This window comes from Neltuma alba, unplaced genomic scaffold, assembly GCF_004799145.2.
Source record: "Neltuma alba isolate B1F8T4 unplaced genomic scaffold, ASM479914v2 tig00011513_pilon, whole genome shotgun sequence".
Classification (NCBI taxonomy): Eukaryota; Viridiplantae; Streptophyta; class Magnoliopsida; order Fabales; family Fabaceae; genus Neltuma; species Neltuma alba.
This window is the reverse complement of record NW_021636181.1, coordinates 66291-138061: the sequence shown is the minus strand read 5'-3', so window position 1 is coordinate 138061 and position 71771 is coordinate 66291. Positions and strand designations below refer to the sequence as shown.

The 71771-nt window shown below is 33.6% G+C and overlaps 7 protein-coding genes, 2 non-coding genes and 1 pseudogene across 9 annotated transcripts; 7 read left to right on the top strand and 3 right to left on the bottom strand.

Annotated features, from left to right (window-relative positions):
- Positions 1-3093: 3093 nt before the first annotated feature.
- On the top strand, positions 3094-7147 carry LOC114714587 (linamarin synthase 2-like). Its single transcript, XM_028899328.1, has 3 exons — positions 3094-3670; positions 4346-5088; positions 6850-7147. Exons 1-3 carry the CDS (start codon positions 3166-3168, stop codon positions 7033-7035), a joined length of 1434 nt encoding a protein of 477 aa, XP_028755161.1. The 5' UTR covers positions 3094-3165; the 3' UTR covers positions 7036-7147.
- Positions 7148-8428: 1281 nt separating this feature from the next.
- On the top strand, positions 8429-8514 carry TRNAM-CAU (transfer RNA methionine (anticodon CAU)). The gene is given in 2 exon segments: positions 8429-8466; positions 8479-8514. It is a non-coding gene; the product is annotated as a tRNA-Met (tRNA).
- Positions 8515-15901: 7387 nt separating this feature from the next.
- LOC114714598 (uncharacterized) lies at positions 15902-16519 on the top strand. The gene has a single exon (XM_028899339.1). It carries the CDS (start codon positions 15902-15904, stop codon positions 16517-16519), a length of 618 nt encoding a protein of 205 aa, XP_028755172.1.
- A 2071-nt stretch (positions 16520-18590) lies between these two features.
- On the top strand, positions 18591-29135 carry LOC114714597 (linamarin synthase 1-like; annotated as a pseudogene).
- A 1184-nt stretch (positions 29136-30319) lies between these two features.
- Positions 30320-37291, bottom strand: LOC114714601 (chaperone protein dnaJ A6, chloroplastic). Its single transcript, XM_028899346.1, has 8 exons — positions 37073-37291; positions 35451-35566; positions 34879-35020; positions 34676-34733; positions 34128-34170; positions 31803-31851; positions 31627-31707; positions 30320-31542 (listed from the first exon to the last, which is right to left on the bottom strand). Exons 2-8 carry the CDS (start codon positions 35555-35557, stop codon positions 30697-30699), a joined length of 1326 nt encoding a protein of 441 aa, XP_028755179.1. The 5' UTR covers positions 35558-35566; positions 37073-37291; the 3' UTR covers positions 30320-30696.
- A 2072-nt stretch (positions 37292-39363) lies between these two features.
- On the top strand, positions 39364-39454 carry TRNAY-GUA (transfer RNA tyrosine (anticodon GUA)). The gene is given in 2 exon segments: positions 39364-39400; positions 39419-39454. It is a non-coding gene; the product is annotated as a tRNA-Tyr (tRNA).
- Positions 39455-39719: 265 nt separating this feature from the next.
- Positions 39720-41237, top strand: LOC114714603 (wall-associated receptor kinase-like 20). The gene is made up of 2 exons (XM_028899351.1): positions 39720-40634; positions 40973-41237. Exons 1-2 carry the CDS (start codon positions 39758-39760, stop codon positions 41047-41049), a joined length of 954 nt encoding a protein of 317 aa, XP_028755184.1. The 5' UTR covers positions 39720-39757; the 3' UTR covers positions 41050-41237.
- Positions 41238-43179: 1942 nt separating this feature from the next.
- LOC114714588 (monoacylglycerol lipase ABHD6) lies at positions 43180-46109 on the bottom strand. Its single transcript, XM_028899329.1, has 4 exons — positions 45284-46109; positions 44199-44291; positions 44028-44095; positions 43180-43754 (listed from the first exon to the last, which is right to left on the bottom strand). The coding sequence occupies exons 1-4, from the start codon at positions 45905-45907 to the stop codon at positions 43592-43594; spliced, it is 948 nt and encodes a 315-aa protein (XP_028755162.1). The 5' UTR covers positions 45908-46109; the 3' UTR covers positions 43180-43591.
- An 8821-nt stretch (positions 46110-54930) lies between these two features.
- Positions 54931-55791, top strand: LOC114714596 (uncharacterized). Its single transcript, XM_028899338.1, has one exon. The coding sequence runs from the start codon at positions 54931-54933 to the stop codon at positions 55789-55791; it is 861 nt and encodes a 286-aa protein (XP_028755171.1).
- Positions 55792-64175: 8384 nt separating this feature from the next.
- LOC114714590 (protein SENSITIVE TO PROTON RHIZOTOXICITY 1-like) lies at positions 64176-65626 on the bottom strand. Its single transcript, XM_028899331.1, has one exon. It carries the CDS (start codon positions 65537-65539, stop codon positions 64436-64438), a length of 1104 nt encoding a protein of 367 aa, XP_028755164.1. The 5' UTR covers positions 65540-65626; the 3' UTR covers positions 64176-64435.
- Positions 65627-71771: the final 6145 nt, after the last annotated feature.

The following is a 71771-nucleotide window of genomic DNA, read 5'->3' as shown; positions in this document are numbered from 1 at the left end:
AATTTGAGCAATTTAAATTTCTTTTAAAGTTAATATCTTAAATTTAAGAGTAATACGCTCTTTGTCGCTAATTAACCAATTTACATAGATTAAAAAATTAGACAAGCTATTTCATATTTATGAAAAAAAGTGTGCTAATTTGCCCAATGTACTCATCCTTTTAATAATTTACATTAGAGTATTATCAATATGGCTTAATGTTTATAGATCATACAAGATTTTAATTATAAGAATAATTGAGGAAAAAATAATAAATACGGAAAACAATGAAAATTGAGAGTTTATATATAATAAGATGAAGACAAATCTTTAAATTATTATTTTCAATTCTTAATATAAGAGTTAATTAACTAATTTGAATAGATTAAGAAGGTTTTTTAAGTTAGTTATTTGTAATAATTAGGTATTGTTTTTTTTTTAGAATACCTTTGTTAATAATGTATATTAGTTAAAAATAGTATTTGATGGAACATTTAACATATGTAATTACTACAAAGATTATTTTGAAAAAAAAAGATAAATATGAAAAACAAAGTTGATTAAAGTTTTATATTTAAAACTAAATTAAGTGTCAAATTAGTTTTTATATTAAGGCATGAAGGTAGTAGTTCTTACTACTCTTCCGGTTCTAAACATAAGACATTTATACACTAATATAAGGGTCTTATATTTAGAATTAAATGAGTATTAGAATAGGGTTAATATAATCTTTGGTCTGTAAATTTGTTTTTATTTTGATTTTGTCAAATTTTAAACAATAGGTTTTATTAGTCTAAATTTTTATTAGATTATTGAAACTAATTTGTTTTAAAAAAAAACTTGAAAGATCAAAATCAAATTGAGGACAAACTCGAAGTATAAAAAATTATATTAACTCATTAGAATGAGATGAAATGTTAAATAAGATGGTAGGCAGCAATGGGGCTGTTTTTTTTTTTTTTTGGGGGGGGGTCAAAGCAAGGGGGCTTGCATCTGCTTTGTGATATGATTAAGAGAAATCCAAAAAAGGTCCTTGAAACATAGGAAATTCCAGATTGGGTCTTGGAATTTCGTAAATAACAGAAAGGGTCACTAACCCAATCTGTCATTTGTGAAATTAAGAAGAACTGACAACTTTATCCTTATTTTTATTCATTCACTATAATGATTTAAGAAATCACTATAAGGGTTTAGGCGTTACTTAAATTCATGTAGCAAATAACTACTTACTTTTTCATAGTCAGGTGTTTTGTTATTAACTACAACTAATTTTGTAATCACTAGAACAATGTAAGCATTACCTAAATTCGTGTAGAGAATAACTACTCACTTTTTCATAGCTAGGTACCTTATTATTAACTACAACTAATCATATAATCATTAGAACAGTATAAGCGTTACATAGATTTGTTTAGAGAATAATTACTCACTTTTACTTAACCAGGGGCAAAATTGTCAATTCATTTTAATTTCACAAATGATAGATTGGATCAGTGACCCTTTCTATCATTTACGAAATTCCAGGACCCAATCTAAAATTTTCTATATTCCAAAGACTTTTCTGAAATTTTCCCTATGATTAATCCGGCTACGGGTGAGGTTTTCCATTTAACCAACAAGCATCCTCATTAGTCATTGCAGACTATCACACCCTACATAACCACTTTTAGAACAATATATTTTTTCCAGAAAATATATTCAAATCTATTTTCAAATTTGTGTTTCGATACGAGTATCCACTGATTCTAGAAATTGAATTATTAGGTTAATATAATCTTTTGTCTTTCAAGTTTGTTTTCATTTTGATTTTGGTCTTTTAAATTTTAAACTATAAGTTTTGGTTCCTAAAAAAAACAAAATATTCTAAGCTTTTATTAAATTATAAAGACTAATATTATAAATAAAAAGAAATTTAAAGAACTAAAACTTATAATTTGAAATTTGAGAGAGTGAAATCAAAAGGAAGATAAACTTGAGGGATCAAAATTTGTATTATTCCTGAATTATTTTACAAATATAAGCTCTGTTTTAATTGAGATATTTTTGATCAGGTTATACGTAAATTAGTTCAGTCAAAGTAAATCTAAACTGCCACCAAGGGCAAATGGGTCCTAGGCCGGCGGCTCTTCGGATTCTCAGACCTTACAAGGCGTCGTATGCAAATGATGTGGTGTTTGTTTGGGCATTCTCATCTCTCAACTTCTGTCAAAGGGGCACGTAATATGCACAGATGTCAAAAATAGTTAACTGATTTTCATCAATGACATTATTAGAATCTAGTGATAATAAGAAAACTTATTTGCTGGTAAAAAAAAAAAACTTATTTATAAGTAAAAAATTTCCAAGTTTTACTGGGTGTTTGAAAAGTATTTTTATCTAAATTGAGACAAAACTTCTTTCACATATATGATAAAATTATTTCTAAAAAATTTAAACAAGTCAAGAAATCATGCCTATAATCTTAAATAATGCTGGGAAAATTCTAACAACGTCACACCCAAGAGAATCAAATACAAACAAATTCTTTGAAATTATCTAATTATTCTGAAGTCCCAATAGACCTTATTATAAGAGATTTTATTTGTTTAATTATCAAATTGTCCTTATTTTTAAATTTTGTATTAACAACTGAAAAAACAGTCGTTAACAATTTAAAGTGTAATGATTAACAACTATTGTAGTAGGTATTAATAATATATTTTTTCAATACATCACAAAAATTTAATACATTAGCTGTCAATATCTGTAATGATAGTTGCTAGTTATTATATGTCAAGTTATTAGTGACTATATCAATGCATGCTTAAAAAAAATAATAACAATTTGATAATTAAACAAATAAAATCTCTTACAATAAGATTTCTTAGAATTTCAGATTAATTAGATAACTTCAAAAGATTTTTTTATATTTAATTCTCTAATATAGAACTCTTGCAATTTTCTCAATAATGTTTGTGCCAGTCATCCTATATATATATTTTAATGAAGCGCACCGCCAAAATTTCAATGCTGCTGACGCACGTTCATCCAATCATCCTTGGCCACTGTTTTCATCTTTTCATTTATATTACTATCATTATATATATATATATATATATATATATATGTCCTAATAGATATTGTAGCATATAAGATCAGCATCATTCCATCTTTCTTTCCATGAAAACATAAAACAGAGCCGAGAAAATGATGAAGCCGCATGCAGTTTGTGTTCCGTTCTCAGCACAAGGCCATGTGAGCCCTTTTATGCAACTCGTCAAGCTCCTTCATTGGAAGGGTTTCAACGTAACTATGGTCGACACGGCGTCGTATCACGCGCGCCTTGTCCGATCCTTAGGACCCGACTTCGCCGAGGGATTGGCGGGTTTTCGGGTGGAGACGATACCTGACGGGCTGCATCAGTCGGGTCGGGACGCCAACCCGGACGTGTCGGAGTTGTGTGACGCGTTGAGGAAGAACTGCTCGGAGCCGTTTAAGGAGCTGATCAAGAGGATGCAGTCGTCAGCGGAGGACGAAGAAGGATTCGGTGCGGTGAGGTGCATCATAGCAGATGGGGTTATGAGCTTTGCGATAGGAGTCGCGGAGGAATTGGGGATACCTGAAGTTCAGTTCTGGACTGCCTCTGCTTGTGGCTTCATGGCCTACCTGCAATTCGATGCTCTTATTTGCAGAGGAATCATTCCTTTCAAAGGTACTTTCCTCTTCAAAACTCAGAACACGTCCCTGTCTATTAATGGAGTATAGATTATCGATGGTTGGTTCTTCACAAATGAGTTATTAATATAAAAAAAAAAAATAGCTGTAAATTAATTTTAAAAAATAAAAAAATAAATTAAATTACTTACTTATTTGTATTTTTATAAATTATTCTATTTAACTATATATATTAAAAGTACTTCTTGATGAAAATCACTTACTTCTTAATGAAAATCACTTATAATTAATAGTGATATTTGAAGAAAATATTATAAATTAGGGAGACAATAAATTAAAATTTTATATTTAAGATAAAATTTAACCCGTAACTAGTTCTTATATATATTTAGTACTAGAGCTAGTATATATGTTGATAATTAGTTGTTATTTTGTTTCTTTTTTCAATTTGTGAAAAATATATAGCCATGGTCATTTATAATTTTATTTAATTTCCAATTTGATCTTTATATGCCGAAATTTTATAATTTTTTTGAAGCAAAAATTTTAAATTATGCCTGCGTAGAGTGAATAGCAAGGATTATGCCTTAAATGAGTGAATCATTATTAGGATGATTTTTCCTTTTATATTGGAAGAATAAAAATTTGGCAACATTGATGAAGACCAAAATTCACAACTATATATCTGCCAAGTTTTCTCATATTGTTGCAGATCCTGAATCCGTCACCGAAAGCGCACTGGACATGCTCATAGATTGGATTCCTGGGATGACAAACATTAGACTCAAAGACATGCCAAACTTCATCAGAACCACCGACCTTAACGAGACAATGTTCGATTTCCTAAGAACAGAAACCAAAAACTGCTTAAAATCACCAGCAATCATCATCAACACCTTCCACGACTTAGAATCTCAAATCCTCGAAGCTATGAAAGCTAACTTTCTTCCCAATATATACGCCATAGGTCCTCTTCCATTTTTGCTCAGGCATGTTCCTGACAACCACTTGACATCCGTACGACCAAACCTGCGAAAGGAAGACTCGGAATGTCTGAACTGGCTTCAGAAATGGGAGCCCGGTTCGGTTTTGTACGTGAATTATGGGAACTGGACCGTCATGTCAGATAATCACTTGAAGGAATTTGCTTGGGGTTTAGCTAACAGCAAGGTTCCATTTTTGTGGATAATAAGGTCTGATGTGGTAATGGGTGAATCAGCGATTTTGCCGAAGGAGTTTTGTGATGAGATTAAGGAAAGAGGTTACATCACAAGTTGGTGTCATCAGGAGAAAGTGCTTTCTCATCCATCAGTTGGACTGTTCTTGACACATTGTGGATGGAACTCCATGACAGAAGCTCTATGTGGAGGTGTTCCCATGATTTGCTGGCCTTTTTTCGCCGAGCAACAGACCAATTGCAGATATGCATGCACACACTGGAACATAGGAATGGAGGTAATTAATGATAACTTTCTATTATAAATGGGGTTTATGTTGTCTCCAAATCAAACGGTTTTGTGTGTCCTCTCGTCCTCCATATGCATATAAAGTAGGCCTCCTTTGTGTGCATCTAAAGGAATCACAGAACCAGAAGATCATGTATAACAGTAGCTTGATCAGCCATGCTTTTTCGAATATATGTGATGCATGTTTGTTATATATTTAAGATGTACACTCTCTCGTCCTTGATATAAAAACTAATTAACTAATTTAACTTAGTAATATAAGTTAGACAAATTAGTTAATTATAGAAAATGTGAGATGAGCTTCCTAATATACCTATATATAACATTAGATTATACTACCTCCGGTCCTAATTATAAGAGCTAATTGACTAATTTGAGGAGATTAAGGAAGTAAGTTGAGTTAGTTATTTGTCCTAAATAGGTGTTGTCTTTCCTAAAATATCTTTGCTAATCAAGTGTATTAACTAAAACTATAATTATTAGAAGGACTATCTTGAAAAAAATCGAGTAAATATAAGAGCCAAAGAGATTGGGGTCTTATATCTAGGACCAAAATAAAAGTCAAACAGGGTCTTATATTAAGGACCGGAGGTAGTATATCAATTAGGTAAATTAATTTTGAAAAAAATAATAAATATGAGAGACAAAATTGATTGAAATCTTACATACCTCTGATCTTTAATATAAACTACTTAACTGATTTGAGAAGATTAAGAAAATGAGATGAGTTAAGTGTTTATAACAAATATAAGTTGATTTTTTTAAAATATTTTTTTAAATTATTACTACCCTTGGATATAAACCCTTAATATGTGTAAATAAGGTTACTTTAGAAAATGAATTACAATTTTGTAACACAGAGGATTGAAGTATCATATTTAAGACCAAATCCAACTCCTAAGTTAAGGACTGAAAATAGTATTCAAAATTAGATTCAACCATCCAATTTGCTTCTATATAGTTCATTTAGTATACAAAATGAGTTAATTAACTTCATTAGCACCCCTTAAATATTGTGAGTCAAAACTCGACTTAGGCATATTGAGTTGTATGTTTTACAGTTGAATGATTGGTGAATTTGTGGTGCTTACATATGGTTCAAGTGAAGGAAGATGCGAAAGTGGAGGACTGAAAATAGTATTTAAAATTAGATTCAGCCATCCAATTTGCTTCTATAATTCATTCAGTATACAAAATGAGTTAATTGACTTCATTAGCACCTTTTATATTGTGAGTCAAAATTCGACATAGGCATATTGAGTTGTATGTTTTACAATTGAATGATTGGTGAATTTGTGACGCTTATATATGGTTCAGGTGAAGGAAGATGTGAAATGGGAGGACCGAAAATACTATTTAAAATTAGATTCAACCATCCAATTTACTTCTATATAATTCATTTAGTATATAAAATGAGTTAATTGACTTCATTAGCACCTCTTATATTGTGAGTTAAAACTCGACATAGGCATATTGAGTTGTACGTTTTACAGTTGAATGATTGGTGAATTTGTGGCGCTTATATACGGTTCAGTGAAGGAAGATGTGAAATAGGAGGACTGAAATAGTATTTAAAATTAGATTCAACCATCCAATTTGCTTCTATATAATTCATTCAATATACAAAATGAGTTAATTGACTTCATTAGCACCCCTTATATTTATGAGTCAAAACTCGACATAGGCATATTGAGTTGTATGTTTTACAGTTAAATGATTGGTGAATTTATGGTGCTTATATATGGTTTAGGTGAACGAAGATGTGAAACGGGGGGAAGTTGCAGGGCTAGTAAAGGAAATGATGGACGGAGTGAAGGGAAGGGAAGCAAAGAGGCAAGTTGAGGAGTGGAAGAAGAAGGCATTGGAAGCTACTGAGATTGGAGGATCATCCTTTAATGATTTCAATGCCTTCATAAAAGCAGCTCTTCATTGTTGATGACTTTTTAGTTCATGTGGTGCCAAAATCTCTACAAGGCTCAACCCTAATGCAATTTTCTAAAGTATTGAATGTCCCAAAACCTATAATAAACTCTTTATTTTTGTTCTAATTTGATTTTTTATGTTGAAAGATTTCAATGTAATCACTTTATGAAAAACAATCATTATTCATTAAGTTGAAGAAAAATAATAACTACTCCCCCGGTCCCTTATTAGAAGATCCTTTTAACTAAGGGAGTGTTTGGATAAAACCAAACCATGGTTTGGAGAATAGTTTCTGGAGAATAGATTCTGAGGAGAATAGATTTTGTGAAGAATAGATTTTGTGAAAAAGTGATTCTGAGAAGTAAGAGTGTTTGGATAGTTATTACCAGAAGTACTTTTTATATGTGCAAATTACTAAAAATGGTATAAGTTAATATGATAATTACATAAAATATAGATTTTATAATATATTTTAATTTGAAGGAACAAAATTGTTAATAATATATTTTTTTACCAACATAATTAATAAATAATTAACATGTGTATATATATTTATAAAATATAAGATTAAAAATGTTTCTGGAAAAAATAAATATTTTTTACCAACAGAAAAATATTATTTTATTTTAAAGATTATAAATATGAAATATCATGATATTTTTGACAAAATAAATAAGCACACATTAAAACAATTTATTATTTATTATAGTAATTATCTTTTCCGCTTTATGATTCTTTCAGGCTCACTCTCTTGCTGCGTCAGGACCAAATGACCGTAAACCATTTCTCCACGCCAACAACGCAAGCGAGTCAAGGGGCATTTTTTGTCCAAATAATTTCTGACAACCCAACAGCGAAAGCTTCAGCACCAGAAGCAAGATAATTTTGCTTTCCACAGAACCAAGGTTTTAGAGGTTAAAACCATGGTTTCAGATGAAACCATGGTTTCAAAATATTGGAGGCTGTTTGGGTAGCATTTTCTCCAAACCATGGTTTGGGTCCCCAAACCATGGTTTGGGGTGCTACCCAAACAGACCCTAAATTATGTTATTTAAGAAAGCAGTTAAAATTAGTTAAAAATAATTAATATGTAACAAATACATTTTTTCCAAATATGCCCCTGTATATAAATGGGTAAATGTGAGAGAGTAATAATGAGATAAATAAAGAAAGAGAATGCATTAAATGCATTAAATTAGAGGTAAAATATGTAATAATACATTAAATACTTAGACAAACTCAAAAAAAATTTTATAAAAAGAAACAAATTTATTCAAAAAAATTAGATCTTATAATAAGATATGGAGGAGTAAAACAGGAAGAAAGCGCATGCGCTTGGTTAGAATCCAAGGGCTCCAAAAGAAAATTTAGTAGATGAAAATTTTACTGCACACCTCATCACATCTGGGGTGGTGGCGCAGTTGGCTAGCGCGTAGGTCTCATAGCTTTCTGAGTTATCCTGAGGTCGAGAGTTCGAGCCTCTCTCACCCCAATGTTCTCTTTTCCCTGCCTCGACCTAATTTATTGCAGTCCCCATCTCCCATGTATGTAATCTTTCGATTTGTGCGATAGGATGGTTACTGTAGACAAAAGGGTTGGATGAACGAGAGTATCTGGTTAAAAAAAATGAACGAATACGGAAGCAAATAAGGTTATCAAAAAAAAAAAAAAACAACGAAAGAAAGAAAAGGAATGAATGAAAGCAAACGGTTGGCAAGACGCAACATAACACAAATTTGTTAGCTAGGCGGTCCCGTTACAGTTTCTGAAATATCGAATCACAAAAATTCGTTATACAGTTGGGGTAATGAATTTCCACTTTCAATTTTTGGATTAGTGCACCATTTTTCTGCCACCATAGGCCAGCTCGACGGTTTGATTCCTATTCACTAGAAAAACTTTTAGGCTATGGTCTTCTGAAAACGGACCATGTTTTTTGTGACCATTAAGATATCTGTTTTGTCTAATTATGAATCGTAGGCCAAGTGCATCAGTATGACAGTTTACTGAAGTCGCTGGATCCACAGCTATCATTGAGCTATCAAAAAAGATGTGAAGAAGCTACTAAGAAAGGTAAGTTGCTACTTATCAGAGGCTTTTCTGTAATTGGACCTTCTCCGATAGGCTTCCATGGTTTGATTTATTGGCAACTGAACTTTTAAGGTGGAATGATATCTGGTAGCGCTCATGGCCAGTGGAATGTACCAACGGTGATAATAGATGAGGAACTGTATAGGAAGTCTAATTTGTCTGGTTTGCCTTCTTGATATGTGCTTGTAGAATCTGGAAGGAATCTCGCACGAGGATATTCTGAGAAGTTCTGAATTTAAATTGGAAAAATCTCACAAAATTTTGTGACAAGAATCTATTGGCAGGAATGTGCTGCTTCAACATTTGACCCATAAGCCGGCTTTCTCTTTTGGTTTTGACTTTTGAGTTAGAGAGGTAGGCACTAACGGCTTAAGACTACAAGTGGAATTGAACTCACAACCTCCTCCTATTTACGAGGGGAGCTTATACGTTACCAGGTTATGAGGGCAGAGACTTCTGGATTTTGACGGAGTCTGCATTGCAAGGCCTCAGTCAATATTCAAAATTTCAAGCATTTACTTAAAGTTTCATTCGCAGAGTCATATTTATCAGGGAAAGTTATCACACGTGCCAAACTAGAGCGTAACTGATCTGTGAATGAAAGTGTGGGTAGGAATTTGGATACTGAATGTGATCTACTCATATCCAAAGGCTTCAGTCTTTTGCTCAATTGATTTTTATGCATAAACTTTGAGCTCTTACATGCAAGATTTTGTCTTTAGTTATGTTAATTCCAGTGTCGGCCGGAAGAAAGAAAATCATGTTAAGCAAGTGGGAAATAATTATGTTCATTGGAGCACTAGAAAATTGGAGTTTTAACTATTAACATCTGATTGAACCGGTTCACATGTGTGAATTATTATTAAAAAGTTTGTTTTCTTCCTATTTCTCACTGCATTTGTAAAATGTTCAATCAAATTTGAGCAATTTAAATTTCTAGTAAATGTTAATATCTTAGATTTAAAAGCAATACGCTCTTTGCTGCTAATTAACCTATTTACATACATTAAAAAATTAGACAAGTTATTTATGAAAAAAGTGTGCTAATTTGCCCAATGTAAAATATTTGAATTATAAGAATAATTTAGAAAAAAAATAATAAATATGGAATATAATGAAAATTGAGATTTTATATTTAAGATGAAGATAAATCTTTAAATTATTATTTCTGGTCTTTAACATAATAACTAGTTGACTAATTTGAGGAGATTAAAAAAAATTAAGTTAGTTATTTGTAATAATCAGACACTGTCTTTCTTAGAATACCCTTACTAATATAATACATATTAGTTAGAATTATTATTTGATGAAATATTTAACAGGTGTAATTTTGACAAAAATTATTTTAAAAAAAATAGATAAATATGAAATACAAAATAGATTAAGGTCTTATATTTATAATCAAATTGAATATTAAATTAGCTTTTATATTAAGGATCAGAGGTAGTAGTTCCTCCTATTAGAATAATATGAAATGTCAGATTAGATAGGGCTTGTTTGAATCAAAGTTGCAAAATACTTATAAGTATTTTCACACAAGTCGAGACAAAACTTTTCTTATATACTTACTTTATATTCTGTAAGTCACGTTTAAAAAGTTATTTATAAGTCATTTTAAACAAATCCATAGCAGGGAGCAATGGGGGTGGTGATGTTTTTATTTTTTATTTTGGGGTCAAAGCAAGGGGGCTGCATCTGCTTTATAATGTGATTAATCTGGCAAGAGCACGAATGAGGTTTTCCAATCAACCAGCAAGCATCCTTATTAGTCATTGCAGATGATGACACACCACATACTTTTAAAACAACATAATTTTGAGATCGAGAATTATAATAAGATCCTAAGAAAGAAAAATAATTATTAAAATTTTTTAATAATAACTTAAATAGTACTCCTCCGGTCCTTATTATAAGACCCCATTTGACTTTTTATTTGGTTCTAATTATAAGACCCCAATCCATTTTGTCTCTTATATTTATGTATTTTTTTTCCAAGATAATCCTTCTAATAATGATAGTTTTAGCCAATATACTTAATTAGCAAGGATATTTTAGGAATGATAACACTTATTTATTATAAATAACCAACTTAACTCACTTCCTTAATCTCCTCAAATAAGTCAATTGGGTTTTATAATTAGGACCGGAGGAGTATGTAATGATTTCAGAGTAGAAAATAACAACTTGTTTTGTAATTAATTTTTTTTTAGAATCTCATTGTAATTCTCCTTATGTTTTGTTCATATGATATATTCAAATCTAATTTCAAATTTGCGTTTCGGTACAAGTGTGATCCTAGAAATTGAATTATTTTACAAATATAGGCTCTGTTTTAATTGAGATATTTTTGATCAAATTATACATATAAATTAGTTCAGCCGAAGCAAATCTAAACTGCCTCCAAGGGCAAGGGTATAAATAGGATACTGAGGCCGGCGGCTCTTTAGATTCTGAGACTTTACAAGGCGTCGTATGCCAAAGATGTAATGTTTGTTTAATTGTTTCGGCATTCTCTTTTCTCGACTTATGTCAAAGTGGCACGTAACACGCATTAGATGTCAAAACTAGTTAATGATTTTCATCAATAACATTATTAGAATCTAGTGATAATAAAGAAACTTATAAGTAAAAAAACTTACAAGTTTTACTGGTTGTTTCCAAACCATCCCTTTTAAACAAAGTATTTTCATGCAAGTGAACACAAAATTATTTTTCACATAGTTAAGGTTTGTTTGGATTGGTAACCAAAAAAGTAAATCCAATATGACTTTTAGAAGAATGAGATCAGATTGGATAAAAAGAAGATTGAGTAATGTAATTTATGTTTAGATTGATTTTTATAAAAATTAGTTTGTAAAGTAGAAAAGTTATTTGAATTATGCTAGGATAAGTAAGTTTAGCTCGTTGAATAACCAAAATAGGTATGAATTTTGTTAAATAATGAAAAATGATTAAAATAGGAATTTGCAAAATATTAAAAAATTTGTCAAAAATTATTTTTTTATTAACAAGAGCATTAAAATAAATAACTAAAAATTGGTTATATGTAGAGAGAAGTATAAGAACAACATAAACATAAGGATAAAAATATTTTTTAATTTTGAGAAGTTACTTTGGTATAAGAAAGATGAGATATAAGCCATAAAAATTAGCTTGTGACTTAAGTGTGTTTTTTAGGCAAAATGACTTCTAGCTAAAAGTGAAACAAAACATAATAATATACAACTCAATCTCAAAACTACTTTTACCCTCTTCAATCATCCAACCAAACATATCCTTATTTCGTAAATCATTAATTTTTTTCTGAAAAATTAATCCCAACAAGCTTCCATCTCATGCCTGCAACCTTAAATAATGTTTGTGCCAGTCATCCTATATATCTATCTATATATGTGTATATAGGAAAATTAATGTTTATGCCTCCATATATATACATATATACACAATCTATTGGAATGAATGTGCTACTTCAAAATTTGACCAATCAGCTTTCTTTTTTGGTTTTGAGTTAGAAGAGTAGGTATTAATGGCCTGCAATTACAAGTGAGATTGAACCCCCAATCTCTCATTTACAAGAAGAGCTTACATGCCACTAGATTATATCAAGCATTTACTTAAAGTTTCATTTGCAGAGTCATATTTATATTTATCGGGGACAGTTATCACAGATGCCAAGCTAGAGCGTACCTGATAAATGTGACGCTCTGTGAATGAAAGTGTGGGTAAGAAATTGGATATTGAATGTGGTCTACTTCTACCCTAAGTCTTTAGTCTTTTGCTCAATTGACTTTTATGCATAAACTTTGAGCTCTTACATGCAAGATTTTGTCTTTAGTTATGTTAATTCCAGTTTCGGCCGAAAGAAAGAAAATCATGTTAATCAAGTGGGAAATAATTATGTTCATTGGAGCACTAGAAAATTGGAGTTTTAACTATTAACATCTGATTTAACCAGTTCACATCTGTGAATTATTATTACAAAGTATGTTTTCTTCCTATTTCTCACTATATTTGGAACATGTTCAATCAAATTTGAGCAATTTAAATTTCTAGTAAAGTTAACATCTTAAGTTTTAAAGTAATACGCTCTTTGCTGCTAATTAACCAATTTACATAGATTAAAAAATTAGACATTATTTATGGGAAAAAAAAGTGTGCTAATTTTCCCAATATACCCTTTTAATCATTTGGATTGGAGTATTATCAATACAGCTTAATGTTTATACATCATACAAGATTTTGATTATAAGAATAATTTAGGGGAAAATAATAAAGGGAAAATGACACATAAAGAAACCTGAAATTATAAAATGCCAAAATGGGAAGCTAAGCAAATGTATTACCAGATAGGGAAGTGTTGCCTGATTTGGGATTATGCAAATGTTGCACAATTACGAAACAGCCCCTCATGATGCAAACAAAGAAAATGACCGGTGGAAGTGTGCAAGTTGTGGCAGGAGCTGGAGGAAAAACTTGGGAGGGACCATGAACGCGAGAAGCAACAACTGAACGACGGAAGCGAGGTTAGTATCCAATGACTATATTGTTTGCCTCTGTCTTTTGTCTGTCTCCTTTATGCGCTACTTGATTTTCCTCTTCCCGTTGGATGGCAATGTCATCGATGTGGGGATGGTTTTGAGGTGGAGAGGGTGGTGAAGCATGGAGACGACGTGGGTATATAGAAAGTGTGGGGAAGGACGGTGATCAGAGGGTGAATGCACGGGGAAGGAAAAACACTGAGGGAGAGGGGTTTGATGGTGTCACAAATGGGTTAGAGTGATTAGTGTCAGATAAAGGCACAATGTTGGAGGGAGATTCGAATAATGGAGTGGATTGATTATGAGAAAATGAAGCATTAGTATGGACAGGAAAGAAATGAGTGTTTTTTTTTTTTTGCAAATTATAAGCATGAATGTGTCAAACCCTAAGTTGGTCGGGTAAGTTGATGATGATGGTATTAAGTCATATAATCATTTGACTTCTGTTATTAGTGCAGGTAATGAAGATAAATGAATTTCGAAGCTGGGTCATCTTGTGGGAAGGAGCTGTTATGTTATTTTCATGTGGGGGGGAATTTGTGACAAATAGTGAAGGTGAAGTGAGATATAATGGAGGTGGCGTGAGGTTAAGAAGCATTAAGGATGGGCTGACACTTGATGAATTGAGGTTAATGATATCTGAGTGGATTGGTGGTAATGGAAGAAATTATGACATTAAGTACACAGTGGCCTTTGATGAGAAGACATTGATTGACCTTTATGACAATGCTGAAATGTATAACCTCTTTCAATATAATGGGAACAGCGATCATGTGTATGTGGCCGAAAAAAGACAAGTGGGTCCCCAACCAAGGGACAATGTAGAAATGTAAGTGGAAGTTTGTCCTAACTATTTGTTGTCATTTAAGAATTTCTTCTTGTCATTTGTGTTAACGAGTCTGGTCATTATGAATGCAGAACAGAGAGATTCATGGGCATGTCACAGCAAACGGAACTGGATGCGTCTCCCGTTAGTTTGTATTGTGATTATGGCTGGCTTAGTGAAGAAAATGCTCGTGAATGTGACAATGATGAAATAAGTGGGCCCTCTAATGTGGATACATCTATCGGAGCTGAAGATACGAATGGTAGTGAGATGGTTCATGCGGAATGGAGGGGACTTTTTACAGGAGTGGGCCAACGTTTTCCTAGTGCAGATGTATTTCGGGTGTCTGTATACAAGTTTGCACTTGCAAACAAGTTTGTGGCCAAGTATGTGAGGAATAGCAAAGAATTCATGTCGATGAGGTGTAAAGTTGAGGGTTGTCCATGGAAGCTATGTGCAAATCATGTGAGGAAGAGTTGTGATGTGCTACGAGTGACGACATTTATAAACCGGCATGTTCATTCTGCCCAATATAGCTTGGACGTGATGCATAGTGGAAGAGCTAGTTTGAACTCATCAATAATAATTGATAAAATGAGGGATCATGCAGACAAGCGCACTTCTGAGATAAGGAAGAGGTTGAAACGAGAGTATGGGATTGATCTAACATATAAACAGGCTTATAGAGCAAGAGAGAAGTCATTGGAAGACATATGGCAGGCCTGAACAATCATACATGCTCATACCATGGGTATGCGAAAGGATAAAGGAAACAGATGAAAAATCAGTGGCTGAATGGACTGTTATTGGGAACCGGTTTGAGTGTGTTTTCATTGCCTACGGGACATGCATTGAGGGTTTCTTGGGTGGCGCGAGGCAGATTATGTATGTTGATGGAACTCACTTAAGCGGACCATACAAGGGGACAATGTTGTCAACTTTAGCTTATGATGCAGATAACGAGCTGCTGCCATTTGCAATTGCAATTGTGAAGGGAGAAACACTAGATGACTGGACGTAGTTTTTCTATATGATAAAAAAAATCCTGGGTTCTGTGGAATTGTATCAGATCGACATAATGCTATCATTAGAGGAGTGGCATCAATCTTTAGGGGTCAAAGGCATGCCTTTTGTTATAGACACATCAAGGAGAATTTTAGTTCAGAAGTTATGAAAATGAATCAGGGGCAGACAAGGACAAATGGCCGATCAAAGGAGGATGCACTATATTTATTGGATAAAATTGCATACGCAAGGACGGATGAGAAATTTGAGGCAGCAATGGATGACATGAGATCCTTTTCTCCAAGGCTATTTGATTGGCTTATTCATCATGGGGATATAGATAGGTGGCGAAAAGCAGATTCCCATATAAAAGATGGGACAATATTACAAGTAATATAGCAGAATCATTCAATGCATGGATGGTCAATGAGAGAAAGCATACTGTACCCCAATTGATCTATGAGCACCGAGATAAAGTTGCAAGAAAGCTACATGCCTCCTATGTGGCTATGACCAAATGGAAGAATCGCGTTGGTCCAAATATAGAGAGTAAGGTGCTAGATATGGTGGCTGGGTCTGACCATATGTATGCTGAAAATTATGGTAGGGGAAGAGTGAAGGTGACAACATCACGTGGAGACCGTCGGGTTGATCTTGGACTACACCAATGCAATTGCAGATCTTGGCAAATGACAGGGATCCCTTGTTCCCATGCTTATGCTGCCATCAAGATTGTGCACGGCAATGTTTATGATTATATTGATAATTGCTATAAAAAGTCATCACAAGAAAAGATTTATGCTCGCAGTATGATTCCTGTGGTAACAACAGACATGCCTCACCCAAATGACTACTATAGAATAGAAAATGTCAGTGAGCAAGTTTTCTTGCTACCTCCCATGACATCTCGACCACCAGGAAGGCCAAAAGTAAACAGGGATGAATCACAGTTCCAGAACAAACGGATATACCAATATGGAAGATGCCACCAGCCTGGACACACAAAGAGGAATTGCAGAAATCCTAACCCATCATGAAATTTCAAGTACAGTGGGGATGGGTCATTTTTTGGTGTACATAGTTGTATGCTCCGCCCTTATCAACTTTTTTGGGACTAGGGTTGTAGTTAGGAGCTAGGTGGAGACATTTTTTTGTAAGTAAGTTGATAAAAATTTCAGTGATAAGGGAGCATTAAGTGTGGCTAGTATCTTAATGTCCACTTGTCGTTGAATACATGAAAGGAAGTTACTGTTATGGGGATATTAGCTTTTGTTAATGGCGCATTACTTGTTGTCATTTTTAAAATTGTTCTGCTCATTGGCAATGATGCTATCAGCATAAGCTGATAGCTGATGTTAAACTGATGTTATAAAATCAAACCAGGTTATCCTTATCATTATCGTTGTCATATTCGGATCACTTGTTGTCATTTTTAAAATTGTTCTGGTCATTGGTAGTGATGCTATCAGCATAAGCTGACAGCTGAGTTAAACTAATGTTATAAAATCAGACCAGGTTATCCTTATCATTATCGTTGTCATATTTTGATCACTTGTTGTCAATTTTAAATTTGTTCTAGTCATTGGCAGTGATGCTATTAGCATAAGCTGACAGCCGATGTTAAACTGATGTTATAAAATCAGACCAGGTTATCCTTATCATTATCGTTGTCATATTCGGATCACTTGTTGTCATTTTTAAAATTGTTCTGGTCATTGACAGTGATGCTATCAGCATAAGCTGACAGCTGTGTTAAACTAATGTTATAAAATCAGACCAGGTTATCCTTATCATTATCGTTGTCATATTTGGATCACTTGTTGTCATTTTTAAATTTGTTCTGGTCATTGGCAGTGATGCTATCAGCATAAGCTGACAGCTGTGTTAAACTGATGTTATAAAATCAGACCAGGTTATCCTTATCATTATCACTGTTATATTCGCTTCACTTGGTGTCATTTTCTGTTGGATACCAACAGGATATATTAAAGTAAAATTTAGTGACCTGAACAAAAAATGGAAACCAATAGCACATGTCCAATGGGGTTGTTGTCATCATATGTTTTGGTGTAGTTAAACTCAGATTCATTCATGTCACTGGGGAATAAATTGGCATCATGGATCTCAACAATCATACATTTATGGACACCAATCTCTATTAACCATAACAATACACAGTAAATTTTTGGTTAGCCTACAATGCACATTACATACAGCAATCTAACAGAGGACAAGTGAATTATGACCCTAACCTCAAGACACCTAAGACCGACACCTTTTCTTGGACTTTGTGCTCTTGGTTGGTTGTGGTTGTCGAATAAGGGCCAATGCCTCATCACGTTTTTCATTCTGTTCATGATTCACCAACCACCATGCCAGGTCACGACGAAAGCCAGCAACTTCTTCCTCTGTGTAGGTAAGGGTCACACCAGGTTCCCATCTTCTCAGCCACATCATGCAGTGCACCCCACAATCCCTCCTGTGGACGCAACAATATCAGCACAGTTAGTTAACACATCTGACATGTGCATTTACCACACAGAAATCAAATTTGACAAAACTGACAGGTTATTCTGCTGGGGAACTTCTACAAATATCATGGGAGACATTGGCTTTTTCCTAACCAATCCTGGCTTGACCAAGTCCAGTATAATATTGAACCTCATCCTCTGCAACAAGATTCAGGACCAACATAGAAAGTTTAATGATTTTCCAAGTTCAAAAACTAGGGTAAAGATAATAAATTTTTTCTTACACAGTCATCCACAGCCATTTTCACTGGGTCTTTGATGACAACCTTCTTCTTCTGCTTTCTGTCCTTGGTTCTGAAATGGTTGCTCATGGAGTCTAATACGTGGAAATCCAATGTGCTAGGCTGAATGGCAACATAAAACTAGTGTTGGCCAACAAGAGTTGGACCAATTATGAAATCACATTCAGCTAAGTTGTAGCTAAGGAACTCAGGAAGAAAGAGTTTCTTATATTTTTGGGCTTTCCAGGTTGGATCATGTGCCATCATGTTCTGCATGACATGAAATTGTTAATCCATTAACAGAGAACAAGTCATTTGCAATTCAATTGTTGTCATTGGTATTTGCATTTGGAATTATGCAACCTCACCATAAAATCAACATCGAAAATGTGCCTCTTCCCTGGCCCCAACTCTACCTTCATGTCCTCCATCACTGCCTTGCACACCAAATTAAGCATCTACAGAACACAAGTGAAAACGTCATTCTGATACAATAATCTCACCAAACATTATCAAACATAATCATGGGTGCAGGGACAGAGCATCCTAAAATATCCTGTTATTTACTCTGTTCACTCCACCTAGGGAAAACAGCTGTTGTCGGTCTATATCTTCATCAAACATTTTGATGACAGTCCTGCAAACATTGTCAGATGTCAGTGACAGAAAGTATGGTGTTGGGGACATCAATACTTGTCATCCCCATGTATTTTATTGTCATTTTCAATTCTATTGCTGTCATTGTCAGGGCACACTATGTCATTTAAAAACAAAACGCTAGCTAGGGATATACTTACATATTCCCCTCTTCCTCTCCCTTGGGTCTACGGGATATTAAAGTGAAAAAGAGGTCCCTTTCCTCTTTTGGCCTCTTCGTCCTCGGAGCTGCCTTGAATTCTATCCACGGAGATTTAATTGTGGAACTCTTTGCCCTTGTTGACCTCCTAAGGTCAATCGATTTTTCAGGCCCTCCTTCCTTCCCACTGTCACTGCTCACCCATTCGAGATCCAACAGCAAAGGAACATTGGTAGGGGTCATTGTCAGTACATGTGTATCTTCCTCACCCTCATCATCTGAATCCCGAACCTCCTTATCATCATCTTCCACCTCCTCAACCACATAATCATGACTGACTTCCATGTCATCATGGTCATCTTCCTTCTCATCAACCACATGACCTCCTTCCCTGTCATTATGGTCATCTTCCTCTTCATCCTCATCGTCATCATCATCACCTCCATGACCATCACAGTCACCCTCTTCTTCCACCTCCTCAACCATGTAATCATCACTGACTTCCCTGTCATAAAGGTCATGTTGTTCTTCATCCTCATCCTCATCCTCATCCTTCTCATCATCTCCTTTGCTGGTTTCATTCTCATCAAGTTCCTCATCTGTACTTCCCGCTGCAACCTCTCTTGCAATCTCCTCCACCACTCGGTCAACATCATCAGCTTCTTCAGCATCGTTACCAGCTGCATCACCAACTGTTTCAACCCCTTCTTTAGCAGTGGCATTCTCATTCCCCATCCCCTTAACTTTGGCGTTCAATTTAATCTGCAGTTTGAGTAGCTCATCATCAAGAGCCTTCATTAACGTCCTCTGGCTTTCTTCAAGCTTCTTCACAAAACGAGCCCTCAACTCCTTCAATGCCTGCATACACAGTAAATGAAGATATCAAAAAAATTGTTCACTGTTATCGAATACCAGTATCTCACTGGTCATTTGTAAATAAAGTCTTGTCATCTCAAGTGTCAACCTTGCTAATAGACTGACTTAAACTCAGGTCACGTATATTTTCTAAGTTCCCACATACCGGATCTAAAGACTGCAGAATTGGACTGTCCTCGTGTCCTGCTGAGTAAACCTCGCTGCCACTGCTTCCATGCAATATTTCCATGCTGCCACCTCTCTCTTTCTCCACCCTCTCCTTTATCTTCTCCTCGGTCCAATATTCAATGGCGCTTGTTTGAACCCCGGTCAACAAACAATCCCAGCGGGAAACGCTCAGTAAAATACAGCTACAAAACCAAATAAAGATAGGTCACACTTCTGCAACAATAACATAAAACAAAAATATAGTGAACCATAAGAAAAATATTGACTTACCAGCAGCAAATAAAGACACCCTCCAACATTGCAGGTTCCTTTCTTCTTCTTTGTCATCTTCACAAAGTCTCCCATTTCCTTCCACAGGTTCTTGATTATGTACGTTGACCAATCATATTTCCCAAATCCATCCATCGTGTGACGCATCACTTTCAACAAACGTATATGTACAGTTGTGCTTGACCCAGGACATAAAAAAGCTCCAACTGTATAAAGCATAAATAGGAACTCAAAATTGTCGCTTTCTTTCCCAGATAATATCCTCTTCAGTATCTGGGTAAATGGAACCTTCCAATAAGTGTCCTTCAACCTCTTGTATTCCGGGTCATCCTCACTAACATCAGATTTCACTTCCTCCCCACTGTTAGGTACACCTAGAAACTCATGGGCATCTTTTGCCTCAATTGCCTGCCCTTGCCCTCTAATGGTCAAAAAATGCGTTGATGGGTCATAGCATATCAACAATGACACAAGTAGATCACGTGGAAGTTGCTTCACATTCACATTAAGCAAGTTCCCAAATCCCATCCTCTGAACTTTCTGCCTCAACTGCCTGTTCTTCTTCACATATTCAGCCAATGATAGAAATCCGGGCAATGAGCACCGGGTGTACAAGGGAACATCATACTTCTTCTTCTCACCTTTCTGTGGCTTCGTTTTCCTTGCCCTCTCATTATACCTATCTTTCTCTTCTTCACTCAGGGCCCTCCATGCCTTCCCCACTTCAATTTTTTCTTCTCTTGCGTTTTTACACTTCTCCCCTCGTTTTGCCATATACTCCCTTATGAACAACACAAGCCCACTGTGGACTCCTTTGCTTGTGGACCCTTCCCCTTCTTCCAACACCATCTCGTATAGTTCTGGAAAGTCATCAAGGTACCATCATTAAATCATAATTTTTATACATATACTAGATATCTAGTTCTTTCCAGATTCGTTATGGTCATTTCAAGTTCCTTCATTGTTATTTACAATATGGCCATTACAGACTGATAGTAAGGATGCTACTATGAATATGGTTGTTTCCAGTTAATTTATTGTCGTTACCAATATGCCCATTACAGACTAACAGTTAGGTCATTACTATGAATATGGTCATTTCCAATTAATTCATTATCATTACCAATATGGCCATTACAGTCTGACAGTAAGGTCATTACTATGAATATGGTCATTTCAAGTTCCTTCATAGTCATTTACCAGTATGGTATTGTCATTTCCAGTTTATTCATATAATCTTTCCACTCATTCAGACAGTAAGGTCGTTACTATGAATATGGTCATTTTAGGTTCGTTCATAGTCATTTACCAGTATGTTATTGTCATTTCCAGTTCTTCATATAATCTTTCCAGTCAATCAGACAATTTTCCTACTGATTTGAAAACCCATTTTTCCCTAACATCACAGTTCTCAACTTCGTTATAAAAAACAAAATAGCTTGCCACAAAGACTCAGCATAAACCCTTAATCGCCATTCCTGTCATTCACAAACTTCATCGCGTCATATCTAAATATTGCCCAATCATTGCTTCCCAGACTCACCCAGAAATGTCGACCACAGCACGAAACTTAAATGCCTAAACTTACCTCACTGAAATGCTGTTGATGCTTGTTAACTGCAATGGTGAATCACCGTGCGCCGACCTTCGTCTTTCCACACAATCAGTCACACGCGACCACGTTCGCCCTTCGAACAACACACCCTTCCACTTCCAACTCCTCTGCTCTCTTACGCGCACACTATTTCGGGGTCCTCAACTGTCCAGCTTGCCGGCGTTTTTAGGGCAACAATAGGGATGGTGGAAGCGAGAAACCGGGAAGCACGACGGGCAGTGCACTAGTGTTCGCGCCTCTCTCTCTCTCTCTTCGCTTTCAAACGCTGACTGATAGAAGGGTTGTTTCGTAATTGTGCAACATTTGCATAATCTCAAATCAGGCAACACTTTCCTATCTGGTAATACATTTGCTTAGCTTCCCATTTTGGCATTTTATAATTTCAGGTTTCTTTATATGCCATTTTCCCAATAATAAATATGGAATACAATGGAAATTGATATTTTATATTTAAGATGAAGATAAATCTTTAAATTACTACCTCTGATCCTTAATATAAGAGTTAGTTGATTAATTTGAATGGATTAAGGAAGTTTTTTAAATTAGTTATAATAATTAGATGTTGTTTTCCTATATTTTTACTAATAATATATATTAATTGAAACTATCATTTGATGGAATATTGAATATGTGCAATTACTACAAATATTATTTTAGAAAAAATAGATAAATATGAGACAAAATAAATTAAAATCTTATATTTAAGACCTAATTAAATATTGAATTACTTCTTATATTAAGAACCGGACATAGTAGCTCCAACTATTAGAATAAGATGAAATGTCAAATAATATAGTAGGTAGCAATGGTGCCGTGTTTTTATAGGGGATCAAAGCAAGGGGGTTCGCACCTATTTTATAATATGAATAATCCGGCAAGAGCACGAATAGTTTGAATATAAGGCATCCGGATGAGGTTTTCCAATTAACCAACAAGCATCGTCATTAGTCATTACAGATGATGATTAATGACACACTACATAACCACTGTCAGAACAATATACATCTTCCATATAATATATTCAAGGGAAAAAGAAATTAAAATACGCTTAAAAATACTAAAAGACAAAAATTAGGATGAGTGAATTTCAAAATCCCAAATCAGACCCCTTGTATCATGTTGGGATTTTGAAATATTGTAAAATGACAACATTACCTTTACTCCAAGTAACTATTTTACATAACTATTAACTATTCTAGTTTAATTATTAACTACTTTTATTTTCAAAGTTCCAGTGACTACTTTTGTATAACCATTAACTACGTAAGAATAGTAAATAACTAGACAAAAAGTAATTATTAGATCTCCAACAATACTTAATATATTTTTAAACTTTTGAAACAATACTAGTTACTAGTGAAACTAAAATAGTCAATAATTAAACAAGAGTAGTCACCAAATTTTTAAAAAATAAAAGTAGTTAATAGTAAAACTAGAGTAGTTAATAGTTAAAGAAGAGTAGTTATCAGAGTTTTAAAAACAAATATAGTCAATAGCTATACAAGAGTAGTCAATATATATATATAAAAAAAAAAAGTCACCATAACTCTGATGACCCGTTACTAGAGTTCCGGTAACATGTCACCGAAGCTCCTGTTGCAAGCCATCAGCTGGGTCGTTGCTATCAGAGCTCTAGTGGCTAAAAACTGGCCAAAGGTGCTAGGCGACAATATTTTTAAAAAAAATGACGGGCATTTATATAATTTTGCAATATTTGAAAATTTAAAATAGTACTGGGATCTAAATTGGGATTTTGAAATTTATATATATTGATTTGTGCTTTAGCAATTTTCAAAGTATTTTATTATCTTTTTCTCTATATTCAAATCTAATTTCAAATTTGTGTTTCGATACAAGTGTGATCCTAGAAATTGAATTATTTTACAAATATAAGCTCTGTTTTAATTGAGATATTTTTTATCAGATTATACACACAAATTAGTTCAGTCAAAGTAAATCTAAACTGCCTCCAAGGGCAAAGGCATCCATAGGATACTGAGGCCGGCAGCTCTTTAGATTCTAGGACCTTACAAGGCGTCGTATGCCAGAGATGCAATGTTTGTTTAATTGTTTCGGCAGTCTCTTTTCTCAACTTATGTCAAAGGGGCACGTAACATGCACAGATGTCAAAACTAGCTAATGATTTTCATTATTTTTATACAAGTTAAGACAAAATTCTTTTTTATACAGTTAAGATTATTTGGACTGGTAGTAAAAAAAATAATTTATTTTCAATATGATTTTTAGAAAAATGAGATTAGACCAAAAAAAAAAGATTGGGTAATGTGATTTATATTTGGATTAATTTTTATAAAAATTAATTTGTAAAGTAGAAAAGTCATTTAGATTATGATAAGATAAATAAGTTTAGCTCATTAAATGACCAAAATGGATATGAATTTTGTCAAATAATGAAGAACAATTAAAATATGAATTTACAAAATATAATAATTTTAAATTATTATAATAGGAAGAAGTTATATTTAATAAATAAAATATATTTACATTAGAGATCATAGTACTGTAAAAAAATTTTAAATAAACAATATTAAATAATTAATTAGATGATATACTCTACATAATTTATGTAAATATAACATAAAAAATAATATTAAAAATTTGTCAAAAATTATTTTTTTATTAACAAGAGCATTAAAATAAATAACTAAAAATTGGTTATATGTAGAGAGAAGTATAAGGACAACGTAAACATAAGGATAAAAATATTTTTTAATTTTGAGAAGTTACTTTGGTATAAGAAAGATGGGAGATAAGTCATAAAAATTAGCTTGTGACTTAAGTGTGTTTTTTAGGCAAAATGACTTCTAGCTAAAAGTGAAACCAAACATCATAATGTACAACTCAATCTCAAAACTACTTTTACCTTCTTCAATCATCCAACCAAACATATCCTTATTTCGTAAATCATAAATTTTTTTCTGAAAAATTAATCCCAACAAGCCTCCATATCATGCCTGCAACCTTAAATAATGTTTGTGCCAGTCATCCTATATATCTATCTATATATGTGCATCTAGGAAAATTTTTTTGACCAGAGTATATAGGAAAATTAATGTTATATATACATATATACACAAAATTTTAAAAAAAAATTATTGAAGCACACGGTCAAAAATTAAATGCTGCTGACGCACGTTATGGGGAAGAAAGATATTAGGGCTGACTGACTTCATCCAATCATCCTTGGCGACTGGTTTCATCTTTTCATTTATATTAGGTTAAAGAATACATTTGTTTCTATAATTTTATATAAAATTTTAATTTAGTTTTTTAATTTTAAAAAGTATACTTTTAGTTTTTTAATTTTAAATTTTTTTAAAATGATAATATTAAAATCTTAAATATTAATATAATATTCTCAAATACTAATATATTAAATTTAATTTTTAAAATATTTATGATTGTTAAAAAATCATTATTAAAATCTAATAATTTTAAAATTAAAAAACTAAATATATGTTTTTTAAAATTAAGAACCAAATTAAAATCTTGCATAAAGTTAAAGCACCACACATATACTTTAACCTTTATATCATCATCATCATCATATATGTGTGTGTATATATATAGTTCATAATATACTACCTCCGATTCTAATTATAAGAGCCAGTTGACTAATTTGAGGAGATTAAGGAAGTGAGTTGAGTTGGTTATTTGTCCTAAATAGATGTTGTCTTTCCCAAAATATCCTTGCTAATCAAGTATATTAACTAGAACTATCATTATTAGAAGAGTTATTTTGAAAAAAAAAGTATAAATATGAGAGACAAAATAGATTGAGATCTTATATTTAGGACTAAAATAAAAATAAAATAGGGTCTTATATTAAAGACCCAAGCTAATATATTGTTAAAACTACATGGTAGCATATAAGATCAGCATCATTCCATCCTTCTGCCTACGGAAACGTAAAACAGAGCCGAGAAAATGATGAAGCCACATGCGGTTTGTGTTCCGTACTCAGCAACAAGGCCATGTGAGCCCTTTTATGCAACTCGTCAAGCTCCTTCATTGGAAGGGTTTCAACGTAACTATGGTCGACACGGTGTCGTATCACACGCGCCTTGTCCGATCCTTAGGACCCGACTTCGCCAAGGGATTGGCGGGTTTTCGGGTGGAGACGATACCTGACGGGCTGCATCAGTCGGATCGGGACGCCAATCCGGACGTATTGGAGTTGTCTGACGCGTTGAGGAAGAACTGTTCGGAGCCGTTTAAAGGAGCTGATCAAGAGGATGCAGTCGTCAGCGGAGGAGGAAGAAGGATTCGGTGCGGTGAGGGCATCATAGCAGATGGGCTTATGAGCTTTGCGATAGAAGTCTCAGAGGAATTAGGGATACCTGAAGTTCAATTCTGGATGCCTCTGCTTGTGGCTTCATGGCCTACCTGCAATTCGATGCTCTTATTCACAGAGGAATCATTCCTTTCAAAGGTACTTTCCTCTTCAAAAGTCAAAACACGTCTCTGTCTATTAGTGGATTACAGGGTGGTTCTTCACAAATGAATTATTAATATACCAAAAAAAAATTGCTAGATAACTAATTTAGAAAGGTAAAAAAAATTAATTAATTATTTATTTAATTGTACTTTCATAAATTATTTCATTTAATCATGTATACGTTAAAAGTACTTCTTAATGAAAATCGCTTATAATTAATAAGATATTTTGAAGAAAACATTATTAATTTGAGAGAAAATAAATTAAAATCTTATATTTAGGATAAAATTTAATCCTAACTAACTCTTATATTTAGTACTAGAGCTAGTATATATGTTGATGATTAGTTGTTATTTTGATTTTTTTTTAATTCATGAAAAATATAAACCATGGTCTTTTATAATTTTATTTAATTTTCAGGTTGATCTTTATAAGCCAAAATTTTATAATTTTTTGAAAGAAAAAATTTTAATTATATTATTATTATTATTATTAAATTTATTATTATTATTATTATTTTGCTATTTTCACCCATTCGAACAACATCATACTGATCGATTTTTTTTTTTTTTGGAATGTTTATTTTGATGTAATGCTTTGCTTTTTTTAAAAAAAAAAAATCATACGGTCAATTCAACCCTGCGTAGAGTGAATAGTAAGGAATATGCCTAAAAATGAGTGAATAATTATTAGGATGATTTTTCCTTTTATATTGAAAAGATAAAAATTTGGCCACATTGACGAAGACCAAAATTCACAACTACATATCTGCCGAGTTTTCTCATATTGTTGCAGATCCTGAATCCATCACCGAAAGCGCACTGGACATGCCCATAGATTGGATTCCTGGGATGACAAACATTAGACTCAAAGACATGCCAAACTTCATCAGAACCACCGACCTTAACGAGACAATGTTCGATTTCGCAAGAACAGAAACCAAAAACTGCTTAAAATCACCAGCAATCATCATCAACACCTTCCACGACTTAGAATCTCAAGTCCTCGAAGCTATGAAAGCCGATTTTCTTCCCAATATATACGCCATAGGTCCTCTTCCGTTCTTGCTCAGGCATGTTCCTGACAACCACTTGACATCCGTACGACCAACCCTGCGAAAAGAAGACTCCGAATGTCTGAACTGGCTTCAGAAATGGGAGCCCGGTTCGGTTTTGTACGTGAATTATGGAAGCTGGACCGTCATGTCACATAATCACTTGAAGGAATTTGCTTGGGGTTTAGCTAACAGCAAGGTTCCATTTTTGTGGATAATAAGGTCTGATGTGGTAATGGGTAAATCAGCGATTTTGCCGAAGGAGTTTTGTGATGAGATTAAGGAAAGAGGTTACATCACAAGTTGGTGTCATCAGGAGAAAGTGCTTTCTCATCCATCAGTTGGACTGTTCTTGACGCATTGTGGATGGAACTCCATGACAGAAGCTCTATGCGGAGGTGTTCCTTTGATTTGCTGGCCTTTTTCGCCGAGCAACAGATCAATTGCAGATATGCATGCACACATTGGAACATAGGAATGGAGGTAATTAATGATAACTTCCCATCATAAATGGGGTTTCTATTGTCTCCAAATCAAACGGTTTTGTGTGTTCTCTTGTCCTCCTGATGCATATGAAGTAGGCCTCCTTTTTGTGCATCTAAAGGAACAGAACCAGAAGATGATATATAACAGAAGCTTGATCAGCCATGCTTTTTTGGATATATGTGATGCATGTTTGTTATATATTTAAGATGTGTTCTCTTTGGTCCTTAATACAAGAATTACTTAACTAATTTGAGCAAGTTAAAGAAGTTAGACAAATTAGTTAATTATAGAAAATATGACATGATGTCTCTAAAATATCTATATATAACATCAAATTATATCAGTTAGGTAAATTAATTTTGAAAAAAATAATAAATATAAGAGACAAAGTGATTGAAATTTTATATTACACCCGTTCTTTAATATAAGAGCTACTTAATTGATTTAAGAATATTAAGAATCGTTAAGTTTGGTATTTGTAACAAATATAAGTTAACCTTCCTAAAATATCTTTTTTAATCATAACTATCATTGGATATAAACCTTTAATATGTGTAATCAATAGGGTTATTTTAAAGAATGAATTATAATTTTGTGAAATAAAGAAGATTGAAGTCTCATATTTAAAATTAAATCGAAGTCCTAAACAGCTTTGATATTGAGGACTAAAAATAGTATTTAAGATTAGATTCAATCATCCAATTTGCTTCTATATAATTCATTTAGTATACTATACAAAATGAGCTAATTGACTTCATTAGCACCCCTTATATTGTGAGTTTAAACTTGACATAGGCATATTGAGTTGTATGTTTTACAGTTGAATAGTTGGTGAATTTGTGGTGCTTATATATGGTTCAGGTAAATGAAGATGTGAAACGAGACGAAGTTGCAGAACTTGTAAAGAAATGATGGAGGGAGTGAAGGGAAGGGAAGCAAAGGAGCAAGTTGAGGAGTGGAGGAAGAAGGCATTGGAAGCTATTGAGGTTGGAGGATCATCCTTTAATGATTTCAATGTCTTCATAAAAGAGGCTCTTCATTGTTGATGACTTTTTAGCTCTTGTGATGACAAAATCTCATCAAGGCTCAGCCCTAATGCATTTTTCTAAAGTATTGTATGCCCCAAAACCTATAATAAACTCCTTATTTTTGTTCTAATTTAATTTTTTTATGTTGAAGTTTCCAATGCAATTACATTATGAAAACAATCATTATTCGTTAAGCTGAAGAAAAATAATAACTAAGCGGGATAAAGGTGCATGTCCTTGTTCAGAATCCAAGACCTTTCAAGAGGCGAATGGTCCAATTGAGGATGAATTGGATCAGAAGATTTAGGGCTTGTTTGGGTAATATAGGAAACCATGGTTTGGAATCCAAACCATGGTTTTGGTTCTGGATTGCCAAATAGAAAGAAAAATTAACAAACTATGGTTTTGGACTCAAAGCCATGGTTTTAAAAAAAGTGAATTCATTCTGTTTCTGACTCAAATTAAAGAATATAATTGTACCTGTCAGAGTAGATCTCAATGATAATATGACTTTAACACCCCTCAATTATTTTGTTTATAAACATATTTAATTTATATTTTGTAAATATATATACACATATTAGTTATTTATTAATTACTTTATCTTATATATTATTAATTATGTTGGTAAAAAAATATATTATTAGTAATTTTATTTCTTCAAATTAAAATATATTATAAATTATCTTTTATATAATTATCATATTAACCTATACTTTTTTTAGTAATTTGTACATAAAAAAAGTGTTTCTGATAACAACTATCCAAACACTCACTTAATCATAATCACTTTTTTTATAAAATTTATTCTTTCAAAAATCTATTCTTAGAAGTTATTTTTTAAATATAATTTGATTTTATCCAAATCCCTCTTACTGTACGGCCTATGTCAAGCTGGGGTGGTGGCGCAGTTGGCTAGCGCGTAGGTCTCATAGCTTTCTGAGTTATCCTGAGGTCGAGAGTTCGAGCCTCTCTCGCCCCAATGTTCTCTTTTTCCCTGCTTCGACCTAATTTATTGCAGTTCAAACCAAAGCGCAAGATTTGAATGAACATGAGCATCTCGTAAAAAAAAAAAAAAAAAAGAGCGAATACGAAAGCAAATAGGGTTAAAAAAAAAAGAAAAAAACAAATGAAAAGGAATGAATGAAAGCAAACGGTTGGCAAGACGTAGGATAACACAAACGAGTGCTGTCTTCTAAATTACGCGACCCTCCTGAAACTCCGCATGGTGATTGGTCACAAATAAGAGGTTTATTTTACTGATTTTCTTCAAAAAATTTAGCTTATTCATGTAAGTATGGCAACGAAGATTGAGATGTGAGGCTCCGGCAAATTCCCAAAGTAATCTGTACTCGGAAATGTATTTATTTTGATTCAAATTTATCAAAGAACTTCATGAATTTAATTTGGAGATGACATTGCATCCCAGATGTGATTTATAACACAAAGAAAGAAGAAAACACATAGAAACCTATAAAGTTCCAAACTTTTCCAATGAACCAAGAGATCTATAATTTCTGCTCTGCATCAGGCCTTTGTTTACGAGACCTATACCTACACTACCAATACATTTTTTCACCACCCTACATTTTCTAAGATCTGCGAACGAGTTCACCACAAGTGTCCTTGTGAACAAAGTTGAATGCACCAGGATAATCATATTTATGGGGTTATAAATGCATCATATCGACACGTAGGACCCCACAAAAATTACCTCCTACTTGCCGCAGCCTTGCCTTTGCTTAGATCAGCAAGCTCCTCAATAAGCTTCCTCTCTTCACTGTTTAGTTTTTTAGGTATTTCAACTTGCACACGAACCAATTGATCCCCCCTCATACTGCTTTTATTAAGAAAGGGAACACCTTTCTTTGCCATGACAAGTGTCGTGTTGGGTTGGGTCCCAGCTGGGATTTTTAGATCAACCATTCCGTCTACGGTAGGAACTTTGATTGTAGTCCCCAAGATTGCATCAATGTATGACACCTTACAAGTGTATAGGATGTTAGTGTCATCCCGCTTAAGAACAGGATCTGGAATGACTTCAATGACAACAAAAAGATCGCCCGGAGAACCGCCTCGTCTTCCAGCATTTCCTTCATTTCGGACCCTTAAACGGCTACCAGAGTCCACACCTGGTGGAACTTTCAGACTTATACGCTTTGTTCTCCTCACTCGACCATCCCCAGAACATGTATTGCAAGGGGTTGAAATTTCTCCGGTTCCATTACACGAAGAGCATATCATTGACTGCTGGAAAATACCCAACGGTGTCCTCGTTGATGAGACAACCCTGCCTTGGCCTCCACAGGTACCACATCTGGTTGGCGTGGTCCCAGGCTTAGCCCCAGTACCGTTGCAAGTTCCACAATTCTCTAGTCGGCTTATCTCTACCTCTTTTTCTACTCCAAAAACTGCTTCTTTAAAGTTCAAGACAAGACTGTAATATTCATCTTCACCATCAACAGCTCCATTCCAAGAGCCTCTGTTGTTCATGCCACGATTCATGCCCATGCCCTCAAACAGCGTCTCAAACAGATCAAAAGGATTACTGAAATCCTGTCACAACAAATATAAACCATTCTTGAGAAGCAGGAATATATGAAACACCGAAAATTCCCACAAAAACATCTAGTAACTTACTCCCATGCCCATTCCAGAACCTTTAAGCCCTGCCTCTCCATATGTGTCATATATGGATCTCTTCTCATCATCTGATAAGACCTGCAACAATATTAAACTCACTTGAGACCACTTATCACTAGACAAGCATGACATCTATCAGAGTTCAATCAAGTAACATGAATCTGTAGTTTTACCTCATATGCATTGCTGATTTCCTTAAATTTCTGTTCTGCTCCAGGTTCTCTGCAGCACAAACAATATTGAATGATGCATACTATAGTTTAACAGAGAACAACAATTTAAAAAAAAAAAAAAAAATTCCAATGATACGTCAGATTTTGCAACTCGCAGAACTGTGTCATTCACATTAACCCCAATCAATTTGAACTTGTGTTTGCCAGGAGATGCTCGACAGGAGGATATATTTCACACTAAAAATTCCTGAGCTTCATGCATAACAGCCCTCTCTAATAGATTAAAGTTCCATACAGCTAGCTGGTCAAAAAAAAAGTTCCATACAGCTATACTTAATAATAGGGCATAGTAAACTTATAACCCAAGATAAATAAACCAATTCAGGTTTATCAAATGCAAAATCATCAAGCAATTCTTCAATTTCCTCTGCATCTTGAGGTTTCCATTTGTTCATCAACCACATAGAGAGAGAGAGAGTGAGGATAGTATTACCCCCCTCATCATCATACTGAATCATTCAGTATTGATTGTCTAAGGATGGGTAAAGTGAATCTTCACCTATCATCTTTGCGAAATCACTTATATCAGGATTGTGTTTGCCTCATTCATATATAGTGTCAATTACTCGATCTACAGCATCACACAAGTAGCTCCTACAATGAAGTTAAATGAAAATTGCAATGCTCCCCATGAGGCGTAGCTTCAGAAGCCATTGCATTTGCATTGAGCTACATCTATAACCTGTGTTATTAATAACTATGCTCATTGCTCTGCAAATCATACCAGCATAAGCCATCTTTACCAACAATACCATAGCCTAGATCCCCTAATTCCATTTGAGGACAAATCTCATCTAAAGCACAAGTGTTATTTGAAGAGCAAATCTTATATAAATGATCATTTATATGCCGAATTGTAAGATATCAAAAGTCGCGTAATTCGAATATTAACTAACAGAATCTAATCAGTCATGATCATAGAGATGCACGGAATAGGTTTTCAGGCCTTCATCAGGTGCAAAGTAAAAAGGAATAACATGAAAAGAAAGGGATGTAATTAGAACCCCCGTGTTTATAGAATCTACTATCTTCAGTCCTTAATATAAAAGTTAGTTGGTCAATTTAAGTAAATTAAAAAAATTAGCTAAGTTAGTTATTTGTAATAAATAGGTGTTGTCTTTCCTAAAATATGCTTGCTAATTAAGTGTATTGGTTAGAACTACTATTATTATAAGGACTATTTTGGAAAAAAAATGAATAAATATGAGAGACAAAATGGATTGGGATCTTATATTTAGGACCAAAATAAAAGTCAAACGAGATCATATATTAAGGACCGGAGGTAGTATATTAAAAGCAACAGTTAAGGGGCTACACAGCTGCTACATTTCCAAGAAGGTAGCAGTGACATTATAAAAAGAAATATTTTAGTAGCTAGAATGAATATCAGTTTATGATTTCAGAAGGCATAGAAAAAAGAACTTGGATCTGTAAAGCATAACAGTACCCAATATAGGATATAAACATGTGGATGCACATACGCTCACCAAGGAAAAACCCAAGCTCAGGGCATCATTAGATCAGAAATTAGCACCACTAAAAGCATGAATGATCGATCATCCACCAAAAATTGAACAAAGGATTGTGATAGAGTCAGCCTACTTAAAAATACCTATAAGAGGCGATATAGGCAGAATCAAGAAAAAGGCAACAACCCATTCTGAGCATGCAGGAAGTTGACTTCTGACTCCTACTATTTTGGAGCAAGCATTATACTCTAGTATCCTTTAGGTCTGTGTACTAGATTAACGTTTTATTTGGGAGACTGTGCTGTTTATTTTTGGATGTTATATTAGCCGTTGTATCTTGAGGAGAGAGGCAGGTATTGTTTTTGGAGTGTCTTTGGTCAGGAGAGTGCCAGCCTCTCGAACGCTAGGTCCAGGGATTACTTGAGAGACATTGATGTATCCCGGTCTGTAACTTCTTCCTTGTCCCACTGAGAAGGAAGTTTTGATTAATATTATTCATATTCTGCATTTTGTGATCTATTTCTGTTCTGGGTCTTATCAGATTGTTTCTAAGGCATCGTTAAAACCATTTTGCTTACTCTTTAAATTAGTTGTGATAGAAGCTGACCAATAAGGTGAAGACCCTTATCTATTAGTAGTATGGTTGTACTCAATGAATCAAGGATCCTAATTTCAGAGTCAAGAGGTTCAGATTCATTATAGAAAACATCAAAGGGGGAAGCTACCAAAAGAGAACGAGAGGGAATCAGTACAGGAGACCATAAAGATATGTACAAAGTAAAGAAGATAAACTCACTTGTTCACATCCGGGTGATAATTCCGAGCAAGTTTACGATAAGCTGCAATGTCAAAAGTATACCAGAACGTTAATTGATATTGATTCTATACAAAAGCATCACCATACAATAAAATAGAAAAAATCAGGGTATCAACATTGCAAATAATTTCAATTTTGAGATCTTTGATTTGGAAAGTCACACCCACTCATTTTTTGGTATTCCATATACAGCAGTTTGAAAATTTAAGCTGCACTAAGCAACAGCACAATTAGGCCTTCCATCAATATACATCATCTGATTGATATTATTATGCCAGCTCTCAGCTTACAAAAGGAGGCAAATTAATTTATTTGTGAACAAAATAAAGAGTGAAGCCCAATGTAGCAACTTTGCTTCCTTCACATAGAAACCACTGCAATACTAAAATCATAATCTATGAAAAAAGTGGATAACTAAAAAAAAAAAGAAAAAAAAGAAACAAAGTGTACTCAAGCAGATCATTTGACATTGGAAAATGAAGATATAATCATGTAGTCCGAAAAAAGAAGAGCTAATGTGAAAATACCACTCTTAATTTCAGATTTACTGGCATTTCTTGACACCCCAAGGACAGAATAGTAATCCTGCAATTTGAAACATAATAAATACTCATTCTGACTTATAAGAGTCATGTGCTTTAATAGGAAAGAGATATTTTCATAATGTACAAGCATATAGGAAAACCCTAGAAAAACTCATTGTTGGCTAGCATGAGTAGTGGGTACTTACGGTATCTGCTCTAACTATCAACCTTGATCCCTTGTGACGATGTAATGTTTGAGATGAACCCAGGCCAAATAGGAGGTGCAAGGAACCCCGAGACAAAAAACTTGAACTCACGGAAGCCATTAAACTAACCCTGCTTGACACACTGATGACTCACGAAATTACACTTCAGCTCAATAAACGATGCTACATTATTGGATGTGTCGACTAAGGTATTTGCAGAAGGTTAACACAGACAGGACAGAAAACAGCCCCTGTTTCTTACTAATCAGAACAATGCAACAACTTTTACTCACATGTTAAAAAAGCACACCTAAATCAAGGTTATATCTGTGTTACTTATATGAGAGAGGAAAGAATGTTAAAGTAATTTCACTATTCTCCAAAGTGTTCACAGAAGAGCATTGGCCTAAATCATGCATAAGAGCTGAATAACTCAGACTATCATTACATGTCATAGCAACACCACATTAACAAATATTCATGTCAATACTAATCCAAACCAGCTGGACTACCAACCACATGCAATTTACTACTTGCATTCTACCACTGAAATATGTAACCACATGACTCACTCGTAACCAGACGATACACCCTTTCCACTCAAACAGGATCTCAAGAAAAACTGAGGACGAACTCCCCATTGTGCAACAGATGTACTTCCGAAAGATGTAACAGCCATCCAATATACCTTCAACAAGAGGATATGTTAATCAATAAGAATTGTTCATAATCTTCGGCCAGCTATATAGCTAATGGACTGAAATTTACAGTGCCACACAGACGTACACACACAGTTTTTTTTTTTAAAAGGACTCTGAATATGTGTAAAAACCTAGGGAAGGACACTAGCTTAAGAGTTTTAGTGCACGGCTTAAAAAGAGAGAAGTAGTTCAATGTGCCGCACAAGCCAATAAGATGGAGACAAGACTAATTTAAAAATCATTTACTTAAAACAAAATAGTAAAATTAGGTCATAAGTTTCACAATCTAAAAGACTGACTGTGAAATACATAAATGACAGTCTATAATCATAATAAGTACAAGGCGGTTAACATACAGATAGTCAGATATTGATAAAGGCCCCGCTCAAATCATCTTCCTCTCCCAATCTACCTTATTAATGATATCAATTCCCAAACAAGATGTAGACAGATACCTTTGAATATAAAATATCATATCTTTGACACGTGTTACATTCGAATTCAGATTTTTTAAGTTCTTTTTTATTGATCCATTCTAAAGAAAAAGCACAGCCAATATTATCCTTTATTATAGGCACCTCACACCTTAATTTCCCATTAATATATACTAAATAATACATGCATGCATGCATAAATACATGCGCGAGACCACGTACATACATACATGATTTCCATTTTTCATCTCCAACAAAAACAATTAGTAATAACTTTTTTAGACAAATTATCATTTCCAAATTCGTTTCTATTTTTTTGCCAAATTAGTGTTACATGGCTATAAAAATTCTCAATGTGAATCACATTGGCTATTGCAATCCGCATTGTTAGTAGAATAGTCATGTGGAACACGTAGCCAGCAGAAGATGCAGTACCAAATAGTAAGTCGCAAAGACGAGTAGCCAGCCTAATATATGACCTAGGACGCCCTGAAAAGGAAGAGGAAGGATATGCTTGGGGAAAAAAAAAAAACAAACAAACAAGATGCGGTTTTTCTATTTAACATGCTCATGTTTATTTCATAGGTCAGCTAATTCAAGGAACAACTTGGATGGTGTTAGTAAATTAGGAAGACAATGGTAATGCGGGGGGAAACGGACACATAAAATGCACGTGGGTTCGAATAGAAACTGACCGCAAATTTAAGTGACAAAAAGTACTTTTTGTCAAAACCATACAAGCTTCTTCGACTAGTTAGCAATAAAAGAGTACAGAACAAACCGAATAGGAAATATAAATGAAACTCTCATTGAAAATACCTTTGCAGCATAAAAATACGTTTTGTAATCGCTAATTGGCAACAAATGACTTGCAAGCAAGTAAAATTCCCAAAAAGAGAAACAAATCAAACGACCACCTGCTTGTATACTCATGTCCTTGTGTTTCAAATGAATAAAAATTATGACCAGAAATGTTGATTGTCCAATTCATGAAAACAAAAATACGTAAGAATCCAGAACTTTCTTCAATAACTGAAACGTAGGAGTACAAAGACAAACCTGTCGGTGCTTGACTTTCCCTTAACCTCGGCCGCTTCGCTCTCTCTGACAGTAGAGAGAGGGGAAGGGCAGGGAAAGATAAGCAGGAATGAAGGGCGAAAGTAGGAGAGTGAATGAAGAATATCGCGTGGACGACAAAGGATCGTGGAGAGCGTCAGAGCAAAACGAGGATGAGGTTAGAGAAACTGGAATCCTCGAATTGGCTGGAGGACGAAACAATTCGGTGGTCGAGTTTTCATTTCCGAAGAATAATAATAATGATAATTGAAAAAGTTGAATATGTAATGAAGCTGTGATTCGCTGTTTCGAGAACACTGGGATACGATGTTCCCTACTCTCGTTCAGGAGAGTTACTGTGCCTGCCTGGAATTACAGTAAAAATTTCCAATAAGCACATTTTACATAAATTCAAATAAAACTCATTTTACATACTTGTCTCGTATTTTGTAAATTACTATTAAAAAGTTACTTATAACCTATTTATAAACTGTTCGAAACAGATTTATTATTAATATCAAGAATATGATCCTACTTGGGCTTAAAACTTAAAACTGAAGATTTGGCACCTCGACGTTGGCTCTTCACTACTTGGAGTTGTAGTATGTTCCAAGGGTTGGGCTGTTCGCCCATTAAATATAGATATGGGTTAAATGACCTACAACTAAAGCTATTGTGAAGAATTTAAAAAGTAATTAAACACTTAATATCTTGCCAAACCATAAACAGGTTATTAGAAGAAAGCTTAACAAGATTAAATAGCTTCTTACTAATACATATATAAAGAAACCCTAATATTACTAAGAATGTTGTCACTGATAGCGAAAAAATATAATGCTGCTTAAAACCAATGACACAAAAATTCTAAATATTGGTTAGTTTCTTTCAATAGAAGTGCCATATGGAGCCATCCAAACAACAAATTAAGATATGACAGAAGTGAATCCTATAAGCTTTCTTGTGGATAACCACTTCTTTAATTTGAAGTGTTCAATTATCTAGATATTATTACTAAAGGAAGAAAAATGAGGTAATTTAAATTTACAAGACTAGAAAGCTAAAGATGTACAAGGATGGAACATGATTTCTTTGATGGTCAAATGAAGAGCTGAAATAATATTGTTGTGCATGACAATGTTCCTCTTGTTCCGAATGGAATTGTGCAAGATAATGATTCCTCAAACCACGTCATGATGCCTATCTTGATGTAGTTTGCTAAGTGTTTGCTTGAGCCATAGTATAAGAAGGATGCAAAGTTATGTGTTTGAAGTTTAACATAAAGCCAATTGAACCAGATTGATTTAGTGAAGGGCAAGTAACAAATAAGTGAACTGATGATTCTTTTACATTACATCTGAATGAGCATAAACTCAGTTCAAATGATGTGGGCAAAGCTTAATGAAAAAACTTTCTAATGAAGAGCAACTACTTGTAGGAAAATGATAGATCAAAGGTTACATTTGGTAGGAAGCATTGAAAATGAGGGATTGAGATTAAAATTGGGATTGAGAAAATCTATTAAAAGAATGTTTCGTGTAAGAGATTATTTGTTATATGGGATTAGCCAAACCCATATATGTGGGATTGGAGAATACTAGGAGAGGAAGTGGTATTCCCCAATCTCATTTTTATAGGTTTGCCTAATCCCATATAACAATCAATTACTCATGCTAAATACTATTTTAATAATTTTTTTTAATTGCAATACCAATCTCAATCTCTTATTTTCAATGCTTCGTACCAAACGGGACCAAAAAACTTCTAAAAAAGATATGAAGATCTATCAATAGAGTATTAGGACCTGGGAGGATAAGAGACAATTGAAATCATGTTTGACGGTATAAAAACTGAAGTTGTCATCCTTTCAAAAAATAGGATAAAGGTGGGTTAATATTTTTCGCAACAATTGAGGGAGAGTAAAGCTAGTTGGGGTCGTAGGTGAGAAAAAAAGAAAATTTCTTCAATTTTTTAAAATAAAAAATAAAAATACAAAAACAAAAAATATCTTTGAAAAAATTTTTTAAAAAATATTACTATTTTTCTAACAACCAACTAAAAACAAAATACTAAATTTTTTTTGTTTTTAAAAACAAAATCTTTTTGAAACAAGAAACTATCTGATTATATGTTTGCTATTAATGCTAGGGAAGCAAAAGAATTGGCTTTCCTATTTGATTCTTAAGTAACGAGCAGAAGCATTAAACATATTACATGTGTTTTTTTAAGCATGACATTATAAAAAAAATTAGTTTTCGAAGATTTCCTAAGTTGATTGGTCACACGCACCTCATCATCCGACCTTAGCTCAGTTGGTAGAGCGGAGGACTGTAGTGGGGTTTCCTAGCTGTCATCCTTAGGTCGCTGGTTCGAATCCGGCAGGTCGGATTTGTCCTTTCTGTTTTTTAATTTTCCCCCTCCCTCTCTTGTTGCTTCCACGTGGTCATGAAAGTCATATTACTGTTGCGCTTCCCCCGCTTACCTTCTCTTTTCCCTTCCTTTGACGACTTTATTCCCTCAAAAGTTCATTTTAGTCTCAATTCTTACAGAAGTGTCAATTTTTCTCAGTTGTTTTTACAACAGCAGTGTCAACAGTCCGTGGATGCGATCTCATAAAATAGAGTCCGCTGGAACATTAAAACGAACACCCCATCAGGCCCCAGTCAAGGAGAGGTCGCTGAACCAGGCCAAATGACACCTCCTTCTCCGATTCTCCTCATCCATTTCTTCCTCCTTTTCTTATCATCACCAATGATAGCCACCGGCGCCGCCGTCTCCTGCAGGGACACATGCGGCTCCACGCCCGTAAAGTACCCCTTCGGCACTGGCCCCGGCTGCGGCTCGCCTCTATTCCATCCATACATAACATGCTCACGCAACGCCACTGGCGGCGACCAGCTCTTCCTCACTACTCACACTGGCTCGTACCCTGTTACCACCATATCCTACACCGCCTCCACCATAACTATCACCCCACCGTGCATGTCCACCTGCACATTCATGCAAACCTCGCCCACCAATTTTGGCTTAGACTGGACGACGCCGTTCCAGCTCGGTTCTTCCACCTTCATCCTCTTATCCTGCGAACCACCCACGTCGTCCCTCGCCGTCAAATACACGCCCATCTGCGACCTTTCGTACGACCACCTTTGTGCTACGTTGTACACTTGTCCTTCTGTCGTGTCCATTGGTCTGCCTCTCTTCGCTCCTACCAATACTTGTTGTGTATACTCGCCGGCGAATCTTGACGAGGAGGGAGAATTGAACTTGAGGTCGCTTAAGTGCCGGGCTTATACTTCAGTAATGTCGCTGGGGGATAACCCGACCGACCCGACCCGGTGGGAGTATGGAGTCGCTGTGAAGTATTCTTCTGGGAGTTTAGATAACAGCGCTGTGAGCAGCAAGTGTAACAGTTGCGAGATTAGTGGTGGAATTTGCGGGTACAGTTTGCCCGGGAATTCGTTTGTGTGTGTTTGTAAAGGCGGGTTCAACACCAGCTTGGATTGCTCTAATCAAAATCAGAATCCGGACTTCCTTTGGGCCTCCGATTCAGCTCCTTTTTCGACCCGTATGTTTTTCCCCCTCCTTTTCTCCACTGCTATGGCGTCTTGTTCAATCTTCTTTTACCTTTCTTGATTCTGGCATATGTAAAGCCCTATGATGAGAATTGGATACCCTAAACATGATTGAAGTACTAATGGAATTAATCCCTTTTGCAAATCTTTTTTAATATTTGGATTGTGATCAAGTATATTTTTAATGCCTTCACTTATTGTGGGTAGAAAGTAGACACGTAGGAACTATTATGTTTTAGCTTAATAGGGAAGAAGACAAATTAAATTAATTAGTCTATGTTGAAAAAAAAAAAAGATTATCTTTGATGACATTGTGGACAAAAATTTGCAGGTGATCGTGTTTGGAGTTGGATCTTGGCAGAGCTTGTTTGGTACCTAGTTATGATGCTCAATAGGGAGGTCTTCTGAATTTTTAGCACTTGATAACTCATTAGTTAGTCTGGTGGCAAGGGAAGATGTAAGCTTTTTTTTTTTTTTTGGTGAGGGAAAGTCCCTAATGAATATGTGGAGTGTGTATTTCCTCCTCTATGGGGAGGGTATATTTATTTAAATTGTCGCATTCAAAAGTTTGAGGAGAGGGGAAAAAAAAAAAAAGAGTCTTTGAAGGGGAACCTAGTAACGGCTTTTTTATGTGTAAAAAGTGAAGCAAAATAGAAAAGAAGAGAATAAAGATAAATATGCACGTCCACTTCTTTAATGTAGGCTTGGGCATCGAAAATAGGCCTATCCTGTCATTGATTCCCATAATCTGGCCACCAGGATTTCTGTCGCTTGTTGGTTTCCCGTTTAAAGTTCAAACTCCGGGCTAGCTTCGTGAATGGAATAAGCCCCACTAGAAAATGATTTTTGCCCGTCAGAAAATGAAGCTCCGGACAAATCGAGCCAAATGAAAATTGAAGACCGGGATTCTTTAGACCAACCAGGGGGGGGGGGGGGACGAACGAAAAAGGCAAGAAGACGTGAGTGTTTGTGGTGTTCTTTCATTTTATTTTAGTTCTATTTTGACCTTTGGAGGGAAATGCATCCTTCCCTTCGAGGAAACTGTCCCACAAGACATAATTCATCTTTGTTGGAAGAGGGAGGAAAACTATGTTGAACCGATTCTTTTCTGTTGGCCGAACTTAAATTTGATCATTAGAAAACCAAATTTAAGCAATATTTGGTACCTATATATATGCCCATTTTATTTTTGTAAAAAGAAAACACAATCTAAGATAATCAGTTGAGTGTGTGAGTGATTCAATCCCCATTTGCTTTAGTTTTTTGCCGGGCTTAGCCCTCTCTTGTATAATAAAAAATATTCAGAAAATAGAATTTAGGAATACAAAATTTGTTACATTTATTATATTCAAGCATCTCATAAGCAATTTTAAAATCTCAAAAAACATCTCATATTAGTAAGAGTTAAGGTGCGCCCAGCGCCCTGAACTATTTTTCCAGATGCACTTAGTGTCCTAAAGTAATTTTTGGTGCATTCAGTGTCCCAAACTTATTAAAACGGTGCGTCCATATCCCAGATTAACAGAAAAGTTAAGTTTGACTGTTACCTTGCTGACTCAGTTGAAGGTTGACTGAAAAATCCTACATGGCAGATACACAAGCATCTAATATGTATTATTTTGACTGAAACTCCCGAGACGAGCCCGGTGGCGGCAAGTGTTTTATTTGGAGGTAACGGCAACGGCGATGTCGACGTTGAGGGAATAACCAAGGGGAAGTTTACTGTGTTCTACGAGGAGGAAAGCAAATGCAAGTCGGATGAGGAGTTGACAGAGACAGAGACAGAAGTATGCTGTGATGACAGTTGCGGTTTCAAATCAAAATGGTGGAAGAAAATTGGATAAAATGTTAAAGACGAGGATGGAATTGAATGAGTAGTACATGTAATAGGATTTAAAAGGGTGGATCGGTAGTCTTTTTTTTTTTTAAGTTTAAAAACTGGCAGAAGATAAACGTTAGAAGAGGAAGAAATAAATTGAATTTTCAATCAAAATAATACACATCAAATGCTTATATGTCCACCATGTAGGATTTTTCGGTCAACCTTCAACTGAGTCGGCAAGGTAACACTCAAACTTAACTTTTCTATTAACTTAGGATATGGATACACTGTTTTAATTAGTTTGAGATACTTGATACACCAAAAATTACTTTAGGACACTGGGTGCACCTGGGAAAATAATTTGAAACGCTGAGCGCACCTTAAACCATTAAAATAATACACATCAGACGCCTGCATGTTTGTCATGTAAGATTTTTCACTCAATCTTGGGCTAAGTCAGCAAGGCAATGATTAAACTTAACTTTTCTGTTAATCTGAGATATGAAATCACCGTTTTAATTAGTTTAGGACACTAGATGTATCGAAAATTACTTTAGGACACTGGACACACCTAGGAAAATAATTCGAAATGCTGAGCGCACCTTAACCCTATTAGTAATTGCAGCCATATCGTGCCATTGTTACTTTAGATGACTAAGTACTTGTTGAGTATGCACTGCACAGAACTTGAAGTTGAAAGCCACGCTGCTCAAGACTTTTGTGAACATTAACAATGCTAATTATGATGACTATGCAAATAAAAATGTAGATTTCAGCTGGCAAACAAGCCAGTCACACATATCATACATACACACTTGAACTATTCTGCAATGTTGCGGCAAGCACCATCCAATGATATACATATCCTAAACTATAATTGTTTCTCTGTTTCAGCAGAAGTTAAAATGTCTCTCTTGGACCTCATCTTTATCTGTTTAAACTGGGAGAAGTGAAAATCTTACTCCTTTTTCTGAGAACCACTAGAAGCCAGTACTGTATAAGAGCCATACATTTTAATTCCAAGCTATCCCCAAGATAATCCGGCCATGGCTCCTAAATGAGTACCAATAAGTAGATAAACAATCAAATCTATAACACCAGTCTCTGCATTTCTCAATTTTGAACTTTCTAGTCCTCCTTGTAACCATTACTGTGGTTTTCTTGCTTCACTGGAACTGAGGACTCAAACAGAATGGATTTTAAACACTTATACAGCTCCTTGGGCTTCTCTATATTCAGAGCATGTCCTGCGTTCTTAATGACCAGTAGCTGCGGCTTATCTCCCAGATGCCTACACAGCAGCAAGAAGAATGAAATCCATTTATTAAGCAAAGAAGCAAGTGGGAATACGAAAGGCAACTTCACATATTACGTAGATATGTGAATGAAGATTATTTCATTTTGGTATTTCTCCTTCTTCCAATGACCTCAGGTTATCTAACAAGGAACTGGTTCATTTGAGCGAAAACTATAACTTCCACATAATCATGCGCGTAAATTCAAGAAAAGTAGTCTATGGAAGATAAAATGTGATTCATAGGGAACATAGATAGCTTCACATTACCGTTTCAGTCTGTAAGCTAATTCAATTGGAAATACCAGGTCCTTTTCTCCCCAGACAATATACGTAGGCTGCAGAAGTGGAATGTTAATGCCTTTAAGACGTTACAAACCGAGAGCAAGACTTAAAAAATGGGTGTAGCAACCCAGATAAAACCGGGAACCAAAATGAAACCTGGGTAATCTTAGGAAGATCAGATAGTTTTCTGTCCTTGTGTAGTGCATATATTAGTTCTTTCCTCTCTTGGCGGTTTTCTGTGCACATAACCTGCCAGCAGACAAGTTTTGGTGAAGAAACAAGGTCATGGTTATAATATTTACAAAACTGGAGACACTATATACTAGCAATCACAGCTTATCTTCAGTTCATGGTTATAATATTTACAAAACCGGATACACTATATACCGGCAATCACAGCTTATCTTCAGTTTAAGAATAATACAACCAGTAAGCCATCACACAAGCATTGCCAAATAATTAGGTGATTAAGGACATTCACGACAGTTTTGTCTGATAACAGTAATATTGCACGGTGGAGATAAGATCCATTTTCTTCCTGATTCCTTATGTCTTCATCCTCCATGATTCTTCCTTTTAATTTTTTTCTTATGAAAGAACAGTGTCATTCATTAGCATCCCAACATATCAACTTGACATTTTCAATGTTTACTTTAGAGTACTCCATACAGGATTCCTCCAGACAACCAGCAGTCCCACTAGTGCCTAACTGCAGAACCATACAAAATTTTCCCCACCATCCAGGGAAATCTAACATCACGAAGAATGTATCAAAACATTATCATAGAGCATTACAGAATAGTACTTTTTTGAAGACAGAAGAGAATATAGGTCTTGTAGTTGTTCGTGTGTTAATGCTTCTATTTCTCGGCAACCTTATGGATCAGGACCATAACCACCAAGGGCTGCTTCCAGGTAATACAAGAACCAAAGCTGCACGGCATTACTAACCTGCCAAGCCCCAAATTGCCAATACATGTTCTTTTGCTTGAACAGAGGAAAAGGGGAAATCAAAATTGATAATATTCCAACCAGATCAATCTATGAAGTAACACGAGGCCCTATCCTCCTCCTATTTAGTTCATCTTCAATGTAATTATCCAAAGTCTTCAACAGTTGGAACCAGTTTATGACACAATTCAAGCAACCGTTATCAACGGACTAAAAGTAAGGAACACAATTATAGCAAGGCAATCATAGGGAGGAAAGCAGGCTTAATGAGAGGAATCATAATCGCTTACATCAATGTAATCACTAAGAAAGCAAGAAGGCAAAACTTTCATAGGCTTCACAAACGTCATCTGAATCAGCTTCTTCATATTCGCCGGTGTCTGTGGCAGCAAAATATCCACGCCCTCGTCCACACTTTTCACCTGAAACATCCCTTCATCCATATCTTTCTCTTCCAAGGCCACTCCAGCACAACAGAGTACCACCTTCTCCACCTTCTCTGGAAACTGCGCGGCCATGCTATAGGCCACAAAACCACCGTAGCTCACGCCAACCACGTTCATTTTCCTCACACCGTGAGCTTCCATAAGGCTCATCACGCACCTGGCCTGGAACGATTCGGACCTATCGGGTCGGGTCGTGTAGGAGTCGCCGAAGAAAACCAAGTCCGGGACATAAACATTGAAGCGACGGATTAGTGGAGAAATGAAGTCGTTCCATTGCCACATTGCGTTGGCTCCGATCCCGTGGATAAGAAGCAGAGTAGGCTTGGACTCCTTGTGGGTTCCGGGGACCCAGCAATGCATGATCGTACCGTCGCCGAGATCGGCCGTGGCCGATTTGAGGCCGGCGTTGGAGAAGGAGTAGCGGTAGCACCGGTCACGGGAGGCAGTGAAGCTGCAACATCCAGACATGATTTCTAACTCTTTTCCTTCTAGGAATTACTATTGGAGCTAAAATCTTCTCAGAACAAGAGGAAACTCCGTATTTTCTGAAGAGGATGATGATGAATTATAGGTCGCTTTTAGACGAACCAGTGAAGTTCAGTGTGGAGATTCGAAAACTTCCGACGCATCGTCGATGCCCACTGGAAAAAATAAGTCCGGCCCCAGAGTTACTCCGTTTGGCTTTTCCATTTTTTTCTCCTTCCTTTCTTTTTCTCATCTTTTATTTATTTTTCCTCTTTTTGTTGCCCGAACACACATGTTTGGCCAAGGAAATGAAACATTAATTATGTTTATATATAATTGGAACGATAAAATTGATGCCTACACACATATAATGTTCCAAAATTTTAGCCAAATATGAATGGCAAAAAAAAAGCCAAATATGATTTTATTTAGAACGTGGTCACTCGTTATTAATTATTTTTTCACCTCAGTTACTAATCTAAATTGTTGGTTCATGGATATTCGTTTTGTTTTCTTCTATAACCAAAAAAAAAAAGTGTAGAATAAGAGGTATGCCATGATTTTTTTTTTTTTGCCATTAGTATGCCATGAATAATTAAAACTATAAAAAAGACACAGAAATTAAATGGTCATATTAAGAGAAATTCTTTTGACGGCCTCTGTTTACAGATATAAAATTATAAGTCTATATATATACATATCCATAAGGAAAAATAATGAGGTAACGGAATAAATATATATATATATATATATATATATTCACAGCATGTTACATCCCCACTTCCTAAAGAAAAAATATTCCTTCCGTCTTAAATATAAAACTCATTTATAGTATAAATTACATTATAAAATAAATTTTATATTTAGAATAAGAGGGAGTAGCTTCTTTTTCCGCCGAGATATGAAGTGCGAATGCGCAGAGTCAATGGAGGTTTTCTATTTAAATATCTAACATTTTTATTACTCTTTAGGATCAATTTTAATATAAAATTTCTATTTATAAACTATAAATAATTTAACAGCATGCTTTTCTTTTACCGGATATTATATAATATGCCTGATTTTAAATTCTTTAAATGGCAACCCGGAAAAAAAAAAAAAAAACAAAGAAAGGAGCTAATGATGAAGGCACTCCCAGGACATATTTTGACCACTGCGTTTAGGCTAGCTCGTCACATTAATTTAGTATATATTTGAAAAAATGTTTAGATTGAATCAAGTCCTACTCAATTTTATAAGGCACATTAGGGGTGATAATACAGACAATATGCTAATTAGCTCGTGGTGGGTTAGAATTAAGTAGTACGGGTTGAAAAAACCCTATGTAAATCACATGCTCTTTTTTAGCCAATTTTAACTTGTTACAGTGGATTGACGAGTTGGCCTTTCAACTCGCCAACTATTATTTTTTTTTAATTTTTTTCATTTTGTAAATATTTTACTTTATACAATATAAAAAAATTTATCTTTCTTTCAAATACTTAATTAAAAACACCAAATAAATTATATAGGTATTTTTTAAAAATTTTTTAGATAAAATATAAAATATAATAATATGCATATGATAATTAATAAAATTTTAAAAATACAAAAATAAATAAATAAATCCCAGAAGTTAACCTACAGCGAGTTGTGAGTTAGACAATGCGGGTTGAAAAGTTTTATTTACTGACAGGTTGATTTCTAGCCAATCCTAACTCATCATTTTTTATGGGTTAACGGGTAAATCCGTGGATTCAACTCATGTTACCAGTTATAAGACACTAGACTAGTTCAAATTAAATTAATTTTTGTAATTTAAGCCCTTTAATTATTTAGTTTCATGGATCATCACGTTTTTTTCGCGGGGCACTCGGACGAGACAGAATTATACTTTTTACTAGAAAGGGGATTCCAGAGTTCGTAAAAACACTATTAGGAAATTGTTCTGATTCAATCAACGGCCAAAGTATGCACCTCAAAAATTTACATCACAGGAAATGCACCCCAAAAAAGTCTTATATGTAATATGTGTCTGTAAATTTAGTTTATGCACATATTAATAGATTAATTAAATTAATTATTTGTAATAAATGTTTGTTATTTTTTTATAAAATATATTTTTTAATTATTGCCTTAAGAATAGAAATCTCTTTCTTTGTGTGCGATTAATATGAATAACTTAGAAAAAATTTACAAATTTAAAAGATAAAATAAATTAATTTATAAATTTTAAAAATAAAACAAATTAAGATATTGTACGTAAGATTAAAACAACCACCCCCAACAACCTAGCTAATCGTTTAGAATGAGAGAGAGAGAGAGAGAGTATGTTGGCAACCAAAAAAAAAAACAGAGAGAATATATATATGTATTTGTTTGGCCAAAACACACCCACGCATATAACGAAATTACCCAAATCCAGTTGTCTACATTTATTATATCAAATTATTCTATTACATACAGTGATATGTCTTATTTTTAAAATATTATTATTGAACTATAAATTCATACATGAAAAAAATCGGATGCATGAGATGTATAATTTGAGAATTTAACACAATAAATACTTGGCCCGTTCGGTAAAGCGGTAGAAATTCTTCATAAGTATATTTCACATAAATCGAGATAAAACTCATCTCACATACTTATTTCGTATTCCATAAATCACTATTAAAAAGCTACTTATAAGCTATTTATAAGCTGTTCCAAACGGGTACATTATCTCTAATCCTTAATATAAGAACCCGTCTGACATTCGATTTGATTTTAAATATAAAACTTTAATATACTTTGCTTCTCATATTTATGTATTTTTTTTCAAAATAAATGTTTCATCAAATGATAGTTCTAACTAATACATTTGATTAGTAAGAATATTTTAGAAAAAATAATATATATTTATTATAAATAACTACCTTAACAAACTTTCTTATTCTACTTAAATTAATCAAATAGTTCTTATATTAATAATAGATATAATATAAGAAATTTAATCTATGTATTATCCTTTGCGTGTGTGAATAATCGGAGTTCAAAATAAATATATAAAATAAGTTTTATCTCAGCTTGTTTTAAAATATTTTTCAAATTTCTTTTTGAGGAATGCCAAGCCGCTAAGTAAGCTTCGGCCAAAAATCCCTATTAAATATGAAAAGACTGATGAAGACAAATTAGCAAAGTAAACAAACGCATAGGTACACCTAATCCGATGATCAGGATGCGATGCCACGTGTTTGAGGTGTGGTTGGCTATATTATCGATTTGTCATGGGCCTAAGAAAAGTTGCCAATAACAACTCTCTTCATTCATCCTCATGAAAATGATAGATGGGGATGTGGGATTGTGGGCACCGCAGATTCATATTTCCCAAAAAATAATAATAATAATTTCCATAAAATAAGTTATGGTTACGAAATTTTGAGATACAATAAAAATAATTATTTTATCTCCTTTTATTTTATAAAAAATTATTAAAATACACCTCTGGTCCTCTAAATTTAACCCCTTAAATTTATAGACTGTATTTTCAATTCTTAATCTTAATATCATTAATGTCATTAAAAAAAATTGATCGAACAAATTTAAATATGAAAAAGCGTACTTAGAAATCTCAAAAGATAAAATAAGATTTTTATTTTTTTATTTTATGAGAAGACGTTAAAGCATAGTTTCGCCTCTAAGCTAACAAAAAGTTTTAATTTAATCCTTCAAATATATAAATTTAATTTTCAATTTCTTAATCTTTATACAATTAATTTTATTAACAAAAAATGTTTACAAAAAAAATTTACATAAGAAAAAGCCTGCTTAAATATTTATCCTTTAATATGATATTTTCCTATTTTTAAAAAAAATTACGCTGAAATATTTTATATTCTTATATTTTTAATCTTTCCCTTTAATATAATTTTTATATATTAAAGTTAAAATGGAACTTAGGAGAATGACATTCGCAGGGATGAGTTGTTGAGGTGAAAGCATAGAATAATTCACAAAGATGGGGCTATTGATATGAAAAATGTTTAACAACTTCATGAGGTTTTATTTTAATTTTTTTCAATTCGCAAATTTTAAATTAATATGTTAGCATTTAATTGTGAAGTCTTTTAAATTTATAGAGTTAACCTTTTTCATCAATAAGATTAATGGTGTGAAAATAAAGGAATAAAAATACATTTTATAAACTTAAAAGCTAAACTAAACTCAACATAAATATAAAATATTAAAGATACTCCTCCGGTTCTTAATATAAGACCCATTTAACTAATTTGATTAGATTAAGGAAGTTAGGTAAATTAGTTAATTATAAGAAATGTGACACGTTTTTCTTAAAATACCATAATCATCTTTCTTAATACCCCTATTTCTCTTTTACTTGATTATAGTTGATGGAGTATCTATAGGGATAATTTAGATAAAAGTGATAAATATGAGAAATGGGTCTTATATTTAGGATCAAAACTAACTTAACAATTGGGTCCTATATTAAGGACCGGAGGAGTATATTTTAAGCTGAAAAAATATGTAGTGATAACAGATGTGTAGAAACATAACATAAAAATGATATAAATTGATAGTTTTACATATTGAAAAAAAAAATTGATGTTTTTAATATTAGAATAATATATACTACCTCCGGTTCTAATTATAAGGGCTAGTTGACTAATTTGAGGAGATTAAGAAAGTAAGTTGAGTTAGCTATTTGTCCTAAATATGTATTGTCTTTCCTAAAATATCCTTGCTAATCAAGTGTATTGACTAGAACTATAATTATTAGAAGGACTATCTTAGAAAAAATTGAGTAAATATGAGAGACAAAGTGGATTGAGATCTTATATTTAAGACCAAAATAAAAGTTAAACAGGATCTTATATTAAAGACCGGAGGTAGTAAATTCTAATCCGTTCAGGGTTGCTCTTTCACATCCAACTACCATCCTACCAAGTACCAAACTACCACGCGGCTGTGATTCCAAGTCAATTGTTGTACCAAATAACACCTCCATTCGAGACACCAAGGAAACTTGGATATTTGGTTTCACCCCAAAATTAAAAAAAAAAAAAAAAGTTACACTTCTCCTCTTATCACGAAGATTATGGGAATCTACGAAAGGCTTTGCCTTAATTAGTAGGAATTACAGTTATTGCAAAATTATCATCTTTAACGAGCTTACAGAAGCTTTAACAACCAAAATCTGATTAACTGCTTGAACAACAATGCCCCTAGTCCAGGTTGGAGGAACTAAGATTCTCAAGGAATCGTCTAAGGAGCCACTCGTGTAGCTGGATCCCGAGAGAGGCAAATTCTGTTGCTGATTGGTTAGCTAGAGCCTCTTTGGCTGGGTCTTGCCCGACTGATTGGGTAATGAGACCGCCACCTCTTTTGCGTAAACTTATAGAATCTGATTTATGCAAAGCCAAAACTAATGTAGGGTGATATTTATTGCTTGATGGTGTTCTCACATGACTTTGTACTGTTGATTTATTATGGAATGAATTATTGTTGGCAAAAAAAACGAGCTTACAGAAGCTTTGCAATTGATCAAGCGACCTACCTCAAGATAATTTTCTCAATGACCAAATTAGACAGATTCGCCACTTTTATTATGTGTGACTGGATTGTAAAAGTCAATTGTTATGCCAATTTTTTGAATCATCAAGGTTGAATCTGTCATTGTTAGGTTACTAGTTTATGGAGATTGGTAAGTTACTTTTACTCATATCCATAGAGAAGATTTATGTTTATCTGACCATCTTGTTAGAATGTCGCACACTATAAGTGAGAATTATCTCATCCTTCATTAGCCTCTACTTTTTATTCAGGAGACGGATGCGGATGAAGGATCAGAGGATCCTTTGATTTATACTCTTTCGCTGTTGTTATAGTAGTATTCAGTTTCCATTTAAAAAAAAAAATCTTTCATCATGAATATTTCTCATGCAAAATATGAATCATTCTATTAAAAAAAATTTTTGTCATCGATTTCCTTTAGCTAGTTAGCCTTTATGTTTCTCACACACTCTTATTCAAATAATAATAATAATAACAACACGTCCATTTACTATTGATTTTCACAAATTTACAATTAGAGTTCATTAAAATCAACAGCTATACCTTTTTCGGCCATTTGATTAAGGATTAAGGGTAATATGTATTTGGGTTTTCTCCGTTCTTTGACTATGTATTTCTCCCTTGTTCAGCTGTGACTATCTTTTTTAATACTCCTCCGGTCCTAAATATAAGACTCTTTTTGTAGTGTAGTGAACTACACTACAAAAAGAGTCTTATATTTAGGACAGGAGGAATACTAACTTTTATCTTTTAATATAAAATTTAGTTGATTAACTTGAGAAAATAAAAAAACTAAGTACTTGAGAAAATAAAAAAACTAAGTAAATTTTTTAATTATAGCATATGTTGCATGGTGTTTTTAAAATACTTTTACGTGTCATTAGATTATATATTAGTTAAGCAAATTAGTTTGGAAAAAAATGATAAATATAAATACTTTAAAATAATTTATTTAGCTTCTTTAATATTTTTATTTTTATTTTTTTGAAAAAAGGTGAATACTTCCAATTTTATTGGATTCCCCAAAGGACCAAAAAAATGTGAATACACAATTAGCCAAAAAAAAAAAAAGGTCAATGCTTGCAATGCGAAACTCCGAGTTTGTCCTCAATCGTGCGTGCTTGCTCATTTTGTTGTCCTGTTAAAATGTCCGCTTATATAAATATATATATATATGCCCTCCCTTCCTTGGGGGACAATCCGATAAAATATATGCCCTCCCTCTAATATCATCCTTGCTAACAAATGCCAAATCAGAAATCACCCAAGCATTGTTCAACTCATACCAGGAACATGTTTTTTTTTTACACTAAAGCATAGATATTTTCCTATTGGAGGTAATTTTATTCGAAATACTGTCAGGCACTAAGGTTATGTTTAGTAGGAAGCATTGAAAATGAAAGATTAAGATTGGGATTGCAATTGAGAAAATCTATTAAAAGAGTATTTAGTAAAAGAGATTGCTTGTTATATGGGATTAGCTAAACTTATATATGTGGGATTGGAGAATACCATGGGAAAAAGTGATATTTTCTAGTCCCACCTCTATGGGTTTGTTTAATCCCATATAATAAGTAATTACTTATAATAAATACTATTTTAATGATTTTTTTCAATTGCAATCTCAATTTCAATCCTTCATTTTTAATGCTTTGTATCAAACAGAATCTAATTATGAGTACCTCTTCTAATAGGGATTCGAATCTTGATTCGTTATATTATGAAAAGCTAATTGCTTTTGTTAGATCCAACTCCCATTGGGAGCTCATATTAGGAGCATTGAAAAGCTAAAGAAAAAGGAAACGAAAATACAAGACAAATGCCCATTGTGGAACTCGTAGTGGCATAGTATTGGGCCCTTTTTGGTCAAATATTTGGCCTTACTCGATGGCATAGCAGAGAACGAGAAAAGAGAGAGGGGGAGACACAAAAACGAGGGAAAATGTTTACCAGGGAAACAGTAGGAAAACCGAAATTATTACCTTAAGTGTAGCAATCTCTTTTTATGTATGCAATTAATATGAATAACTTAGAAAAAATTTACAAATTTAGAAGATAAAGTAAATTAATTTATAAATTTAGAAAATAAAGTAAATTAAGATATTGTACGTAAGATTAAAAACAAACACCCCTAAAAACCTAGCTAATCGTTTAGAATTAGAGAATATATTGGCAAAAAAATGGAGAATATATAAGTGTATTTGTTTGCCAAAACACACCCACAAGCATATAATGAAATTGCTCATGTCAAGTACTTTATATTCATTATGTCAAATTATTTCATTATATAGAGTGATGTGTTTTATTTTTAAAATATTATTATTAAAGTATAAATTCATACATAAAAAAGAAGATGCATGAGATGTATAATTCGAGAATTTGACACTATAACTATTATCTCCAATCTTTAATATAAAAGTTAGTTTGATATTCAATTTGGTCGTAAATATAATACCTCAATTCACTTTGTCTATCATATTTATCATGATAGTTTCAACTAATATATTTGATTAGTAATTGTATTTTAGAAAAAATAATATATTTATTATAAATAACTAAATTAACAAACTTTCTTAGGGAGTGTTTAGGTAGAAACAAAACCATGGTTTTAAAAATATTTTTACAGTACACGAAATAAATATGTAAAGGAGTTTGTCTCGATTTGGGGAAAAGTACTTCTGAGAAGTGTTTTTGGGGTTATCCAAACACCCCCTTAATCTACTCAAATTAGTCAATTAACTCTTATATTAAAAACGGAGATGGTATAAGAAATTTGATCCGAGTATTATCCTTTGTGTGTGTGAATAATCACTTTTTAGAAATGATTTTATGGAGTCCAAGATAAATATGTTATAGGAATTTTATCTTGATTTATGTGAAATAATTTTTTTTAAGTGTTTTTTAAGGATGCCAAACACTCCCAAGCTTTGGCCCAAAAAACTGATTAAGCAATAACTAAAAACCAATTAAGCAATAATGTGGATTATATACATAATTAGAAGCATATGTGTTTTTTTAGCATATTTACAGGCTTATATTTTTTTTCGGTAGGCATAAATATCTTCATATTGAGGGTAATCTAGTTTGAATCATTGTTTAGCACTAACAATGGACATCTCTCCTAACAAAATTTGAACCTTAGTTCATCATATTATGAGAGATTAGCAATTTTCACTTAACGCAACCTCTATTAATTAAAGACTTATATTTTAAGTAACTCTTTAAAAACATTTCGAGTCTTATTAGGCTTTTTAAAGGGTTAAACGTAAACCTAAAAAAAAGGCCCACATACAAGTATAGGCTCGATTAGGCTTAAACTTGTTTAGTTAAAGGAGACAATTTCACTTGTGATGTTTGCCAATTCGTCTTATTCCTTTCAAAGGCATATTGAACTTTAAGTTAAGACGGCGCTTGTTTGTGCTAGGAAGACTACTACTACCATTCCTCCCTCCACGGAAGAAGATGATCTCCTCATGAGAAGCTCTAAGAAGATTAAGAATGAGAGTCTAGAGAAAAGGGAAAACTCAAGATTGCAGCATTGGCCGACACTTGGAACTGGTAATGTGCCTAAAAAACATACTAGTTTATCATTTGCAGATACCTTGAAGGGTATTAATAGTCATGAGGATAATTCAAATGACAAAGATGATAAGATAGATGCTTTAGCTTATGACAGTATGTCTGATTACTCCCCTTTAGATTCAGAAGCTGAGAAGAAGGAGTCTCTAGTTAAAATCAGGGAAGATCCAAAGAGGAATTTTCCTACCTTCCATTTCTCTATAAGGATGAAAAAAAGACTTTACAGGGCATGGAGGAAAGTAGTAATAGTGAAGTTATTGGATAGAAGCATTGGTTACAAGGCTTTAGAAACTAGATTACAAATTCTTTGGGCCAGAAGAGGAGTGATCAATTTGATAAACATTGGATATGGTTATTTAGTAGTGAAGTTATCAAATAGGGAAGACTATTTCAATGCTTTAACAGGAGGCCCATGGATGATTTATGATCATTATCTTACAGTGAGGTCATGGGAGCCTAATTTTAATCCTGCTAGAGCTAAGATTGACAAGGTAGCTGCATGGGTGCGTGTTCCAAGAGTGTGTCTAGAGTACTATGATGCAGAGGCACTAACCATCATTGGAAATAGGATTGGAGAGACTCTGAAAGTTGATGTCAATACCTCATCTCAACTTAGAGGTCATTATGCTAGAATATGTGCTCTAATTGATTTAGGCAAACAATTATTATCGTGGTTCTCTTTAGATGGTGAAGATTGTTACTTAGAATATGAGGGTCTCCACTCTTTGTGTTTGAATTGCAGTGTTTACGGTTAGCATAGTGAAGGATGTCCTGAAATGAAGATTGCCACAGAATTTGCTAAGAGAGAGAATGGGGGGAATCAAATGGGAATTCCAAATGCTGCAATGAATGTAGAAATATAGGGAAGAGCTGATCAAGATACTTGGCATGTTGTACAAAAATCCGTCGGAATAAGAAGAGAAAGGAGAAAACAGGGGAAATTTTCTGGCAACCAAGATCAGGGAGACGTTTTGACGTTTTAGCTAATGTGGAAAATAATATTCACTTTAATCTCACTAATGAGATTGAGAATAACGTCATACTTGCTTCTTCAGAGATGGCAAATGCACCAGGTCAAAGAGAAAAAAGCTGCGAATAGCAAGAGGCACACCAAGAATAACAGATTTGCAGTACTTGTAGTCCTAGGAGCAATTTCTCAGAGTGCACTAGAGAGTAGAACAGGGCAATGTGAGAAGAGATCTCGAGATATGTTTGTGAATCACAAGAGGACAAACAAGCTTTTAATGCTTATGTTAGATGATACTGAAGGAGAAAATCGAATCAAGGGAATTTCATAAAGGGGAAAATGGATTCTTCCGAAAAAATAGGAGGGGAGCATATGGATGATAGTGCCGAAAACTCTCCTTTGCCTCATGATCCTGGTGAATACCTAGATGTGGATAAAGGCACAAAAGAGAATATGGGGCTGATACCTAGCCCAATTGATGTGGAGACTAATGAGTTTTTTCATAGTGAAGGGTCAGTGGTTCTTGAAACCCAGTTCTCAACATAGTGCTAATTGGGCCTTCTTTTTCCAAGCCCATCATTTTTTTATGGATCCAATTTTCTACTGGAACATTAGGGGGGCCTGTGGAAAGGACCCCACTAGAAACTTAAGGTCAGTGTTTGGAGGATCTAAGATAGTGATTTTGATCTTATCCGAAACAAAATATGAAGATGAATCAAAATTGCATAGATTTACTTCTCTGGGTTTGGTTGTTTGGAATGTATTCCAAGTTTTGGTCAGTCAGGTGGATTAGCCATAGCTTAGAGAAGTACTTCTATTAATGTAAATATTGTTCGACGAAATAGACAGTTTTTGCATTTGAGTTGTGACTTTGTTGGACAGCCTCATTTCTTTCTAATGGGAATCTATACAATTCCACATTCTAATATGAGGAAAATTCTGTGGAATGAATTGAAGATGCTGTAGACCAATATCTCAGAACCTTGGGTGGTGTATGATGACTTCAATGATATTGCTAATGCTTCTAAATATGCTGGGGGTGTTCGTTTAAATGCTAATAGAACAAAGTGGTTCAATGAACGGATTTGAGATTGCAGCTTCTCAAATTTGGGCTTCAAAGGTCCAAAGTTTACCTGGAAGGGTCCTTTGATAAGAGGATATTCAAGTCTTTATGAAAGATTGGATTGAGCTTTGGGGAATTCGCTATTCATGGCTTTGTTCAACAATTATCTGGTAAAGGTATGTCCGCGTACAAAATTCTCTGACCATAACCCTCTAACGCTTTTTTTGAATGATTTTGGTTTAGAGTTCAGAGGTGAAAAACCTTTTAGGTTTAAAGCTATGTGGATTAAACATAAAAGCTTCAATTCTTTTATGAAAGATACTTAAAAAGACTACAGTAATCTTAGTAAATGTTTGGATAATTTTAAAAACTCTGTTCTTATTTGGAATAGAGAGGTCTTTGGCTTTGTGGAAAAGAAAAAAAACAGTAATTCTTAATAGATTGAAAGGGATTCAGTAGCCTTAGGCTTATCCTTTTTCAAACTTTTTACATAAACTGGAATTGCAAGTTCAGCAGGAACTAGATGAAATTTTAAAACAAGAGGAAATTAAGTGGTTCTAGAAGGCTCAATCCAATTGGGTTGCTAATGATGATAGGAATACTTGATATTATCATCTTAAGACCCATAAAAGAAGGAAATGGAACAGAATTTTAGCTCTAAAAAATGATCAAGGCGAGTGGATTGAAGGGGATGAGAACCTAAAAAAGATGGTTGTTTCTTATTTTAATCACCTTTTTTATTTGGATTCTACTAGTAATGATATTTTGAAGACTGAAACAAATTTTTTTGTTGTTCATCATTCTATTCTAAACACTTTTAGTAGTATACCTACAAATGAAGAAATTAGAGAGGCTCTTTTTGCATGGGTCCTTATAAAGCCCCAGGTTTTAATGGCTTTTCACCTATTTTCTTTCAACATAATTGGAAAGTGGTGGGTCATGCTCTCTGCAATTTTGTTAAAAGCTTTCTTCAGAGATGATATTTCAATTGAGGAGTCTAATAAGACTTCGATTTCTCTTATCTCAAAAAGAGAGAACCTAGATTTAGTGACTCACTTTAGACCGATTTCACTTGTTGGGTCCATTATAGATGCATTATTAAGGTGATCACCTAGATATTGAAAACTGGTATGGATGATTTGATTCCCCCTTTCAAGCCAGTTTCATTAAAGGGAGGCATATTCAAGATAATGTCATCATTAGGCAAGAACTGCTTCATGTCATGAGCAAGGCGAAAGGGAAAAGGGTTTTGTAGCAATGAAAATTGATTTGGAAAAGGCTTACAATAGACTTAGTTGGAATTTTCTAAAAAATGTCTTGTATGAAGCTGGTATGGAGGAGAAGTTTGTGCAGCTTGTGATGTCTCGTGTAACTTCTTTTGAGTACAATGTTTTGTGGAATGGTGACAAGACAGAGTATTTTGCTCCAAAGAGAGGATGGCAGCAAGGAGACCCTACTTTCCCTCTCCTCTCTGTCCTTTGTATGGACAAATTATCTAATATTATGTGTGATGTAGTAAATGTTGGTAAATGGAAGCCAATATATGTCTCTAAAGAGGGCCTAACAGTCTCTCACTTAAAGTTTGCAGATGATCTACTATTGTTTGGTGTTGCCTCTGAATCCCAAGCGATTTGTATGGTGGAAGCTCTTGATATTTTCTCTAAGGCTTCAAGGGAAATATTAAATAGAAGTAAATCTTCTATATGTTTTTCTCTTAAAGGGGATGCACATCTAAAAAAGAAGATTGGAGAGATTACTCAAATGAGAATTTCTTCTAAGATAGGGAAATATCTAGGTTTTCCACTCACAAAGAATAGGAAAACCACTGAAAAGTTCCAGTATATTATAGATGGAGTGAGAACAAAGTTGACTAACTGGAAAGCTGAATGCCTCTCTACTGTCGTCAGAATCACTTTAGCAAGATCCGTGATGAGTTCAATTCCTTTCTATCTGATGCAAGTTTCTCAAATTCCTGAGAAAATTTATAAGGAAGTGGAAAAACTTCAAAGGAGTTTTATATGGGGTCATAATCAAGATAAACACGGGTATCATCCTATCAGATGGAATGTTATTTCTTTGCCAAAGTCCTTTGGGGGTCTTGGCTTCAAAAGGCTCTCTTCACTTAATTTCACTTGTGGAGCAAAGCTCGCTTGAAGACTAGTTATATGAGAAAAGGGCTCTGGATTAAGGTCTTAAACAGGAAATATTTACTACAGAATAAGGAGAATTTATTAACGGCACTTTGTGGTGACTCATAATTATGGAAATTTTTTTGCAAACAAAAAGATATGATAGATAGAGGATCTTTCTGGCAACTTAGAAATAGAAGATCTATAAGTTTTTTTTTTAATGATTTCTAGCTTTTTCCTAACAAGAAAATTAAGGATATGTGTTTAAGAGATCTTTCTTAGAAGAAAATAACAGCGTGGTAGTAGATTGGGACACTCATAATACTTGGAACTTTAAAAGTTATCTGGTGTGGTCAATTTTGATGTTATTTCCAGGTTAATCAGTTTTTTGCCTCCTTTTCAAGAAGCAAGGAAGGATATTCTTTCCTGGAAAGCAACGAGCTCTGGAAGTTTCAATCTGAATAGTGCTTATTTTTTAATTGAAAAGAACCCTAAAACTCTCTATAGTCCCATTTTCAAACTTACTTGGAAATGGAAAGGAGCTGAAAGGATAAGAGTTTTCATCTAGAGGATTTTTCATGGTAGACTCCCTACAAATCTTTTGGTGGAGTAAATGGTCTCAATGTTCTCCTTTATGCCACCACTGCAATACTGGAGTAGAAGACATCTTACATATTCTGAGAGACTATATCTATGCTCAGAGAATATGGAATTCTTTTGTCCAACCTTCTAAGCTGGACAAATTTTATAATTTATCTCGTAAGGATTGGATTGCTTGGAATCTGCAGGAAAATTTAAGTGGAGATGGAAAGATGAATTGGGATTTACAGTAGGGAGTTACTGTTTGGAAGCTCTGGTTATGGAGGAATGAAGAGACGTTTAGTCAGAATTTTTTAAAGCCTTCAAACCCAACTAATCTACTCCTCCGGTCCTCAATATAGGACCCAATTGTTGAGTTAGTTTTGGTCCTAAAGACCCACTTCGTATATTTACCAATTTTCTCTAAGTTACCCCTGTGAATACTCCCTCAATCATAATCAAATAGAGGAGGGAGAGGAAGTATTAAGAAAGATGATTATGGTGTTTTAAGAAAAACATGTCACATTTCTTATAATTAATTATCTTACCTAACTTCCTTAATCTAATCAAATTAGTTAAATGGGTCTTATATTAAGGATCGGAGTAGTAATTGTTCATAGTTGGCGGAATGTTGTTAGCATATCTAAACCAGTAGGAAAAATTGAATCAGCACAAGGAAGTAGGGATGTTGTTTGGGCTTGTCCTCCTGAAGGTTGAGTTAAAGTTAATGTTGACGGAGCTGTAGCAAAAAATTCAGAGATGGCTGGCTGTAGTGGAGCTATCAGAGACCATAATAGGAAATGGATCATGGGGTTCTCTTTTTACATAGGTAAATGCAGTGTGTTGGAGGCTGAAATATGGGTAATTTTTAAAGGCTTGAATTTAGCTTAGGATTTTGGCTTTAAATAGGTACTTGAACTTGATGCTAAGAGAGTGATTGATATGTTGATAGATAAAAACAGCAAACACGAGTGCGGCTTTATACTTTGGCAGATTCAAAATCTATTGTGATATGATTAGGAAGTCAAGCTACAGTATGTTGCAAGAAACAAGAATCAGGTGGCTGATGGGCTAGCAAAGAAAGGAATCAATTTTTCCTTCATACTTTGATGTGTGCCTGGGTGATTTAAGGGCTTGTGTGCACAGAGATTGCTTGCGATTCAATCCCCCTATGAGTTGATTTTTTCTCTTGGGCTAGGCCCTCCCTTGTACGAAAAAAAAAAATTAGTTAAAGGGGAGTCTATTTTTGCCTCTACCAAATTGAAGAAACCCCATAAGAATATCATGTAGAGGCAAAATGGGCACCAACAAGGAAAATGAAAAATGAGACCAAAGTGTCCTCACCATAAGTTGCACAACAAAAACACTTTCAAAGTGGTCTCATTATGGTCCCCAACAAGCATTTCATACTCACCACCCCTAAAACCAACAATAGTCCTTTGAAAGATGGACCCATCAAAATGCAGGATCATGTACATCAAAAACCCAACCCCCTAAAAACACAGATCGAAGCCACCAAGTTATATATGTCGCCATTGAAACCTTCAAATTTGATTATTGCCACAAAAACAAATAAATCAATAAGAATCCATTAAAAAAAACACACACACACATAAAAGAAACCAGCAAAAAGCAGGGCGTCTCCTTCTGTTGAAGAAGAATCCATTGAGAGGGAGAGACAACTTGCCTAATGACAAGAGATTGATATGTTTCTAATGATTATTATCATGATCATTTTTTATGTATAAATTAAATTATTTTTATAGGAAAAATCTCTTTAAAAGATATTTCACTAAGGGAAAAGGACAAATAAAAAAGGCCGAAATTAGAATATCCCAATTTGGGAAGTTAAGGGTTGGAAATCACAGAGAGGGAAATTATTCCCAAATTAGAATTTTGAAATTAGAAGAAATGACAAAAATGCCCATTCGCTTTTTTTTAAAGCTTCAACCCTTCGCCAGTAGCAGGCCACTGCCGGCGAATGGTTGTCGGCCACTGTCGATGACTAGGCACTGGCCACTGCTATGGTGGCTGCTGACAAGGTGCTTTTTGGTGACTTTTTTTTTTGTTGCCATGTGAGAAATTATTTAAAGAAAGTGATGGAGATGAGATTTGATTCCACTACCCCTTGGTTGTTTGGGCTAACAAAAAAGAAGGTGAACATTAGGCCACCAATAGTTTGTCAACCTTATAATGCAAAAAAATATATAAGTTGACTCTTTTATTATGACTCCAGTATATGACAACAATTTATCTAGTAATTACAAGTCTTGATTGGGAAATTATAAGTCTAAATTTGATATTAACAAAACGTTTTTCCTAATACATAATAGGAAATAACATGTGCATTAATTAAAAATAATAACAATTTATTTGGAAATGACATGTCTTGATTAAAAATGACAAATCTAAACTTGAAATTAATAAAATGTTTTTTTCCTGATACATAACAGAAAATAACATATACATTGATTAAAGATGACAACAATTTATTTTCATTTCTCAATCAAGACTTGTCATTCCCAAATAAATTGTTGTCATTTTTAATTGATTCACATGTTATTTCACGTTATGCATGTATCAGGTAAAAACAACCTGTTAATTCTAAATCTAAACTTATCATTTCACAATCAAGACTTATCATTCCCAAATAAATTGTTTTCATTTTTTAATTAATGCACATGTTATTTCCTGTTATGTATTAGGAAAAAACACATTGTTAATCTCAAGTTTAAACTTATTATTTCTCAATCAAGATATATCATTTCCAAGTAAATTGTTGTCATTTTTAATTAATGCACATGTTATTTCCTGTTATATATAAAAAAATGTTTTGTTAATATCAAATTTAGATTTGTGATTTTCTCATCAAAACTTGTTATTTACAAATAAATTGTTGTCACAGGTTGGAATTACAATAAAAGAATCAACTTTTTTTTTTTTTGCATTATAAGGTTAACAAACTACCATTGGGCCACCTTTTTTTTTGTTGACCTAAATTACCAAGGGGTAGTGGGATCAGATCCCACCCCTACCACTTTCCTTAAATAATTTCTCATATGGCAAAATAAATAAAAAAGTCACCAAAAAGCACCTTGCCAATAGCCACCACATCGATGGCTAGCACCGGAGCGATGGCTAGCAGTTAGTCACTGGTGGTGGGTTGAAAAAAGGGGCATTTTTGTCATTTCTCCTAATTTCAAATTTTTAATTTGGGAATAACTTTCCTCTATGTGATTTTCAACCCTTAGCTTCCCAAATTGGGATATCCTGATTTCAACCTTCTTTATTTGTCATTTTCCCTTTCAATAATTTAAAGTTTTTTTGGATCATTGAATTTATCAAATTCCTAATTAGGAAACATGACCTAAAGAGGGTTTAAAATTTTTTGAAATGACTTTAATGTTCCTTTTATAAAAAATATAGAGATATGAGAATTTCCTATCATTCTCAAATAACTTGAACTTGTTAACTTTCAAGGTTATATTGTGATCATTTTTTATTCAAAGATTTATCGTAAGTATGTTTTGGAGACAAAAGGTTGATAATTTAAAATTAAAAAGTGTTAACTATATAAAATGAAACAAGTTATTTTTAGGTTATATTGTAATTAAATTTTACTCAAAGACTTATTATAATATGTATTGTGATTGAGTTTTATTCAAAAACTTACTGTGAATATGTTATAGAAATAGAAAATTATTAATTTAGAATTGAAAGGTGTTAATTGCGAAATAGAATATATTGATTTAAAATTTTCTTTTTAATTTTTAATGAAATGAGTATTAAAGTTATTATATAAAATTTTAAAATATCTCAATAGGTTATATGAACTTATTAGGAGTTCGAAAAATTTTGATGACCCAAATAAGATTTTGAATTATTTAAATATCTCTTTAAGAAAACTTTTCTGTTATATATATAAATTATTTAAAAAAACATAAAGTAAGGTAATATGTATAAATATTACAGATATAACTTTGCATAGAGAGATTTTTTTTTTTGGGTAGGCACATGTATCTTCGTATTAAAGGTAATTCTGTTTAAAATACTTTTAGACACTAAATGTGAGTACTTCTCCTAACGGGTTGAATTTTAGTTCACCACGTTATGGGATACTAGTATGCTAGACCCAATCTCCATTAGAGAGAGATATCTGTCCGGCAGCAACTGTTACTTCCAACAACCATAATTCATGATCATGAGTTAATATTAATAGATTCTCTTCAAACCGTAGTTTCTAGTCAATAATCGATTGTATGCTATTTTATCAATGTCGCTTTTCAGAAGATCATCAAACATAATCAATTATATAAGAATTATTATACCCAAACTCATGATTTTTAATCAAGTTTATCCAAAATTTATTTTCTCACTGACAATTCAAGCACGCACACTATATTAAAAATGAAAATACCCATTCAGTTTTATTAAAATGTTGTTATCAATTTATCATACAACATAACTTGAGAAGGAAAAAGGAAACCGAAAAAAAACAGAATCTAACATTACAAGCCCAACAATTTCCATGCTACAAGTAATAATGCAGAAAATATCAGCGAACACAAACATGGTTATCTATAAATATATATATCTCTGGCCGGAGATATGCCTGCAACAGTTTTACTAAGTTTCAGGGAATTCGTCCATAAGTTGCAGTATTAAGAGAAGCCCAGAGCTTCCTCCAACGAGTAATTGCTAAATTCATCTAAATCGTCAAAGAATCCTTCTGGTAAATCCTCATCCAAATAATTTAGCCCTGGTTGTTCTTCCTTTAGCAGCATATTCATATCTTCATCATTCTCCTTTACCATTTGCTTCCCTTTCTCTTCTTCATCCCCGGCAAGAACTGGCATATGCCCATCAAACAGAGCTACGTGACCAAACAATTTATCCTTCCTTGAAAATGTGGTCCCACAGGAGCACTTCCACTTTGATGATTCCCCACAGTGCTTCAAATGGCTCTTTAAATCCGAAAGCACTGAGAAATTCTTCTTGTGGCACCGATTGCAGGAATACATTTTCGGACAATGGCTTCTTTTGAAGTGGTTCTTCACGCAAATGATCGATTTCAGAGGCCGGAATTTTTTGTGCATCTTGTTCCGATTGCAACTTTCGAATGGGCAAGAGAAGCGTACCGTTTTGCTACGAACGACGTCGGATTTATCAGAGTGTTTCTTCGCCAACGCTTCGGGGGTTTTGAATTGGTTTCCATGTGCTCGCATATGCATTCGCAAATTCGCATCACGCCTGAATCCTTTCCCGCAGATTTCACAGAAATGAATGTGCTCCGCCAGCAATTCGACCGCGTCGAGCTCCACGATCTCACAATTTTCGTCATCATCCTTCACTTCTTCATCGTCCATAACCTCAATTTTTAAATTATCTTTCTCAGTCCCAGAATGATCAGATCCCGGCCTCGTCGAACATACCATATCTGACGGCTCCGGTAAGTCTCCCGAGGCTGTTGACGAGCCGGCGGCCGTGAAATTCTGAGAGTAGGAGACCAGGGTGGTGCCGTTGACGATAATCTGGTGGACAGCGGAGACGATTTCGTTCGACACCATATCCATCTGGTCCTCGCTGACAAAAGCTTTGGTGCTGATAGATTCAGATAGAAAGCGTTGTAGAGAATTCATTCTCGCTCGAACCGTCGAGAGGTTCTGAAAGGCAACGCTTGGATCCGAGATGATATTCGAATCCAAAGCACGATCGATTCGAGTCACGCTGCTCGACGCCGGAGAAACGGAGTTGGAATTTTGCATCGGAGAAAGGGTAAGATATTCGACGGAGTAAGATGGTGGCTCCCCTAGATACTGGTTAAATGCTCACTGGGTCAATGGTGATAGTGGTACACCCCAATCCGAAGGTTTAGGCTAGGCGCCTAGGCCGCTTATATATGGTCGTTCAAGGTGAAAATTGTCCCTTCGAGGGGTTGAAAAGTTAACACACGTGCGTGGGAAAACTCGGAAAGGTGAAATTTTCAACGTGAAAACACCGTTTTCCATTTTTTAATCCCGGGCGTGACAGGCTCCTTCGTGTTAAAGTAATTGCTGCGCTGCTGCTTCGTATTTTGTTACTACCTCCGCTTCTAATTATAAAAACCCGTTAATCTAATTATAAAAATCAGTTAATTAATTTAAAGAGATTAAAAAAATAAATTGAGTTTATTATTTATCCTAAATAGATGCTGTCTTTCTTAAAATATCTTTACTAATCAAGTGTATTAACTAGAACTATCATTATTAGAAAGGTTATTTTGGAAAAAAATGTATAAATATGAGAGACAAAATGGATTGGGGTCTTATATTTAGGACCAAATAAAAGTCAAATAGGATCTTATATTAAGAATCGGATGTAGTATAAGATTCAAATAATTAACAACAACATCAAACTTTATTTTACTAAATAGGATTGATTATATAAATAACATAATATTATTATGTTATATCAACAATCAAATCTTTTGTTAAAAAAAACCAAATCTATAAAATCCAAATAATCAAATTACATATTTAATAAACAGTTAAAATTAGTTAAAAATAATAAAATATTTAGAAAATACAGTTTTTTTATTCAAATTTGCTCTTATTTATGAGTGAGTGAGTAAGTGAGAGTGAGGGAAAAATGAGATCATGTATGAGGAAAAAAAAAGAGTATATTAATTAAAAATAAAATGAATAAAAAGAAGTTTAATATTCAGAAAATTCAAAGAGATGGATTAATTTAAAATTATAGATATTATGATAAGGGTCATGGGGTGTATCTGGAAGGTATGTAGTTTAAAAACAGAACTAGTGATAAAAAATAAAAGAATATTTGTGCATAAGAAAAAAAGAAATTTTCATAAAAGATTGGAGTTAGAGTAACATATCTAATTTTGACACATATATTTGAAAAATTAAAATATTTATATCAAAGTATTAATTATTTGAATTAAATTTAAAAATATAACATTAAATCAACAAAATATCGTGTAATAAAATTTATATGCTAAATTTAGTGTCCTAAAACTATAATTATTACCCCTCCATCCTAATATAAGACCCTTATACTAATTTAGGACCGAGAAGTAGTATTTAATTTTCTATGTATTATGACAATCTTAAACTGAAACTGTCAAAATCTACACGAGTCTTCAGTAATTCTCAACTTACTTATGTTCCTTGTTAAATGCATTCCTAGTACTTTGCCTCTTTCGGGGTCTAAAATGGGTTTATTCGATTGGATAGGCCTTTTAATTTTGATGGGTTTTATGAATTTTGACGAGCTACGGCTAGTTTAAATGCCTAAGCTCAAGCTGGTCCCAAAAAAAAATGCCTAAGCTCAAACTTTGGATATGTTGCTGTATTAAATACTTGGTGCTCTTGTGATTTGACTTGGCTCAATTCAGATTAATTAGACTGTAATATAACTCCATAAAGCGTAAATGTAAAAGAACATGGCAGCCAAAATTGGAGCGGAAACCTTCATTTAGAGTGTTAGTTAATCAAAGATGTGATCACTGATAAGGACAATTTTAAGCAAATCAATTTGCATCATTCAATCTTAGCTTGTTTCGTGGTTGATGTAGCCAATTATTTGGCTTTGCATGTGTTACCTCCTCCCGAATACCGTCACTATTGTTGTAGTGCTCCGTTTTAAATCAAGCTGAAATTGTTCGGCAGATGCTGGTTTTTACTCTTTCTGGGTGGTTGGAACCTGTAGCTTACCTCCTCGCTTGGTTTGTAGCCTCGGTCTTCCTCATGTTGTTAGAAGTTGACTATAATATTGTGGCGATCTTAATTTGGTAATTGGAATGGGTAATTACAATGGTAAGCTATGTACTTGTGTTCTGCCTTGTTAATTTTCTAATAAATAGGCGAAAGGTACGTGCTAACTCTAATTTTTAATATAAGAATTAGTTTAATTTTTAATTAGGTTTTAAATATAAAATGCAAATTCGTTTTACATAACATATTTATTTATTTTTTTAAGGTAGTTCTTGCAGTAGTTGTACATGTTAAATATTTTATCATATGGTAATTCTAACTAAATACAAATGATTAGTAAAGATATTTTAGAGAAAACAATATTTATTTATTGAAAATAACTAACTTAACTAATTTTCTTAATGTATTATATTAGATACTAGAGATAGTAAACGAGGTTTTATAATTAGTACGGAAGTAGTATTTTTTTTTTCATATGATATAATTGGCAATATTACAAGGGAATTACTTGTCCAGTGTGGTAAATGACGGCGGGTGAGCTTATTTTACGTTGTCAAGGGCAACGGAACTCCTCCAAGACAGTAATAAATGCTTCAACTTTTGCAACAATGAGCCTTTAATCTTTTATCATGTTCACAGTTTCGTCTTATTAATTTTTTTGTCAAAGAAAGTCCATTGCCATCAAACAAAAAACAAAATGACATAAGATACTAGGCAGTTCATTAGTATTTTACTTGTATTTATTTTATATACATGCTGTTGAAAAATTATAATTTATACTACCTCATATTTTTAATATAAAAGCTAGTTGAGAGGTCAGATTTGATCTTAAATATAATATCTCAATCTACTTTATCTCTCTTTTTTTAAAAATATTCTTATTGATTAAAAAGTTTCATTAAAAAATAATTCTAACAATTCAATATGCATATGATTGAAGAAGATGTTTTAAGAAGATCAACACATATTTGTGATAAATAATCAATTTCAATAATTTTTTAATATTTTAAATTAGTTATATAGTTTTTATACTAGGAATTGGAGTTAGTATTTGATTATAATTCCTGAAGAAATCAAAGAATTCGAGCCGTGAATAAATGACGTAATCTCGTCTCACGTTCATGCATCGTGGGCCTAATACGCGTCATTTCGTTAAATGGGCCCACCATAACTAAAGCCCTTCTTGCTTCCGTTGTGCTCACCTATCTTTGACAAACAACAACAAAAAATTACAGGACACCAATAATCAAAACCGAGTTGAAGTGCTACACCTTGTGACCTGTAGACATTTTGAAACAATAATTTATCAAATTATCCATTAGGTTTGTCAATGGGACGCGCTTTGACATATAATAATAATAATAATAATAAATTTAATCTATGAACTTTTGTTTTCTGCTTAATATTCCCCCCAAAACATTTTAGTCCGTCAATGAATTTTCTCTCCTTTCTCGTTTTGGCTCAATTGAATTACTTTATTGAATGAAATACAACAAAAAAGTGGAAAATAATAGTATAATAACAATGAAACGATTAATTTTTAAGAAAATTACAGAAAATTGAGTAAATACTTTATATTAAGTAAAATATCTTTCACTAACCTTCAGCAGATGTGCTATATTAAGCAATACATAAGTAAAAGTGGAAAAATTATTTTAAACACGTATCAATAGAAACCTAAATCTGATGTTTTTTTAATTAATTTAACCAAAAAAATACGTATTTAAATAAATGGAAGGTGAAAGAAATTATAATGAAACTAAAATTTTCCCTATTTCTTGAAGGATTTATCAATAAATTTTAGGGTTAAGATGCGACGTACCCAGCATGCCGAAATATTTTTTTAAGTATATTCAGCACTCTGAAGTAGTTCGTAATGTATTCAGCATTCCGAAATACTTTGTAATGCATCCAGTACTCCGAAGTATATTTTTAGTATATCCATCACCTTGAAATATTTTTTTATTAGTGCTTGATGCACCAAAAAATATTTTTGGTGTTAGTGCACCTAAAAAAATACTTTAGAGTGCTAGATACACAAAAATTACTTTAAGATACCGGACGCACTTAAAAAAAATATTTTAGAGTGTTAGATGCATTACAAAATACTTTACAATACCGGATGTATTGAGAAAAATACTTTAAGGTGCTGGATGGGCATTAATCCTAAATTTTAAGATAAAAGAAACATAATATGATTGTAAATCGGGTGTGTGTCTCTAATTTTTATTTTGGTTTAATAATATTTTTTGTCCTTGAAACTAAGTCCGTTTTGATTTTGATCCTTTAAATTTTAAATCCAGGGTTTTTGTCCCTAAAATTTTGTCTGTTTTAAAATGTTAATTCCTAACAATGCAACAATATTAAAATCTGCTTAAGTGTCATCACTGACATTAAAAGTGGTGATATGAACTCATTAGATGATACCTAACTGGATCTTGTGTGGATAACAAAGTGTAGCACGGTGAATCACTCCTAAAAATAAAGAGTGATGAAGAAGAAAAATGAAGATGCTAAAAGAGTTGTGTTTTTAGGATTTGTTTGTCCTTTTTGTTATCCACACAAGATCCAGATATGTGTCATTTGATGAGTTTACATCATCACTTTAATGCTGTTTATGAAATTTGAGTAGATTTTAATACTGTTACATCTCTAAGAACTAATGTTTTAAGACGGACTAAATTTCGGGGATTAAAATCACAGGTTTAAAATTTAAAACATACTCAAATTTCATGAATAAAAAATTATATTAACTCTCTTGTATATATACTCCTCTAGTCCTAAATATAAGATTTATTTTATAATATGATTTTATATTATAAAATAAATCTTATATTTAAAAATGTAGTGTGTGTGTATTTTGCCAGCTGAACAATTTTTCACTACTTGCTATCCCCACGGGCATTTTTATCAAAATGCTATAAACACTAAAGCAAATTAAAAATATATTCACACATATGTTGCACTTTTTGAAACTCGTTTAGGCTGTGAGTAAGTTCCAGCTAGACACTTTTTCATTCCACTTTTTCGTTTTCGGAAAAAATTACAACCAATGACCCATTCCAGCAATTCTCAGCCACGGTTCAATCCTTCTGAATTTTGGAGAAAATTTCAACCCACGACCCCAATACGTCACATCTCCTCGCCTATTTTTTTTAATTATGTATTTCCATCTAGATAGAAAGGATATGGATAGGTTTTGTATTAAAAAAATTACTTTTTATTCTGTACTTAAATTCAAAAAATATATATAAATAGAAAATATTTATAAATCATATATAATACATCCAAAATCTCCACCTATTTAATTATTAAATACATACTGGTCAATTTCTATTTTTATCATCATTACTCAACAATATTAAAATCAAAGGTATTATCAGGAAAAAAAGCTTAATCTCTTTGTATATTTTATGAAATAACTTTTTATAAATAAAAATAAAAGTTATTCATATATTGAGAATTAAGTGCTTCTTGTGTTACACATCATGTAAGAAAATTTAGTGCGTATTTATCAAATTATTTTAAGAAATTTTGTGCATTTAAAGTTTTTAATATTTTTATTCATAAGAAGCCATTTTATGAAATCTACAAAGAGATTAAGTTTCACGATAATACCCTTGATTTTAATATTGTTGAATAATAATGATAAAAATAGAAATTGATAAGTGTGTATTTTATAATTAAATAGGTGGAAATTTTAAATATATTATATATGACTTTAAATATTTTATATGTATATTATTTATTTATATTTTTTTCCTGACTTTAAGTACAAAATAGAAAGTAATTTTTTTATATATAAAATCTATTCACATCCCTTGCATCCAGAAGAAGACATAGAATAAAAAGAAGAGAGGAGGAGATGTGAAGTAATGGGGCCGTGGGTTAAACTTTTTTCCAAAATTCGGAAGGACTGAAGCGTGGCAGAAAATTGCTGGAATGGGTTATGGGCTGTAATCTTTGCCGAAAATGAAAAAGTGGGATGATAAACTCGTTTACCTTCACTTTTTTATCTTAAAAATAATAGATGTCCGGCTGGAACTCATTCACAGCCGGAACGAGTTTCAAAAGCGGCAGCATATAATTAAATACTCCTCCGGTCCTAAATGTAAGACCCTTATACAAGTGTGTATAAGGGTCTTACATTTAGAACTTGTATAAGGGTTTTATATTTAGGACCGGAGGAGTACTTTTTATCATATAATATCTAAGTAATTTGTTTTACTGTTCATAACATTATGATAAAAATGCCGTCACCCGCGTTGGCCTTTGGGTTGCCAAG

Bases quoted from the DNA above. Each gene is read 5' to 3' on its own strand.
- LOC114714587 (XM_028899328.1), top strand. From the start codon at position 3,166: ATGATGAAGCCGCATGCAGTTTGTGTTCCGTTCTCAGCACAAGGCCAT. The intron at 3,671-4,345 runs GTACTTTCCTCT...ATATTGTTGCAG, and splicing joins AGGAATCATTCCTTTCAAAG to ATCCTGAATCCGTCACCGAA. The intron at 5,089-6,849 runs GTAATTAATGAT...TATATGGTTTAG, and splicing joins ACTGGAACATAGGAATGGAG to GTGAACGAAGATGTGAAACG.
- LOC114714598 (XM_028899339.1), top strand. From the start codon at position 15,902: ATGGTCAATGAGAGAAAGCATACTGTACCCCAATTGATCTATGAGCAC.
- LOC114714601 (XM_028899346.1), bottom strand. From the start codon at position 35,557: ATGGCTGTTACATCTTTCGGAAGTACATCTGTTGCACAATGGGGAGTT. The intron at 35,021-35,450 runs GTGAGTCATGTG...GTGAGTCATCAG, and splicing joins GGTGTATCGTCTGGTTACGA to TGTGTCAAGCAGGGTTAGTT. The intron at 31,543-31,626 runs GTAAGTTACTAG...TTGTTGTGACAG, and splicing joins GTTCTGGAATGGGCATGGGA to GATTTCAGTAATCCTTTTGA.
- LOC114714603 (XM_028899351.1), top strand. From the start codon at position 39,758: ATGACACCTCCTTCTCCGATTCTCCTCATCCATTTCTTCCTCCTTTTC. The intron at 40,635-40,972 runs GTATGTTTTTCC...AAAAATTTGCAG, and splicing joins TTCAGCTCCTTTTTCGACCC to GTGATCGTGTTTGGAGTTGG.
- LOC114714588 (XM_028899329.1), bottom strand. From the start codon at position 45,907: ATGTCTGGATGTTGCAGCTTCACTGCCTCCCGTGACCGGTGCTACCGC. The intron at 44,096-44,198 runs GTTTCATTTTGG...CCACTTCTGCAG, and splicing joins ATCTTCCTAAGATTACCCAG to CCTACGTATATTGTCTGGGG. The intron at 43,755-44,027 runs GTAATGTGAAGC...GCTGCTGTGTAG, and splicing joins TTAGCTTACAGACTGAAACG to GCATCTGGGAGATAAGCCGC.
- LOC114714596 (XM_028899338.1), top strand. From the start codon at position 54,931: ATGAGAAGCTCTAAGAAGATTAAGAATGAGAGTCTAGAGAAAAGGGAA.
- LOC114714590 (XM_028899331.1), bottom strand. From the start codon at position 65,539: ATGCAAAATTCCAACTCCGTTTCTCCGGCGTCGAGCAGCGTGACTCGA.